Genomic DNA, 64,173 nt, shown 5'->3' on the forward strand with positions numbered 1-64,173 from the left:
TGCTGGGAACTGCCCCTTGATCATACACATAGCTTGTTCATCTTAAAGAAGGATGCTCAGTGTTTTATACCCCTGGGGGTTGCATCAGCCAGCCCTGGCCCCTCCCAAAGTTTGTCAGTCAGCTCTTCTTTGCCATTTACCCGTGGAAACTGCTTTCTAGTAACTTGATTGGAGGTCAGGTGTTGCCATGCTGCACCCCCTAAGCAACAAGCCTTTCTGTGAAAAATGTGTATTTTGTGATTGGCTTTTTGCAAATATTAGAATGAATATTATATGTGTTGTGTTAGAAAGAAATGCTGTATTAATTCTCTTAAGTAGTGTGTTAAATATAGATTTAGGTTATAACAAAATGTTAAAATAGAAACTACGCTAAGTAGGATGCTTTTTTCCTAAAGAAAGGGCTCGCACTGAGATAGCAGCCACAGGACACCAAAAATCTTTCACAGAAAGAGAATTTATTGCTCTATTATGAGGAGAAACTAACTTCTTCCTGCTTTGCTCAGGTAGGACGACGCCGTCAGGATTAAGAGGAAGAAGCTGACACTGACCAGACAGAATCCTGTGTTTGAATGGAATTTATGCATCATGTATGAGCTGTATGAATATGCAAGAGGCTGTTGCTTTTAAGGGTTAATCCTCTGTTAACTGTGTGTCCTTTTTCAGGCTTATTTTGCCCAGAAAAAGGTACCCGGACTGTCCCTAACTCTTTGTTTCCATTGTCTCATATTGTCCTAATCCTCATTGTCCAAATTATTATTATTTTAATTATATTGCTATTTTTATAACCATTTTATTGTCATACATGATGCATAAATTCCTTCAAACACAGGATTCTGTCTGGTCAGTGTCAGCTTCTTACTTTGAATCCTGACAGCATCTTCATGACTGAGCGAGGCAGGAAGAAGTTCGTTTCTCCTCATAATGGAGCAATAAATTCTCTTTCTCTGAAAGATTTAGGTGTCCTGTGTCTGCTATCTCAGTGAGAGTACCTCATTCCTTTCTTAAAAAAATATCCCACATACATAGGTCCTGTTTTAACTACAAAAGTTACCTTTTAACTACAAAACCACATCTATCGTACTATTGAAATGTTAATACAGCACTACTAATCAACACAACAAAACTTATAGAGTAAATATCTGCGTAGTGACATATAATATTCACTTTTCACAATTCTGTAATTCCGAGATGAAGGAGCGCGGAGCCCCGGCCACGCGGCCCCGGCGTTGCCATGGCAGCGGCGGCGCGCCGGGCTGGCCGCGCCTGCGCGCTCCCGCCACGCGGGCGGCTCCTCAGCGGGGCGGGCGTGACGCGCGGAGCGGGCCCCGCAGCGATTGGGCGGGGCGGGCGTGACGCCAGGCGCGGACCGCGCGGCGATTGGGCGCCGCTGCTGGCGCGCCGGCGCGCGCGCGGCGTGCTTGGCGGGAGGCCGCGGCGGCAGCAGCAGCAGCAGCAGCACCACCACCGGCACAAGATGGCGGTGGAGCCGCCGCGGGAGGCCGTGTGGCCCGAGGGCGCGGGGGCCGAGGCGGGCTTCGTGCGCGCCGTGCTCTCGCTGCCCGAGAAGCCCGACACCACCGTGCGCTTCTTCGAGCGCGGCGACTACTACACGGTGCACGGCGCGGACGCGCGGCTGGCCGCCCGCGACCTCTTCCGCACCCGCGCCGTCATCCGGCAGCTGGCGGGGGCACCGGGTGGGTGCGGGCGTGCGGGGAGCCCCGGGAGCGCGCCCTGAGGGACGGACGGACAGCGGCGGGGGGTGGGCCGCCTGCACCAGGCCTGGCTGCGGCCGGCCTCGGGGGCCGGGGGAGCGGAGGGAGGTGGCGGTGGCGGTGGCGGCCCCTGGGTGCTCCGGTAGTCCCTGGAACCCCCTGGCAGCCCCGGGAGCCCTGGCAGGCGGTGCCCCTTGCCGAGGCCGAGGCCTGCGGGTGTCACAAGCTCGGGCTCACGGTGGCATTGCGGGGGTGGCGTGGGCCCAGGCCGGGGCGGTGTTGCCGGTCCCTTCCCGCCCTCCCGGCCCGCATGGATGCGGGAGGGGAGATGCTGAGAGGTGGCCGTGTCCCGTGTCCGCTCTGCTTCATGGAGGCCGGGAATCACTGAGAACAGTTCTTTACTTTCACGTGTTTCTGTGCGCTTCATGAGATTTCCTGTTCCATCCGCCCCGTGCTGCTTTTTGTTTATCGCTTGGTGTAAGGCAGTGCAGCTTGCAGGTGTGGGTGTAAGAGCATCATGATAAATTATCTTGTCGGAAGGTACAAACCTTAGTATTAGCCTTAATCTCGAGGAACACAGTGTTGTGTAATTGATTTATTGTGTTATCTGAGTTATTGGCTCAGATTTTGCAAAATAAACCTCTTTTAATGAATCGATTTTTTGCATGTGCAACAGCATTAAAACATGACATTCTCCTATGCTTTTTCCTTTTTATTGTGACTGATGAGGTCACAGGTAAGAAAAACCGACATTTAAATACCCCAGCTCTCCTCAAAGCTTGATGTGTCTTCCAGACTGGAAGCATGCATCAGTATTATTGTTGTAATCAGTTTAGAAGTTATTTTGCAGTTATTTTACATGATTTTGTAATCATGTGATTATCAGCTCCAGTATTAAACCCTCTAAAGCCTTATCTACCATATGCAACTAAAAGCATAAAACTGCACTTGTTGCTTTCAGGATGATTTCAAAGTACACGTGAACTTCAGCTGCTCCCCACCCCCTGCTAGTGTATTGCATTGTTTCAACTGAAAAAATAAGAAAAACTGTGCTTTGTTGGGACAGTTCTACACTGGGAAAGAGAATATATGTTAAATGAGGGGTTTTTTACCTGTTTCAAAAAATCTTACTAGATGTTTGAGGAAAGAAAATGAAAAAAATCCTATTTAAAATAAATCCATAAGTTCCTGTGCGTGTGGAAGTTTGCTGTTTAACATTTTTGATGGAAAGGGAGGAAGAGCCTCAAATGTGATTAAGGCATGCTGCTAAAAGAGAGATGTGATACTCCCTGTTGCTTGTGCTTACTTGGTGTCTCACCTAACTCCGGTGTGTCTGATGCCATTCTGAGTTATTTCCACTTCCCAGCCTGGCAGAAAGCTTAATCTATTTGCCTGCAATCCCCATTTGCTCAGCAGTGGAATTACCTTGTTCTGTGAGTAGGCTGCTGCTGGACTTGGGGAGGTGGAAGTGGTGTTGCTCCTCTGGGCAGCTCCATGGAATTAAATTTGTTCAGCTGCATCGTCTGCTTGCACATACAGGAGCAGAAGCAAGAAATTTGTCAATTGGGCACTTTTCAAGTTAGGTTTTAATGAAAACTGTTTTGTTTTTTTTTTTTTATGATATGTTGTTTTTACTGGATAAATTATGATGAGAGAGAAGTGTCTTGGCACAAGTGTTGTGTGAGTGTGAATAGGGTGGCAGTCTCTTCTGTCATCAGAAGCTGCTTATTCAGGAAAGACAAGATGTACAGCAGGAGAACCTGTAGCAGACTTCTAATCCTCACTAAATCAAAATGTGTGAAATATTGATTAGTAAACCAAGTCAGGAATATTGTGAGAGGAACATATCCTTTTGTATATATTAATGTGAATATTATACATTATATCTTATACTATATTATTTATATATTATACTTATTAAGTGAAATTAGGAATTGAATGTTGTTTTCATTTGGAGAGAGAGAGTATGCTTTCTTCATTAGTATTAACCAGTTTAATGTTGTGGATTTTTGTTGTTTCATGGATTCCATAGGTTTGCTTCTTTGATGTTAAGACAGTATCTACTGAAGGCTTTTCTTGGGGATTTTGATTATAGAAAATAAGCTTTATTACAAATTCAGGTATCTCATAATTTTCTTTTTGTTTTTGGGCAGGAACTGAGAAGCTTGAGAGTGTTGTGCTTAGTAAAATGAACTTTGAATCCTTTGTGAGGGACCTGCTTCTGGTTCGTCATTACAGAGTTGAAGTTTACAAGAACAAAGCAGGGAGCAAATCTGTCAAAGAAAATGACTGGTATTTGGCTTACAAGGTACAATTTTCAACCTTTATAGTTGTGGGATGAAAGAAAAAAGCCCCATAGCTTTTTCCTGCTTGGAGTTTTGGGATTTTGAGGGACTGATGATGACAAGTCATACCTGATTGTTATATATTGGTAATATAGCTGTTATGCCTGTCACTGTATTTCCTACTGCTCTAAGGCTGAAAGAGCCTGCCTTAGGTTGGGAAATAAAGGAAACCTAAAGTGCTTTCCTCTATGTTAAATTCAAATGGTTAAAAACCAGAATAGCTGTGTATTTTGTATGAATGGACTGTGCAACTTTGATCAGTTGTTATTTTGAAAGAAAGAAAGCAAGTCTGTGTGTGTACAATCCTTTTAATAAACATTTCCCTTTTTCTCACTAGGGTTCTCCAGGAAATCTTGCCCAGTTTGAGGAAGTTCTCTTTGCCAACAATGACATGTCCACAGCCATTGGGGTTGTGGGGGTGAAGCTGTCTGCTGCTGATGGACAGAGGGTGGTAGGAGTGGGCTATGTCGACACTACACTGAGAAAATTGAGTGTTTGTGAGTTCCCAGATAATGATCAGTTCTCCAACCTTGAAGCTCTGCTGGTTCAGCTGGGCCCCAAGGAGTGTGTGCTGCCAGGAGGAGACACTGCAGGGGAGATGGGGAAACTGAGACAGGTAAGGGAACCACTGTGGCTGACAGACAAAACCTCTAAAAAGCTTAGCTCTGCTTTTTTAGCCAGGCTCTGATTTGTGGAAAAACCAAAGACCAATATCTTAATTCAATGAAGTTTTGATTTATGCATACAAAATTTGATTTATTTGCCCTTTAATCAACAAAAGTTCTAAAATCTTGTCTGTCATTCCTCTCCCTGCAGCCTAGCAGTAAATAAGTATCACTTCAGGGTTTGCTTCTATGTGGTCAACATCTGTCCCTTAAATATTGAAATTAATGGGTGACTGTGTGTGTTTGTGAACAACAGGTCATTCAGAGGGGAGGAATCCTGATTACAGACAGGAAGAAGGCAGATTTCACAACAAAAGATATTGTTCAGGATCTCAACCGCTTGTTGAAATCAAAGAAGGAGGAGCAGCTGAACAGTGCAGCACTGCCAGAGATGGAAAAGCAGGTGAGCAGTGTTCAGTGTGCCTCTCTTTAAAAAGTGGAGTGATGTGTGCACCTGGTGTGAGCTGATCTCCTCTGCATTCTTGCTGAAGTGTTCAGCAGAACTTGGGTCTGTGTCAGAGCTGGATACCAGGGCTCCTGGAGGAAATGGAAATGGAAAAAAACATTCACTTATGGCTTTAAAGGAGAAACTAATAGGTAAGCAAATAGGCTGCAGAAGAGGTGCCTCCTGTTCATAGTCTGTCTAGCCTAAGGACTGAAATACAATACTCTGGTTATTTTGCATGACAGGAAAATTGGTATTTGAAAACAGAGTAATGTTTATGATAATATTTTTGAGTTGTCTTACGGCTTAAGTATATGATTTAGTGCCTGCATGTTTGTTCTCAGCTGCAAACAAGAGGCAATTTGTTGAGATAAACAAGTTTGAAAATGGCCCTCACTGCTGATGCTCACTGCAGGTGTAAGGTTCACAATTATCCTCCCTTAATGTGTCATTTCATAACAGATTAGAGTTGTTTGAAGTGTGTTGCAGCTGAACAAGCCAGTCGTGCTGCTGCCTCTCCTTTGTGCTGGCACTCAGCAGTGCTGTGCAGTGAGTCAGAGCAGATGCTTGTTCTGGCTGAAAACTAACCCTGAAACCATGTCCTGAGATGATCCAGCATATCTCGCTGATCTGTGCAGTATAACTTGTTTGTGTTCCTGAGCTGGAAGCATCCTGATAACAGCTTTGGGAAGCTGGCAAAGGTGTGCAACTCCACATTTTGTTGATCAGATTATGCAGATGGCTCGTGTGTTGTTCTTGCACCTGCCTAGAAAGACGTAGAGCGCCCCTGTGGAAATGAAGTCTTGTCAAACAGGATGAGTCTGTCATAGCCCTGCCAGAGCTGGCATGGCTCAGAGTCCTCCCCAGCTGTAATTTTCTAGGAGCATTTATCAAATCCTCTTGGATTCATGGGTGTTTCTAACTAGAATGTGTTTTTTTTAAAACAACTTCAGGTTGCTGTTTCGTCTTTGTCAGCTGTTATCAAGTTTTTGGAGTTGCTGTCAGACGAGTCTAATTTTGGACAGTTTCAGCTGACTACCTTTGATCTAAGTCAATATATGGTTCTAGACAATGCAGCTGTTCAAGCCCTCAACCTTTTTCAGGTAAGAAATACCTACTTGAGTTAGTAACTGGTTTACAAAATACTTAATTACTTTGCTGCTTGATAATGAGCCTGACTGCCCAATTGCAATTCCCCAGATCCTGTTGAATGGCAACTTCTACATTTTTGCTTTGTTCTCAGTTACTCTCCTGCAGTGTGTGTTTTAAACATTTGGATACTCTTACCACCTTTTTAATTTTTGTTTCTTGTTGGTTTATTTTACATGTAGAAGGGGAGAGAGGATCATCAAGGAGGTAGGAAGTGGCTACAGTAGTGCTGTTCTTGGGAAAAGAATGCAAACCTCAGTTAGATAGTGTTACTGGAACGTGTAACACATGACAGGAGCAGTGCCAGTGGTGTCAGGAAGGGAGGGCTGGCAGTGAACAGGACAGCACTTGAGAACAGTCTGAAAGCACCATGTCATGTTAACTGTCATGTTTTGATGTCAGTTTTACCTGTTTTACACACATTTTCTACAAATCCAGACAGATTGACAGACTTCTTCATACCTCCTGCCAAGTCTGCTTTTCTGCTTTGCCCATTCCTGCAGTTAGAGGAAAGCATGGACTCAAGGTGGTATGTTGTATCAGCTTTTGTCCTGTTTCCACATTAGTAAGCCCTGCTTAATAATCTTTGCTTGGACCTAATCTGCTTGCATTTCAGATTTATAGGAAGATATCACAGATTATGGCCCCTGTTTACTTTGGAGGAATTTCTGCAGGAAAACAGCATATATTCAGCATCTGAGCTGGGTTAGCCCCTGAAGAGAGGTGTTCTGAATTTTGTCAATTTTTTTTTTTAATTTCCTGCTGCTGTGTGCCTCTCTAGGGAATGAAAAATTATATTTCTTCCCAAGCTTTATGGAGGGTGTTCTAGGAAGTTCTGTTTTAGCTACATTCCTTTACAAGTCCTTGCAGGTGTTGCATGTTTTGTGATAGGAGATACGCTGCTGTGTTTTCAGGGGCTTTTGTGAGCCTTGGAACAAAGGTTTTTCCATGCAGCAGGAAGCTGCCTGCATGGTAGGATGTGTATGTGGAGGTTTTTGGACAGAAGTAAAGTAAAGTCAAATTATTTTGTAATTTGAGTTGCTCTGTGAGGTGTGTAGGTAAAAATCTTATGGAGCTGCAGATGCAGTTGGCGGGATGGAATGTAACCCTAAACATTGGATGTGCTGAAGTAGGTAATTTGTGTATGATATATGTATGTGTTCTGTGACACTTTCTTGCACTCAGAAGTTTTTAGTATGTCATACTGCCCAGAACACTGAGAATATACACATACACTTTAGATATCAGATATTCTAGGGGCTGAATGTGTCAGTATTGCTTCTCATGGCATTCATTTCCTCTTCTTGTGACTCCAGATCTACATACAGGAGCATCCAGACCTGCTCCTGGTTGGATGTTTGCCTGCTGTTTTAATTGCAGCTTTTCTCTTGTAGAGGGGGTTGAGATTTTAATTTCAAAGTCAAGAGTTGAAATGAACTTGTTTGTTCAATATTAACCGAAATTTTTGCTTCGTAGCTGTTTGTGCGAAAACCAAATCAAACCACAACAAAAATTCCCAAAAGGCTGTCTGAAGTCCAGCTAATATTAAACCTGAATTATGGGTAATGAACTGTAATTTGAACAGAGCCAAGTTTAGAGGTGTTTATAGCACTGCAGAGATGATGTGGAGAAGCTTGAGAGAATTCAAGTATCTGTTCTTGAGAATTCAACTTCTTCCCCACTGCCTGATTCTGTTGTGTTGTTCCCCCCTCAGCAACCCCAAAGTTCTAAAACCAAACCCCTTGAACTCAAGTCCTGTTTCTTGCTGTTTTTGTGATGGACAGGACCCCTAATTTTTGACTTTAAGAAGAGCAAACTAGCAAATATTGTAGATATGTTTCCACTTTTGCTACTCAAAGTGCAAACTGCCTCATGACTAGGTACACTTTTAACTTCGCTGTTCAGTCAGGATTGGCTCCAAAACAGACAAATCTTCTCTTTCCTTCCCATGTTCCAGGGACCAGAGTGTAAGTACTTTAATGCTGTTTCGTTTACCATTTTTGTGGGCATGCTGAGTTTAATGGAAAAAAAAACATGTTCTGTTCCTAAATAGCTGTGTGTCATTCAGTGGGTGTCAGTAAACTTCAGTAACTATTTTTTTTTCTTTTGTTCCTTTATTTTTTTTTCTTTCATTTCTTCCAGAGTTCTGTGGAAAATGCAAATTCTGCCCAGTCTCTAGCTGGATTACTGAATAAATGCAGAACCCCTCAAGGACAAAGACTGGTTAATCAGTGGATCAAACAACCACTTATGGACAAGACCAGAATTGAAGAAAGGTAACAATATTATGTGTTTAATAGACTTTAGTAACTATTTTATATAAGGCCCTTTCTTTTAAAACACAGAGTGCCACAACCTAGAAACAGTAGTGTTTGGAGTCTTTTGTGTGCTACCCTGTAATGCATTGCACTTAGAGCTGAATATATTTTTCTTTGAGATGCAAATTGACAGGTTACTGTTAAATTAAATGCTTTCTACAATTATACATTTTAAAGAGGAGGTGCAATATGTTTAGATGATCTGAATGATGCTGTGCTACAGGCTAAGGCAGTGCAGCAGCAACTTACTGACTTTGTTCATATGCAAATGCTCAGTCTGTATAATAATATTTTGATGTCACTTCAAGTTTACCAGTTAAAAAAAAAAAATCAACAAAACACCCAAAGAATTAAGCAGTTGTGACATGCTCCTGTTCCCAGAAGAAAGCTATTTTTGGTTACAGTAGGTCACTCTAATCATGCCTAGATACTGTGGGGGCTTTTTCTTTCCTGCCCTTTGATCTTGACCTCTGTCACAGTGTGGCTGCCCTGCCAGTAGATAACAGTATCAGTTGATAAGAAGCCTTAGAGAATCTGGTAAATCTCTGCTGAGAATGCACAGATGATTCTCCACCCTTCTCAGAGAGGAAAACTGCAAAGGCTGTGTTCCTGCTGTGTGTGTGTGTCTTGAGTATGTTCACCACACAAATACAAGTTACACATTTTTTAAACTACTCCTATATATACTGTCTTTTAATGATCTAAACCCAAATTTCATGCAGCTCTAGCAATCAGCACTACAAAATGTGTATTAAAGTGTATCTTGACAAAGTAGAAGAGGCTGAAAAGTTGAGTTTAACTTTGATAGATTCTCTAAGGCTCATATTTCAGATAAGGCATTGCAGATATATCTGTATATGCTCTTGGGCACAGATCCCTGCTACCAAAAAAAGAAATCTTGGCTTGGATGCGCTGATATTTAAATAAGTTATGCAAAGAGTAGTTGTTTAAGTCCAGCTGGCACTAAGCACAGAGCTGCCTGCTCACCTCCCTGGTGGAATGGGGAGGAGAGGCAAAACCCAAAACACAGCACTGCACTGGCTACTGAGAAGAAATAAACTCTGTGCCAGGCAAAATCAGGATGATAGTTTTCTCTCTAGATTTCTGGAGACTGAATTATTCTGCTTCTTTTCAACAAGTTTTTCTACTCTACCTTTCCTCATCATTTACAGAATGGTGTGTAGTAAGTAACTTGATCAGAGCCCACTTAGAAATGTTGTTAATGTGACACTGAAATATTTGTTTCCGGGTTTGTTGAATGCTGTATATTACTTCTTCATGTGTTACAAAAGCTTTCATTGTTGGTTCTTGACTAAGTACCCAAGATCGTCTTTGGCTGTCAGATGATCTGACAGCTTCATATCTGAACCAAATTTAATTTTATGATTTTGTTGGTTTTAAAATTTTGAAGGTTAGAACTCCCGTCTTGTAACTTTCTTATGTCAAAGTAAACATTAGAAATTTAACTTTTGTGTGACATGTTTGCTTATTACTGTACATCAGAAATCTTCCAGGTTTGGAAGAGACAGTGTTTTCTTTATAAAACTGGGGTTGAGTTGTAGGTAGAAAATGTAACTTGACCTGTTTGTAGAGTTACTGTCACCTCTGTGCTTTGTGTTGCTATTCTCTGTGGCTGATGTTGGCTGCATGTAGGAAGAGGTGTATTTAAAGGAGGAGGGGAGTAATTAAATAAAGTTAAGCTCTTAGTGAAGCTGTAAAGGTCATTATATACAAGTGCTATGAATTTGAGAGAAGTCCACTGATAACCTCCTGTATCTTGCCCAGCTGCAGAGACCTTGGAGCTGCAATTTGTTAAAAGTGCTTTGCTTTAACCTCTGCTAATGGGCACTGAAATGCCATAGAGACCCTTTTCACTTTATTCTGCTGCATTCTGTCTTGAATGCATTTTGCTTTCAAGTACTACCTGGATGAGCTCAATTCTCTGAGATAAAAGCAATGTAATTTACTTGTAAGCTTCATCCTCCCAAACTTTATGCTTTTCAGAGGATGTAGAACTGTTCTTTTTTTAATCCCAAGGAACAAGTATGATGACAGAAGCTGTTAGTGAGATGTACTGACAGATTTAAATATCTTTTAAAAGATAAGATGCGGTTGCCAAGTTGTTTTCTGAAGACTTCACAGTATATTGTGGTTGTTTTAAGGATTTAAAACCACAGTTTAGAGCATAAGGTGCCTTGAGAAGGAAATACCTGGACTGTTGTTCCTTTACATCTCCTTTATCATCAAGGGGAGCTCCTGATTGTTTCTCAGCTTGGAGTGTGCCATGTTGAAGGACCCCATTTAACACTAACCAGAGCAAAAGTCCTCAAACCATGCAGAACTTTCCAAGCTGGACTGATGTTCAGTGGCTGTTTTGAAGGACGCCTCCTGTTTTGCTTATACAGGAGGTGTTTGACTTAACAGTTGTCCCAGTAGCGTAAAATTGGTGTCTGAAAGTTTTACTTTTTCTTTTTTTCCCCCCCAAAGTTAGATTGTTGTAACCCTCTGCTAAGGCCTGCAGGTGGTGCAAGTCATCTTTTGGAGATAAAGGAATGCACTTGTTTCAGTAGTCTGTAATCTGCAGTGTGCTGTTAACCTGCATGAAAAAATGGAACACAGACTTGAATCAGCAGTCCATGTTGACTATTGATACAGTAACAGCACAAATTAAAGTACGTGGTGCACATGCTTCAGATGAAATTATATTTACTGACAGGAGCAGCTCCTGATGAGAACTGAGGAAACAGAGGCTCCTGGTAGTTGCCTGTCTTGTAAGACTTGGGGTTCTGCCAGTATCCAGCTGGTTTTCCTTGATTAAAAAAATAATTATCAGTCATAAGTATACACAATACAGCCCTGCTTCTCCTGTGTGGTGTGTTCAGAAGGCAAGTACATGAGGTTCTTGCTCCTCATCTCACAGTCAGCATATTTGAAATTAAAATGTAGTTGCAGAGGCAGCATGTGCAAATACAAGTATTAATTGCATAACCAAATTGACTGCAATACAGCTTCAGTATGTCATGTTTATTCTCCAGGTACTGGAAAGTCTGAGGAATGTGGCACAGTGTAAAATAGAGCTTGTTCTGTTATGTCCTGAGAAGAGAGTTCATGCTGAATATATTTAATTTTTTTCTGTATTTGGGATAAACTCTATCTGACATTTATACACCCCATAAATAAAAGATTCCAGCTCACCTTTTTAATGCTTTATGTATACTGTGGTTGAACCTCTTATGTGCCTGTGTCCCGTGGAGATGGTGCAGGGGTCTCAGAGGAGCTGAAGGCTGTACTCAAACATCACTTGCTCTGAGCCAAGCCTATTTTGAGCTTTCTGCCTGTGTTTCTAAATATCACGCTGCATGGAGGCCACAGTGTAGAAACAAACCCTGTCTCTGGCAGAGTCAGCAAGTAATGCATTTGGGAAGCTCGAGGTGAATAAATGGCTGGAAAGGTAAAACTTCCAAATTTGTAGAACATTTTCATGCATCGTGATTATTTAAGTAGCAATTTGTTTAAAAAATAAAGAAAACCCAACCATAGCTTGTTGCTTGAGACAAGAAGAAACATAATCCAAGGCCCTGGCTCTCTTGGAGCACATTGGGTGAGGTATGGGGCTGGTCAGACTCTGGAACGTGTGCTCAGAGAGGTGAGGGCATCTCTGTTGTTGCTCAGTGTTTGGCTGAAATGAGCCTTGTTTTGAGCAAGGGCTGTAACCAGCGGCCTGCAGTTCCAGTGGGGGCTGTTCTGCTGTTAAGGTTTCACTGCTGGTGTGTTCTTTTCTAACCTGCAGCTGTCCCTGCGAAGCTTTGTTGCTTTTGTTGTTCTGGTTAGGAGCTCTGCAGAGACCACCAGTGCTTGTCAGGACCTCTCCAGAGGCACAGAGTGAGCCCAGCTGCATTAGCAGTGTGTGCTGGCTGTGTCCTCACTGAGGGAGGGGAAGATGTGACCGGCTTGGAGGTTTGTGACCGTGTTCACAGGGCTCTCAGGTTGAGGGAAGGGATGAGAATGTTGACTCCATGTTCAGAAGGCTTGATTTATTATTTTGTGATATATATTACATTAAAACTATACTAAAAGAATAGAAGAAAAGTTTCATCTCAGAAGGCTGGCTAAGCTAAGAATAGAAAGGAATGAATAACAAAGGTTTGTGTCTTGTACAGAGAGTCTGAGCCAGCTGGGCTGTGATTGGCCATTAATTACAAACATCCAAGATGGGCCAATCACAGATGCACCTGTTGCATTCCACAGCAGCAGATAATCAATGTTTACATTTTGTTCCTGAGGCCTCTCAGCTTCTCAGGAGAAAAAATCCTAAAGAAAGAATTTTCATAAAAGATGTCTGTGACATCTTTGTCTACATTACCTCTTCAAAATGCATTTTAGGCTCTGGTAGTGCTCCCAGTGCCTCTAGGGGAGCTTCTGAAATACAGATTGGATCTGAGCAGATTTGAAGACAGAAATGTGATTTCTTATTGTCATGGAGATCATGGTGCAATAAATATTTCCCATGAAAGAAGTTGTCACTCCAGTGACATGAAAATGGTGTTGGCTTCCAGTAAGCCTCGAAAAATGTCACCTTTGTCATTCCAAAAGTTACCATCACCAAGTTCCCTAGAGAAATGTTTGGAGCTTGAAGCTCTCAGTGCTTCTTCTTTAACCCTCTTCACCTATGTTTACTATTTTCAAAACTACTAATTTACCTCTGTTTTCATTTGGGTTTGCCTGTAAAACTGAGTTTCCCCTTCAGTGCTGCCTAGAGGCATTAAACTGGAGCTCTTCTAGTCAAGCACACATCACACAGGCCATGACTCCAGGAAGGAATTGCAATCAAAATCCCAGGCTCTCAAAACCTACCCAAAGGCTTAGATTGTTGTGTTGCAAAAAGACTTATATTTAGTTTTTTTGTCTGAGGAGCTGAAAAAAAGACTCCTTTCATGGCACCTTCAGGTGTGGGAAAGACATTGTTGGTGTTTGTATCCTGCTTGTTTGTATTCTGTTATCCAGATCGTTTGTCTGCTGGATCAGGGATCAGCAATCAGTGTTACAAATCTATAAATTATAGGTGGCATTGAGTGGTGCAGCACTGGAGCAGGTACTCATAGTATCTCCTCATTGATACTTCCAGCTCACCCACTTCCTCCTGACAAGTCCTCACTTGGTGCAAAATAAATAGAAGGATTAAGCTTTTAGTCATTTCTTTTGTGTCTGAGTTTTGAGGCTGAACAGAAATGAAAATTAAGCTAAAATTTGATTGAAATGTCAGATTGGTTTTCAGACTTGTAAGACACGATGAAACTGCTATTTATTTAGGGAAATGTGAATCTGTAGCTGCCATACTGTTCTTTGGCTCTCATCCTGCTAAAATGAGGTGAAAGGCACTTACTGCCATAGTTAAATTGTGCTTAGAATCTGTTTGAGTATTCATTCCATTAAGTTTCCATTATGCATAGAAACTTAATATGCACAGGTGCAAAGCTCTCAGGTTTGTAACAGTGTCCTTGGTAGTCACTGTTTTGAACACTGGATACAGGAATATGGTTTGTTTCCTGTGGCAGAACAGTGACCACATTATTGTTTCTGCTTTGCTTAATTTATGTCCAAGAACATTAGAAAGGTGGCATGTTAGGACACTGCAATGGAAGCTCTTGGCAAGAAAATTTTGTCTTGGCTTGTAATTTAATTTTCATTTATCATGTATGAGGATTATAAGAGTCTTTAATGGTTTTGTTGACACACAGCTTTGAGTTTCTTCAGTACAGAATGAATGCAAATGAAGAAATATTTGTTTTTCGACAGCTAAGAAATAGAACTTGTTCAGTTTGCTCTGAGTTTGCGCAAGCTTAAAGAAATGCACAAGTTAGCAGTTTAAAAGGGTATTAAGGTTGATGGAGTAGTGTAATAAATGTAACCTCTTAATTTTAATAATGTATGGAAACTTGTAAGGAATAAAGCACAAAAAAATAATAATGAAAATACCTTTTCCTCAGCTGACTCTATTCTTTGAAGACCATGCAGTAATACACTTTTATAACTGGATCCCAAAATGCCATATTTAATTAAAAAGCAAGACTGGCAGAAAACTTCCATGGTTTAAGGCATTAAGCTGGGACACAGCCTCTGCTGCTTTCCATCTTGGGTGGCTCTGGCAGGTTTTGGGCGGAGCAGTTTCACTCTGTGGGGTTAATGAAGGTGCTCATGACTGGGTTTGGTGAGTCCTTGCTCCATCCTCTTCATTGTCCTTTGTTACCATATAAGAAATGGAGGTTCATTAGGAGTTCTTAAAAGATGGGCAGTTGTTGTTCTGTCTGGAAGCCTAAATACTGTGTTGCTCTTGTCTTTATTCAAATTAGCATCTTTTTGCCTTCATGGCCTTGGCACTTGCTCACACTCTCTGCTGTATGTGGAGTTTCTTGGGTCTTCAGGATTTAGTGTGAAAGTTCTTCATTTGTTTTTGACTCTTGTGCACCATGCAGCAGCCTGTGGCCCTGAGTTGTTTCATGGGTGGCTCACACTTGAAATCACTTTAAATCAAAAGGTTCAGTCATCCTTCACTAACTGTGGACTGCCACCTGCTCCCTTGTAATTGGCAGTGGTGTTCCTGTAGCTGACTCCTTCATCTTGTGATGGGGAGTTTATCATGCTTAAACAACCAAAGGTGTCATGTTGGATAGCAGATAATCCAGAAAAACTCAGCAGTTGCCAAAAGGGGCACTCCATGCCTCCTACTTCTTTTTTTTTTTTTTTTTTTTTTTTTTCTCTCAGCTAAAAATCAGTTTGATTTGGCTTGTTCACCTGATGAAAACTAGTCCATGAGAAAGTGAGGAAAGTTGTCATCCAGAATTAATCCTTTTGCTGCTCTGCAGCTGGTCCATGAGCTGCTCATGAAAATCCTAAGTGCAGGTCAGCAAGTACCAAAAGCCAGGATTTGTTCAGATTTAATGATCTGACTTGAGTTTGCTTTGTGCTGGCACTTTGACTGTTCCAGAGATTATGCCAGTTGATTTATGTTGTGAGTTATATTGCCAAACTTGCTGCAGGAGGATAGAATGGATATCTGCTTATCCTTGGATTGGAATAGTGAGTCTGAAATGGAGCTGTGCGCTACCATTGCTCAATAAACCTGCTGCTTTCCTGACTAATTAGCTGTGAAGATGCTGTTAGAATATTTTTAGCTCCTACAGAAAACAGACAATGAAAATTTTATGAAAAAGACTATATGCGTGAAAATAAGCATTGGGAAGACAAAATATACATCTCTGAGAAAGATTTCAGGAGATATTTCTTGCTTTATGAGCTATCCTCATATCACTTTTGTCTTGAGGGTAAGAGACTGTTTAGTCCAGCAAGGTTGCAATGGGGTTTGAGGTAGGAGAGGATTTGCTGTATTGAATATTCAAAATTCAACTTTGCTGATAGATCCCCTTTGTTTTCTTCTATAAACATGCATGTTTAAACGTTGGGAAGACTTGTTTATCATTCTGTGAAGTAGTAATTTACTATAATGTGAGAATTTCCCCTTTTTATGCCAGTTCCTCTTCTGATGAGCTGTTTAATTCATTTGGGTAATAATTTTGTTATTCCTTAGCTGTGAAAGAGGAGAGGAGGGGAGGAGAATCAAATCTTTTTAGATTTGTGCTGTTACATAAAACTAGTTTGAGTGGCAGTTCTTGGTAATAATTAAAAAGTGCTTTGTTCTTATTTGGCAAATCCAGCTTTTGGGAAGAGAAAGTAATGGTTTATTTTCCTTGTCTATCAGTTTGATAGGGACTGGTACTGTGTGTAACACACCCAGGCTGAGGAGTGGGAAATAAGAGACACCTGGTTCTGGTTTGAGGTGTGACTGGGGTTATTTGGATGAACAAGTGTATGAAAGTTTCTTCAGACTCTAGACAGGAGCAACACTCCTTGTTTTAAATGCTCTGATGCTTTCAGGACTCAAGTTTTGTAGAGCCAGGGCTGATCTGCCATGGGAATGTGGACTAGTCCCAGCCATGAGATGGTGACAGGGAGATGTCCCTGTGTCCCTGCTGCAGGGCATGGGGGACCTTCAGTCTCACCTGGAGGGAAGCAGTGACAGCCATGGCAAGCTCTGGTCACCTGCTGCCTGCAGAAATGCTCCTGCAGGTCCCCTCTGCACTCTGAAACACAGCTCACAGCTCTGCAGCTCCTGGCCATGGGCAGGGGGCTGGTTAATGGGCACTGCTGCCAGCCTTGCCTTGGGAATGAAGGAAAGATTCCTCTTCTTCCTCTAATTCCTCTACTTCTTCTTCATCATCTTCATCTTCTTCATCTTCATCATCTTCTCCTCTTTCTTTCTTCTCCTCTTTCTTTCTTCTCCTCTTTCTTTCTTCTCCTCTCTCTCCTCCTTCTCTCCTCCTTCTCTCCTCCTTCTCTCCTCCTTCTCTCCTCCTTCTCTTCTTCTTCCTCTCACCTTCTTCTTCTTTCTCCTTTCTTCTTCTTCTGTCTTCTCCTTGTAGGGAATTTCTGTGCCTGCCTCCCAGTCCTGCACTTGCTCCTCAGTTCTGGCTGGAGCTCTGCTGCTGTGGTGCTGCTTTATTTCATGTTCCTCAGCATGATGCCAGGCACTCACTTCCCTGAGGCTCTAAAAATATTGCTGCAGTCTGCTTCAGGAGCAAAGTCTTAATTGCATCAAGTGGTACTTTGCTGATGAGAATTAAGACCAAGTATTTTATTTTTCTGCTGAAGAATTGTTTTCTTCTTTACTTTGCTTGATCTGCTGAGGTGGGAAAGTTCATAAGGACTTGTGCAAAGATAGTGAATTATTGGCAACATCAGACTTGAATAAGTATCTTGTGGGGAAAAAACTACAGTGCTATTTTAACTGCTTTTCCTGATAATCCTCTCTTATTTTTTATTCTGATCTTATTATCTTGCCTCATAGTCAAAACATGCAGTTTTCAATGCTTGATTTCTGTAAAAAATTTTCATGCTTGATTTTTATAAAAAATTTGTGCCTGGTACCCCTGATAGAATCCCAGGGCTTTAATTTGCTCTCTAGCCTTTGGCATAATACTCAAATAGTGTATTCAGAAATTCATGTAGGGTGGTATAGAGTCTGTTGCTTCCCTGATCCATATTAATTTTATGTTATATAAATATAACTGATATAGAGGAGTGTGAACTCTGTTTGTTTGGAACACTGCATTTATTTGAATTATAAAATTTTTCTGTAAATGGACTGTCCTGAAGTTAGAAATATCCATTATTGTTATCATGGTAGGATGGCTTAGGGACTAATTAGGGATACTAGAAAAGGCATGAGACTGATGTTTGACTGTGGCTTTCTCTTACATTGTTGAATATTACAGGTTTAACAGCAGGGAGCCTGGTCTGTGTAGCTGCTTAGTAGCACTCTGTGTACCCAGAGCTCTGGAAAGTGTGTGCAGTTTGATTTCTGTGGCTCTCCTAGGCTCTAAAGCTGCTCTTCAAACCTTGCAGTCCGTATTACAAGGGATTAGACTTCAGCAGGGCTGTGAAAAACAGGATATTCATGGACTTTCCAAGTTACATTTAAGATTAAAGGACAATAGGAGTGGGTTCTGAGGAGCTGCACTGTCACAATGGAGTGAAAGGCAGTTGTTAGTGCTAAATGCTTTCTGAGGGCTTCAGATCCATGCCTGCAGGTAGATCCTTGGTTTAGTTCATTTAAAACCTCATGGGGAGAGTATGGAGGTAGGAGAGCAGTGGGTAGCAGCCCTACCTCACCCTTCTCCTGGTGGCAGTGCTGCTTTCTGCCACCTTGGAAGTGCTGCTGGGACTGGGGCTTGGGGGCATCATTTCCCAGCCACTCCAGGCCAACATCAGGGCACAGCTGGGCATGTCCACAGCTGGCAGGACCACCCCAGGGTGGGGTGCTTCAGGGCCGCCAGAGGTGAAGAGCAAACCCAGCCACAGCAAATGAAGATGTCTGTTTGTGTCTTGGTTCGGAAAGCCAGGAGTCTGCTAAGGAAGGCAGGAGCCTCCCCTGAAATGGAGAATGTAAAACCCTCCCCACCACTCTGAATTGCTATAAATTTTAAATTAAGGGGCTCTCAGGCAAAAAATATGGGAGCAGGAAATAACAGCTCTTTATAGGGAAGAAAAATAAAAGGGTAAAATAAGCAATGCAGTACACTAGAACAGCACTGACAGAGTGAGAACCCAACCTGACACCCTGTGGGTCAGGGTGTTGGTGGCAGTCCAGTTGGGATTGTGGCTGCAGTCCTCCTGGAGTGTCAGGTGTGGTTCTGCTGGAGCAAGGGGGATCTGTAGAGAAGGATGCATTCTTCCTCTGAAGATCCAGTGGAAGAAGAGGCAGCTGCTGTTCCTCTGGGGAATCCAGTGGAGAAGCTGTGTGGTATTTCCAGAATCTCCAGATTATATCTAGGTAGCAATGCTTGGCTCCTCCCTCTGGGTGCAGCATCTCCCAATGGGATGCTGTAGTTCTTATCAGCCATGAAGTGACATTCAATAGCCTGTTATCAGCAGATGTCCCCTCGGGAGGGAGGAGTGATTATGGTCACTCAGAGAGAGAGAGATAAAGCAAACTGCCCACTTGACAAAATATAATCTGCCATACAGATGGTAATAGAGTAAGTCTTGCCTTGCAGTCTGGAACAGTTTGAGGAGGGGCTGCAGCTGGGAGCATCCCCCTCAGTGGCAAGCTGAGGTGGCCAAGTCTCTCCTCTCCCAGGTTTTGTTCCTCCGCACTTTGTGGCTGGGCTGTGGACATATCAGGACAGCTCCAGCTGCAGCCCTGAGCCAGCTCCTCTTTGGTCTCTCTGCCTTCTTTGTTTCAGCAGAGGGCAAGTTTTGGTACTCTGTTTGGGTCCAGAACTGTGAATGGTTGCAAAAGCTTTTAAGGAGCTACAGAGGTGATCAGAGTCCAAGGAATCCTGTCACCTTCCTGGGGTGACAGCATTGTCTCTCTAAGAACACAGGCATCACAGGTCAGCTCTGAAAAAATGCATCCCCTTGGGGCTCTTTGTTCCTGGTTTGCTGTGTCTGTTCATCTACTGTATTATACAATATCTTCCTATTTGTTAAAAGCCTGCAATTTCACATCCCTCACATTAAACTGTAATGCACTTCAAATTCTGGATTGAGGAGGAATATACACTGTTCTACTTCTTCACTGTCATCTTCAAAGTTGTCTTTTGTAAGCAGTTATCTTTTAGTGTAGCTTTTTGGGGGTGCTTAGGTCGTGACAGTGGTTTTCAGGGAGGGAAGCTGTGAAGTAATTTAATAATACAGTAACATTCAGAAACAAAACCAACTTTATGCTCATGTGGCAGGAGCAAACAGTGACAAGGTTTGGGCAGGGGTGGGTGGGAAAGGTTTTGAGCCATTTAACATGGAGGGGAGTCCCTGTGAAGGTGCGGGCTGCTCTTTTTTTGGCAGACAGCAGGAAGAAGTCTTCAATACCTGAGCACAAGCCTCCCACCTGGGTATCTTGGCATTGCCTGGGTTGTTTCTGAATTTATAGACCCTTGTGTGTCCATGCAAATTTGGGAGGGCTGGAGGAGAGCTTGCTCTGCTGAACAGCTTGTGATACTCAGACACAAGATTTTGGATCCTGAATGATATTGGATGGCCAAATTGCTACAAATTCATTAAAACAGCAGTAAGATTCTGACCCCTTGCTTGGGATATTCTGTCTCATATGTAAGAAGTGCTGGAGAGGTGTGTGCAACATTCTGAGTTCCTAGGGAATCAAAAAGCTGGGTTCAGATCTAGTGTCTTCAAAGGAACTGGAGCCTGTTGTGAGCCCCTTCCAAGGCTATTCCTGTGGCTTGGGTGAATGTTGCCATCAGCTGGAGCTGCCAGAAACCAGAGCAACTTCGGCTGTGCAAAGGCTCCAGTATGAGCTGAGTGGGGACTGAGATCAGTGATCCTAAGCCTATGATGTATAACTAAAATAAAATGCTTTTGATGCTATTAGTCTTTCTAAAGCTGCTGGTTCTTTATTCCTCAGGGTTTGTGTTACATTTATTTCTAATTGTTTGCAAAGACTGCTCTAGTTTCATATAAAAAAGTCTTTTATGCATAACCAAGCACTTCCAAAAGCATGCGTGGGTTGCTTAGCTATTTTGCATTGTTATTTCTTTGTGCTTGTCTGAGAAATTTTGGATGTTATTTTTATAAATGCATGCAACAGCTCTGATTGTCTGAGGCAAAATGACCTGGGATGGTCAGTGTGATTTTTATGCTACTGTGTGCTGAATTACTAAAGTAATTTTTAGTTATCAGGGTTCGGATTTCTCATTTAGGCTCTCATGTGCGAATCTTAGGTGTCTGCTTTAATGCTTCAAGGGCTGTAAAGCATACTGAAGTTCTTTGGCATGGAAAGAGATTTGTAAATTTAAGGCCTCCACTGCTTACCTGAGGCAGCAAATTGGATTATGGCTGATTTTTGGGAGAGAAATGATTGTTTAGGGAATGACTTGGTCACCAGGAAAAGTTTATAAAGGGAGCTTAGGGGACAGTGCCTTGCTTATTTCTGGTTGGAAAAAAAAATCCTGGTTTGAAAAAAAGAATTTGAAGTATTTATCTACTACAGCAACTTTCTGTAGACTGGGCTTCCTGCAGGGTGTTAAAATACTGTGTGCCTTGTGTGAAAAAGAAAACCCAATAGAGCAGGTAAGGTGGTGGGTAGCATTTCACATGTCTAGGTTAAGCATGTCCAAGGAGGATTTGCTTCGGCTGCATTGGTTTAAGAAGAGATCTGAGTTTGAGAGAAACCTGAGGGAAACAAAATAATGGTATGTGAGGTGTTTTTCCACTTTCCTTTGCATGAGGAGAATATGAAATTAAAATATAAAATTAAACTGATACAGCTGTGCATATTCTGAAACTCGTGGTGAGATGAAAGTCTCAGTATATTTTGAAGCAGTCCTTAATATGCTGCTTTTGTAAGTGGTATTTCTTGATTAAAATTCTGCATAGTCAATTAGAACAGTTGGACAGGAAGGTTGGTCTTAATCTACATTCAAAAAAATTCATTTGCAGGCAGAGAATTTATGCTCTTCAGAGGACTCAGCTGTTAGATAGTCAGGGGAGTTACAAACTTGAAAGTCTTCTTAAAAGAAAGTCAGCTTCTCCTGTAAGAGAGGGCATTCCTAGTTTATTTCAGTATTAACACTTTAACCCCATTTGTTATGTGGAATTCTTAGTGCAGTTTTTTTTTTCTGAAAACATCTATGAGTAGTTGGGATTTAGAGTCACTACCCTGAAGTAATAACTAAATATTTATTACTCATTATTAAATATGTATTAGTGGTTACATATGGATCCCAGTTTCATGAAATGATAGAAAAAAACCTCAGAGTACTTTTTTTAAGCAGAAGTGCTTGAGGGAAATGTTTTCTTTCCTGCATGGACAGAGAGGTGCAGAGCTGTCCAGCGTTTTGCAGGATGTTGGTGGAGGAGAGAATAAAATTCTAGGCGCTTTATAACTAATCTTATTGCACACTGGTTTGTTGGGGTTTTGTTTGTTTTTGTTTTTTTGTTTTGGTTTGGTTTTTTGTTTTTCTTTTGGAGTTTCTTCTTCTTTTTCTTCTTTTTCTCCTTTTTCTTCTTCTTGTTCTTTTTCTTCTTGTTCTTCTTGTTGTTTTTCTTGTTGTTGTTCTTGTTGTTTTTTGGGGTTTTTTTGCTGCTGGCCAATCCTGCTCAGGCATTATAAATACTCTGTTCCTTCTATCTGTGATCTTTAATTTTAGTCTGTTTAGTTATTATTTCTACACAGAGAATTCTTTTCTTTCTTCATAAAAATCTGTATACAAATCTGGCATGGTTAATGCCTTTTTTTTTCCTATTTTCCTATTTTCTTAAACTATTTTTTCTACTAACTGAAACTTTGATATTCTGTGTAGAAATCTAGAAATAGAATTAAACCCTCCTGACATCATCTGTGTTGAGGCACCTTAAAATGGTGGTGGAAAGTGCTGCACAGGTGTATCCAGGGAGGCAGAAATCTCTTTACTGATGTCAGATGTGATGCAGACATCAGTGGAATGGAAGCAGCCTGTCGAGGCTCAGGCAAGTGTGTGACATATATTAGATTGAAAAAACCCCAGATTTTTGTTGTCTTTTCCTGTGTGTGTTTGTTGTACATTGGCCTTCTGTCAGAAGCTGGTTCAAGAGATGCTTATTAAGAGTAAAACTGGGGGAAAGGTGGAATGTTTTGAGTTGGAATATCTGGCAGAAACGTGGACATGAGTGAGGTTTTTTCCTCTCTCTGTCTCCCAGGGCCCACTAACCCTAATGACACTTGTGAGGGCACAGAATTCAAAGCTGGTAAACAGCCGTGGTTGTGCTTAGCAGGAATAAAAGGTGGTTACTGTTTCCAAATTAAAGAAAAGCACTTGTGCTGATTTTCTGGTACATTTGCTGCAGTCTTGTTCTCTAGTTTTGCAGATTTAAATAACTGTCTTGAAACAGATTTCCTTGATGTTCTAGTGTGGTTTCACTACTTATAATTGTTTCTGTTATCTTGACTGTGCTGCCTTAGATTTAGGGTGGAAAGATTTGCCCTATTGTCCTTTCCTTTTGGCTGTGTGGTAGAAATGAATTATCTAGTGTTGTCAGCTGTTCTTTGGTTACACTTTCTTGGATTTTAAAAATTTGTTTCTTTTTGTATTTCCTTTTTTTTTTTTCTCCCCTTAGTTGAACTTTATATTAAAAACAATCTGTCATTTGATTTCGTTATTACTTGTGATCATTATTCATGACTTATAGTTGCATTACCTTTCCATTCAGCAGCCTTGTATGCATTCCTACCAACAGAAAATTGTTATGCAAAATGTGGCATGAGCACAAACCTGTCAGATGTATCTTTGTGGTTGGCAAATGTAGGGGGGGGAGATAGAACAGTACCAGGAAGGTCATGAAATGTTAGTCTAATTATCATGGTTTTGGCAGAGGAAAATTGTTCATGCTGATCTGAGAACTCTGAACTTGTCATTGTGGACAAAAGAGGAGGGGAAAGAAATAAATTAGAGCTTTCAAAATGCCTTTGACAGGTCTTATCCAAGAGGCTGTTGAAAAGGTGAGGGAGTCGTGGGATGAAAGTGAAGGGTTTGTTTGTGCAAAAGGCATGAATGGGGAAAACCCCCTAGATCCTGGTAAAGATGAGCTCAAGACTACAGAAGCTGTGCTTGAGATGTTCTAGAATGACTTACAGCAGCTCTGCAGAATTTAGTAAGTCTTCAGAAGTGATTCTGTGCATGTATCTGTATGCTAGCATTACTGATTTTTTAAGGACCTCTTGGAAGAAATTGAAGTTCTCTGACTTTAAACATGAGCCATGATAGATGCAAGATAGCATCTCATGTTGATGGTGAACTTTAATTTTGCACATTCTTGCATATGTGAAATTGGTCATCAAAATAAGAAAAAGTAGTTTTTATACTTGAAATTTCAAAGTTGAAACCATGGGGTAGTCAGTAATTTAGGCAGGTTGGATAAACCCAGAAAACTCTTGTTTCCTGCTGCAGGCAGGAACGATATTTCTCTGGATTAAAATTCACTTTGATAATGGATAAAATTCCAAGTGTGTCTTCCTGGTGCTTTTTTAAAATGAAGACATATTGGGATTTTTTTAAAGTGAAGTAAGGTGGTTTTAAACCAGAAATTCATGCCATTTTCCTCATAATAAAACTTGAAGAGATTTGCAACTAGTTCCTCTTTATGGGTTGATGGTGTGGTGATATTTTGATAATGGAGAAATAATAAATAAGTTTACAGATATTGCATAGTAGCTGGGAAGTGAGAGGACATAACATCAGGGCAGTACAAGCTCTTGTGTGTTTGCCATGACTGTAACTGCTGAAGACCAGGGAAGGTAACAGCAGGAATACATGGCTGTGCTAAATGGAGAAGTTTATAATAAATCCTGCTTTGTTTTTGCCAAATTTCCAGATTAGAGGACTAAAAATGGCCAAACTGCTTGGTTCCTGTGGGGGGGTTCATGTTGGCAAGTTGGTTCCTTCTCTAATCCCTTGGGGGGAAGGAGCACATCTGGTTAGTGGGCTCATTTTTAGGCTGTTGTGTCAGGTGTCTTTAGTTTGGTTCAGTTCTTACTGCTTTTCCCCCTCAATATCTAAACAATATCTGGTGTTTAAAAGCTGTGTTTGGTCGCTGGTGGCTGCTGGCACTTCTGAGAGAAGAGTTTGTGATGTGAGCACTAAGTGAGGTGTGCTGGGTAAATGGAAGGGATTTGTGATAAGCATGGCAGTGTATCTGCTGTGGGGAGATTGTGTAGCTCTTGTTATTTCACCAAACCATTGTCAGAAGTCTGAAAGCTAAAAATCATGTTCGGAAACACCAGCAGGGATCAGAATGGAAAATTGCTTGGCTTTTATGATGTTTCTCATACAATTCCTCTTCTGTGTTCTTGCAGTAGGTATCTTCAGTGTTTTCCTGTCTGTTTCTGACAAGCTCTGTGTACATGCTGAAACTTTAATGTTTCTTTTGGAGGTAAAGCACCCTTATGTGTCAGTAATGTCAGTCTCTCAATTTATGTATTAAGGATGTAGTCGAATGGATAAACATAAAGGTAGAATCCTTCTTTCATCTTTTTCATTAATTTTTTTTTTTTGAGTATAATACAGAAGATTCACTGGAGTGTGGGAGTAGAATACTTTTTGAAACAGAAGGAAATTTTTTTATACAGAAATGTACCACTACCTGTCCAGGGCTCTCTGCCTCGTCTTGCTTTAGCCAAAGCCTTTGTCTCCTGTCTTTGCTAATTACCTGGAGCAGTGGACTGTGTTAACCCCTGTGTGGTGTTGCCAGTGTCTGGCACTCTGCACAGCACTGCAGTGTGTAATGTAGAGATTACTGCTGTCAGAATGACAAAAAATTGTAATTTCCAATGCAGTTTGCAAGTGCAGATGTTACGGTAATTGAAACAAATGCATTTTTCTGTCAGTAAGCAAAGCAGCAGGAATAATGTGGTGGATGCTGTCCTTTCCTTGCTTGCAAGTCTTTAGATAAAATTAACTTCTCTGCTGAAGCAAAGATATTGATAGATATTATTAACCAGAAATCAGCACAGTATGTAATGTGGGGAGGTCTCTGAAGGAGGCAGAGCTCTTCCTTGGTGTTCTGAAAGTGTGATCAAAGAACACTGACCTTCCCAGCGTTCCAAAATTAACAATATCCGAGTTCTTTTTTTAACAGCAAATGCAAAATGTGTAGAGATGACAATATTAACTGATGCAAAAACCCCCAAAAATGCATGAAAATTTGTTCTCATTCTAGTGGAGAAATACAATTTAATGCTCTGTCACTTCTTGTTGAGATTTTTGCTTGCTTTGAGCACTTAAAGAATATTTATTTCACTATGTTAAAACCCCCATACCTTAAAAAAAAAATCCAAACAGAAAAAAACTCCCAACAAAATACCAAACAAAAATGTCAGGGAGTAACAGCAAGGGCAGGCAAGCTGGGAGTCAGAGGTGACAAGGCTGGCAGGCAGTACCCCCTCATTGGTGAGAATGCAGTCCCCCAGTGCCTGCCATGAGGCAAACAGTGGTTTGGAAGTAGTTGGCATGGATTTACAGAGGGAAAATCGTGGCTGGCTAACCCAGTAAGCTTCTACAATAGATAAACTAGGTGGTTGGATAAGGGAAGAGCAGGAAATGTTGCTGCTTGTGGCTGGGGCTGTCGCTGTCCCCTGTTACATCTCAGAAAGCAGGGCTAGGTCAGTACAGTGTGGTGCACTGAGAACTCACCCAGCTGCCAGGCTCAGGGCATGCAGTCACTCTCAAGGGCTCTCTCTGTTCCAGAGCTTGACACTGGGACCATCCCTGGGGATATCCAGGATGTGCAGCTGGCTGTAGCTGGGACCCTGCTTTGAGCAGGGCTTGGAGTGGTAAGGACCCAGAGGTGCCTTCCCATTGTCACAGACATCTTTTGTGAAAAATCCTTTCCTTAGGATTTTTCCTCCTGAGAAGCTGAGAGGCCTCAGGAGCAAAATGTAAACAATGGTTATCTGCTGCTGTGGAATGCAACAGGTGCATCTGTGATTGGTCTCATGTGGATGTTTCTAATTAATGGCCAATCACAGTCAGCTGGCTCGGACTCTCTGTCCAGGACACAAGCCTTTGTTATCATTCCTTCTTTTTTTCTATTCCTTGCTAGCCTTCTGATGAAAGCCTCTCTTCTATTCTTTTAGTATAGTTTTAATATAATTTATATCATAAAATAATAAATCAAGCCTTCTGAAACATGGAGTCAGATCCTCATCTCTTTCCTCATCCTCAGACCCCTGCGAACACGGTCACATCCCATCCTGTGTTCCAGGCTTGCACAGCTTCAATGTCCATGTTGGCCTTGACTACAGGGAGATAAACTTTGCCCAGCAGAGGGGTTATTTTTCCTGCTTAATTCCTCTTCTTCCACAGACTGCTGGAAGACTTTTCTGCTTGTGAAGGGAAAGGATTAATCTCCAAGTCAGTTCTGAGTCAGCTTTACCTACAGGATGGATGTTGGTATTTGCATCTGGAACAATTGCAAATACCAACAATTGCTGTTCATTAGAAACTCTGACTGTTCAAAATTACAGAAGCTTGACATGGGTAAAATCTCCTTGCTTTCTCAGCTCATGTGTTGTCTGTCCTGTTTTCGTTGGATTTTTTTTTTTTTAACTGAGAAAGTACAGATAGAAACTGTCAGATAACTGGTGACATAAAAGAATTACAGATCATGGCATGCTAATCATGGTTATGAATTTCTTGTGTAGGTTGAATTTGGTTGAAGCTTTTGTGATGGATCCGGAGCTACGTCAGTGCCTCCAGGAAGATCTGTTACGTCGCTTTCCAGACCTCAACCGGCTGGCAAAGAAATTTCAGAGACAAGCAGCAAACTTACAAGACTGTTACAGGATGTTCCAGGCTATCAATCAGCTGCCCAATGTTGTACAAGCACTAGAGAAACATGAAGGTATTGCTACCCCCATCTATTCCCAATGTTTTGTGGTGTACTGATGATGCAAAGAAATAGAGCGTAGATTTCCAAAGATGACTTTTTCCCCTGTGTGCTTTTGTTGCAGGAATAAAGCTTTAAACACATTTGAATTTTAAATGAGCTGAAATTCCAAAATGCCAATCAGATACATAAGAATATTCATAGCCAAATCTTTGCAGGGAAATGTGTTCCAATTAGTGTGTAGCTGGGATGCTTGAGCTGTTGGGTGGTGGTGTGGGAATCTTTGACATGGATTTGTCTCTAGGAATTCCTGACCAACTGTGTGTCTGCTGTGATCTTACAAACAAGGTGCCATTCATACAATAGTGTTGTCATCCACTTTGGGTTGTAATGACACACAAAATCCCCCCAGTTTAAGGATTAGTGGTATAACTCAAACGGCTTTTTTTTAATCATAATGTTCCTGTGTTTGATACAAGTAACATGGCAGGATTTCCTCCAGTCCTCATTAGTAAGAAGTACAATGCTGTGACAAGCAAGCCTAGAAAGTACAAAAGCTGCTATTTTTTTTCTTTTTCTGTGTATTACCAAGAAAATACAGAATAAGATCAGCATTCAGTTTAGGAATAGCAGTTCTAACCTACCAGAAAGCTCATTTCTATTGAAGCCCATTAATTTGTTAGAAATTCCCTTTGTGTAAAGCAAGCACCAAAGCCTGAAAAACAAATATTGTTTGAAATGGTATGGTTACAAAAATTTCTTTCCTCTATTTGAGTAGAAAATAAAGCTACCCAGTGTCTCATACTTTTCTGTACTACAGTTTTACAAATTCAAGTAATGAAACTTCTCCAATATTAATCTTAAAATAAATCAGTTTTTGGTTATTGGCTGTGTTATTTCCAAGAGCAATTTAGATCTGAAACTCTGAAGGAACTGGCAGGTGTAACTGTTTTTGCTTGTTTTTGCTTTTAAAGAGCTGTGTCACTCTTCAGCTACCTCAGTTGTGTCCATTTGGCTTTTCCAAACAAACTCTGCTTGTTTTAGCCTTGACATGGAGCCCTTGGATTCCCATGCTATACTGAGGTGTTAGTTCAGAATGCTGGCTTCCTGTCTTTACTTCTTTTTATATTAGTTGCCATTTGGATCAACAGAGTTCCTGTGTCATAACACTGGGGTAGGAAAACAATTCCATTTTTAGAGTTTTGAGGAGCAAGCTGTGTAAGGCAAACTGCTCACCATATGGAAAAGTTAATAGACTGCAAAAGGTTCTTCCTGTTCTACACATGAATCAGTTGGTCTTAGGGCAATCACCAGCAGTATATTAAAGATAGTTTAAAATAGGTGGTGTGTTATTTTTATTTTTCTTTGTACTTGTGCCACCTGTTCAAAGTACATGAATGGTCTGGTAATTTTCAATGTACATGAATGATTCAGACTGGATCTGGTAATTTCTCTGTTTCTGACTGTACAGAATGTTGTAACTCATCAAGGGATGGAAAGTCAGAAAGATTTTTGACGATTCTGAGTATGTGCCAGTTTCAGAATTCCCTTGCCTATGAATGGCTGTGGGGATATAGAGCAGCTATGGGGATACAGAACAACCACAAAGCCATCTGCTGTGACTGCCTTTCCCTCAAAATGAGGCATTGTTTTGTTGAAATCCTTGTTTTTATGGGTGGTGAAAGCTGAGGAGAGGGGTGATGAGTGAAGATGGCTTTTTTCTGGTTTGGCCATAAGAAGTCTGCATAGGATGGGAAAGAACTCTGAGTCATCAAATCATTTTGCTCTAGCTGGCAAAAGGGAGCAGTTGTTCATTACTCAGATTGCTGGGGCATGAAATTTGGGTCCTTTACAAGATTTCTGTCCTCAAGAAGCTGCTGAGGCATCTTCCTTCCCATCTCAAACTAACACTCTTAAGTGTGTAAATGTGCAGGATACAGGAATAGTGTGCTGGCTGTCAGGTGTGTTTTTACCATACTGTACACAGTGACTGAATGTCCTTACTGCTTCTTTCAGTCCTGTTCTTTCCCAGCCTCTTGTGATCAGACTTGGCTGTTTCCCATCCTTTGTCAGATCCAACTGATTATTCCTTACTCATAGTGGAAACACATTTATCTATCAATGTGTCATCTTACTCAGTGCTACATTTTACTTCATTTCTATTAGCCCAGTTTTCAAGGTGTTGATCTATTTCTGATTTATCTAATTCCAATATAAGCTACTGACAGCTTCCATATTGTTTATTTTAGTGACATTTATAAGCAGCCTTCTTTTCTGCATTAGTATGAATTCACACCTCTTAAAAAGATAAATGCTTCTGTGAGCCCTGGAGGAGCTGATGTCCTTTCAGCTTGTTCATCTTTTGCAAGTGGGTGATGTGCTCTTTATCTGCACTCTGGTCATGGCATAAATCACAGATCTTGCACCTTGGCACCTCCTGTGACACCATGCTGAATGCTTTAGAAGAGCCCAAATTAGTTCTGCAGAGTCCCCTTTGTCTCAGGCATTCAGTATTTCAGTCAGATGTTGCACCATATGGGTATTATCTGCCTGTAGAAAACCTATACTGTATTTTATCCCAATTTCCATTGTTCTTTTCCTTTTATCCCACTTTCCATTGCACTATCAAAATGTCTGGTGCGGTTAATTGTTGGGATAGGTCTGTTTTGCCTGGATAGTGCAGTGTCATTTTCCTGCCAAACTAACTGTGTGTTTCAAGTCTGAAGATTAGTGTTTTAATTGCCAGACAACATTTTTAAACCATATTAATAGTCAAGTCTTTAACATGTGTAATAAACACTTGTCTGTGCTTCAGTAAGTAAATTATGGTTTAAATTAAAACCTGCACCTGGGCACAGATAGGCTCTGGGATCAATATGCATCTCTGCTTTTGATGGTGCAAAGCTCTATTAGTCTTTCTCTGTGGTTACTTTCCATCCTAATAATGTTGAGTAGGTGCAAAAGAGCATTATTTTTTTACTATGCATCTTTTCTATGAGTTAATGAATACAGGTGCAAGACATGTTGGAGTTTAATTTAGAATTTTTCAGTGGTATTTCTTGCTCATATTCTTGTAATGCCAGGTGTTTTAAGAAAAGCATGTACAAATAACTTTTGTAAACCCTCATTATTTGCTGACTCCACTGTTTTACTTCCTTCAAGTGCTGGATACCAAGTTTGAAGTTGGATTAAAAGTGAAAATAAATTTTGCAGTGTATCAGTTGGACCCATATAAATTAATGTATGTAAATACATCGGTATTTTATTTATTTAGTAAATAATAAATTCTAGTTCTAATATATTCCAACTTTTGAATGTGACATCTTCCTGTGGTGTCCAAGGTGTATCCTTCTAGTTTAAATAATGAAATGGCATCATAAAGCTTCCCTGCGCAAGAAAACAAATTATAATAGCTACTTTAAGTTCAAGCACAATTGTTTTTCATTGAGTCAAGAATATTGGAACTCATTTCATTGTGTGTGCCATGTATTCTGTCTGCTGGGAACTGCTAAGCCCACTCTGAAGAATGGACATGAAACTTTTTCTGCCCTTCAGTTTCTTTCTTCTTTGTTGGCTGCTTTTATTTTATAGCTTGGTTTAGATGTGTCTTCTTACAGGAGGAGAAAAAACCAAGATATTAAGAGAGCAAGCAAGAAATTTGGAATTGAAAACAATATTTCATATCTGTTGGTTTTGAAGATTTTTAATCAGCAGAAAACTCCATTTTTGCAAGTTCAGTAATCTCCCAACAAGATGTAATTTTTTTTTTCTCTATTAATAGATATTATTCAGTTTAGAGTTTTCACTTTAAAAGTTTGAGGGACTGGGGAAGCAAAAGGCATGGTAGAAAAAGAAATCAAACCAAACTTTTTCTTTCTACTTCAACTGAGAGGAGAGATTCACTTGGGTAATGGTGTCCTCACTGTGTAACTTCTATAAATTTCTGTGGTACTTTTTCTTGGGAGAGGCTAGGACTTTTTTCTTAGTCTGGCAAGAAATTGAGAGGCTCTGGAATATCCAGAGCTTAATTCTATATTTCTCTGTTAATGTACAAAGCCTTGCCTGTAAGCATTAGAGGCAGCAACATGATTCTGTAATTCAGTGAGTCTAAGCTCATAGTATTGGATTCATTTTGAGGCATTTTTTGTATATAATGTAGTCAATAATGCTAATCTTTCTGTGATTAAATCATAATTTGAAGCGGCTGCAAAGATGTAAACATGCATTTACTGACAGAACCTTTCCACAGCTGGCTGCTGGATATAGGTGCTTATGTGTAGCTTATGTGTACCTGAAGAAAATACTTCCTTCACAAATTTGGCAATATCTGTGCATGTTAATTTAATTATGAACTGCTGTTGGTGTTCAGTGGTTTTGGTGTTCCATGGACTTCCTGCCAATATGTGTTCTGTGCAGTTTGACTTGATGCTATAGAGTATCTCTGTTAATTTTGATGCCTTCCTGTCTAGTGGAAGGAAGTTACTGCGAATACCTGGTTTTAATATGTGGTCTTTTTTTGTGAAAAACAAAAGCTGGTAACATACACTTCAGTTGCTATGTCCATATTGTAATTACCAAATATTCCCAGTATTATGTAATAATTTATTAAGAAGAATTGAAAGCTGTGAGTGTGGAAGATAAGACCAACATTTTTTGCAGAAGGCATGTCAACATTTTATGTGCAAAAATTGGTAATACTCAGACAATGGGTTTGCTTTTATACTATTGTTTGTTGTTTTACTCATAGTAGAAGGGAATTAATACCCCCAGTTATGAAAAAAAGGTGACAGAATAGGTACAGGCTTAATCACAACGTAGATGGGATATTTAGAAAAATATCCCACCAATTTTAGAAAAAGGTACATGTGTTTCAGTGAAATAGTCATAGCCCATCTTTGTAAAATTAACCAGCTAAGCAGTTGTGTTGTTTATCTTGAGTGAGTGAATTCTGGTAAATCTATGGGGGTTTATGAATGATAATTTTCTTGTTTGTTCCTAACAGGAGCTCACCAGATGTTGTTGTTGGCTGTATTTATAACACCTCTTAATGATATCTGCTCTGACTTCTCAAAGTTTCTGGAGATGATAGAAACAACATTGGACATGGAAAAGGTATGAAATGTTGTGTGGGCAGAGTTTACTCAGCAATTAAAGTTGCTTATTGAGCTTTGCAATCTGCTCTATATGAACTAAATTTAATTGATCATCTGTATTAAGTAGCTAGTGATAATTTAGCTGTATATAGAAATATATGCTGCATTTAGAAATATATGAAGGCTGTTATTAATATATAGGGTACTCAACAGAATATTCACCCACTATGTGAAATTATCCGGCCAGTGAAAAAATGCTTTGGGTGCATTGATGTTGTGGACCTGAAACTATTTTTTAAAGATCTCATCAGTATTAAAAGTGGAGAAGTAATTTTGTCATTTCTCTACTCTATTTTTAAAGTTACAGTGATATGTCTCAAATCCAGAATGTAGCCCAGGATTTGTTTATTACTTGAGGAGTCTTTTAGGATTTTCTTTTTTTTTTATTAACCAGGGGTTAGGATTATCCTAAGTGAAGGTCTCAGCTGACTGCAGAAGTAAGAGAATTACCTAAACATGTGCCAGACCTGGTAGGAAGGGCCATTTGTTGAACTTGTGAGAACTGCAGTGGGTTAAAAATTTAGAACATGAATACTTTTCTCCAAAGGCAGGAGCACTGTGTTTTCTTCCTTTGTATTGTGTTGTGCATCCATCAACTGCATTTTGCTGTTTATGGAAGGACTTGTTTGATTGGTTTGATTGACATGTTGCTGTAATTTGTGATGTATGGTAATGAAGAAATTTATAGCTTTATACCAGTTACAGACCATCTGTTGATGCAGTTTGTGTGCCCTGGGACTCTGTTTTCTTTAAAAGTAACAGCTGTTTAAGCCTTCACCCTTCATAGTCCAGCTCTTCAAGTTTCTTTTCAGGTTCTACTTTAAAAATGTTTTGTTGTCCTTCTAAACAGAATAACAAGTCAGTTATTTTTAGTCAAATCCCATAGAATCTGGCATGTTAAATTTGATTTTTCCCCTCCTTCAAGGTACTGGAAAATGTCTATAGCTAAGCCAACACTGGTTTTACCAGAAGAATAAACCTTGTCCCTATGAACACCAGAATCTGAACTTTGACTTGAAATTCCCCTTGGATTTTGAGGGAGTTCAAATAAAATAGGCAGTTCTATTCTGAGTGCAATTGAAGGATAGGTTGTCATAGCAACTAAATTATGTCAATAATCCATTCTAATATAAAAAGAAACATCTAAGTTCAAAAAGCGTGGGATATGGTTATTCATTTACCTAGCTGTAATAAAAGTTGAGAAACTGTCACTTCCATTCCTATTTATCTCAGAATCATAAGGGCCCTTTGAGAAACCATCTACTCCAACCTCCTCCTCAAGTCAGGGCAACTTCAAAGTTTGGTGGTGCTTTTGGTGCACAGCCACCTGGCAGTGGAAGCACAGGGAAGGGAGAGAAAAGAGATGAAATACAACAAAAAGATGAAATGCTTCATCCTTGCCTCTGAAAATTTAAGCTTGGAAGGAACCATGTCTGCTTTTCAACTCAAGAGCTGGGTTGAAATTTGTGGGATTTTTAGTGACACTATGTAGATTCCTTCCTAAGCCTCTAGAGTCCCTTTTGGGGCAGAAATTACTGATTCAGAAACTTCACTTTACAAAGGCTTCTTGTTTGAAACACCCCATGCTCTGTCTTGATTAGCTGCCTAAGTCCAGGGTAGCAGAAATGATCATGTACATGACCATTTCATTCCCTCTGGCTTCCCTTTTTGCCCTGCCTATTGCTCTGTCATTTGTTTGCAAATAAATGTGCAGACAACTCCATTTCAGCAGAAAGGAATCTGTTAAATTGGTATATTTTGTGTGTATGGAGTACATTATGTGAGAAAACAAGTATTTGAGATGTGTTTGTTTTGCAGTTGAACCAGACACCAACTATCACAAACAACATTGCATGACAACATTATGTATTTATAAAAAATTTTGTGTGAATTGTGAAGTAAATTCATTTCACTGTGTATGATCAGAAAGATTTTTTTTTATTATTACTTATGTTCATATAAATCTTTTCTTGTTCTTTTTCTCTAGGTGGAGAATCATGAATTTCTCGTCAAGGCTTCTTTTGATCCTAATTTAACAGAATTAAGAGAGAAGATGAATGAACTGGAAGAAAAAATGCAGTCCTTACTAAAGACTGCAGCCAAAGAACTAGGTAGGGTTTGAACTGCCTTTCATTCATGTCTCCTTTGTGAAATGTTTTGCAATCAGGTGATGAAAACTGGTATAAAGAGGTTAAAGGGTTAAAAGATTTTTGCATTATTATATTTTTGAGTTGGGCTGACTTGAGTTGTTGCAGTACAAGCTGTTGAAAAGAGGGATTTTTGGCTTATAATTTTGCCTTAATTTTTTTTTTAAACAACATTCCAAATTATTTCAGAAATTATCATATATGTTACAGAATCCATTTTGTAGAACTGTAACTCCTCAAACTCTTGGCTAGCTCTAGTTCTGTTTTACATTCTTTGAGGACCTGCACTTTTTCCCCCCTTCTGTGCATTATCCTGAGTGTCCATTCAGCTTTCTTTTGATGTTCCTAGCAAAATGTAATTCATAAGCAAATGAGACATTTAAAGTATTGATTATCCTATGCAGAAAATTCCATGTGCAGCTGATGAATAGGGTATTGAAATATCAACTTTAAGAAAAAGAAAAAGCCACCAACTTTTAATGCAAATATGGCAAGGAAAAATTACAACACTAAACTTACTTACTTACAACACTATACTAAGAGCTTGCAATTTTTTTTTTTTTGTTTTGATTTTTTTTTTTAGTGTAAAGATGGTACCTGGATGAGAAGAAGGAAAGCCAAGATTGTGTAGGGATGGAATGAGAAATCTTGTAACAGAGCTATGTGTTAGTAGAAGGATCATGATAGTAAAGGTGCTGTGCTAACACCAACAGTGCAGAGTGTCCTTGCATTTTGAGAACCTGATTTGAATATGCAGTTTGAGAGCATTTTAAAGTAAGAGCAGAGAATGAATCCATATATATTTGTGTTTGGTCTGGGTATTTCTCACAGCTGTACAGAACCAAAGCAGGTCCACTCAATTAGGTCATGTAAGAGGCTAATCATGGGAACTGAGGGCTAGTGAGCAGGAATAGCACAGGATGCAGGATTTGTGATAATACAGCTGGTTTCTTTTTCTTTGTTTTCATCTGAAAGGTTTGGAAGCTGGCAAAAGTATCAAGCTGGAGACAAATTCACAGTTTGGGCATCACTTTAGGGTAACTTGTAAGGAGGAAAAAGCTCTCCGTAACAATTCAAAATATGGAATCATTGATACACAGAAGAATGGTGTGAAATTTACTAACAGGTATGAGATGATATTGGTGGTTTTTTAAGCCTGTTCTGAAAGTAATAGAATTGTTCCTTTATAATTATGCTGATAAACTGCATTCCCTACAAACTGTCACCTTTTTAATTGACTCACAGATTGATATATTGAGCAGGACTGGCATAGAGTTTATGTTAAAAGCTGCATTCCCCATTTATGTTGCCAACTGTTATCTATTTTTGGTCCTTTGACTTGGGCTAATTTCTCTGTTTTAGCTGCAGCAAGCATCATAATTGCTTTTACTGTGAGTGTTTATACAGACACAAACTGCACTAGGGAATTTATGTTTATCAGCGAATGTGACATGCAGAATTTTGTTGCTGATTACTTGTTTTTCCCCTTTGTTCCAAATCCTCTCTAATTTCTGTTAGTCCTGTGTATTGAACTTCAATTCTGTGCCACTTTTAATTGAGCTGTTAAAAAAATTTAAATCTTCAGGCTAATTGCATTGGGGCTGTTTCAGTGTGTCCTTGTCTGGACAGCAGTTCTGACAGAGATCAGCTGAAAAGTCTCTATTTTTTTGTTGAATTTTTGCTCTTTCAGAGTGTTTTAGCAGGAGCAGGGGCTGCATCAGTCAGATGTTTCTCTGTTCTTCAGTGTTTTGATACAGAGGAAACAAAGTAGAAAGTTGCCTGTGCAGAACTGGGTAATAATTTAGGTTGAAGGCTGCTTCTTATCCCTCACTCAAAGCTGATGCACTTGGAAATTAGATCCCATCTCAAGCTTAGATAGGGTAGCCCAAGGCTTTGCCTAAGTGCCCATCCTCTAAGTATCCCTCACAGCCTTGTGGCACAAGTTCCAGTGCTGAATTACTGTTTATGAAAGCTCTCCTGATCAGATCTAAGGAGAATTTTCCTCACAGAAACTTGGATCTAAGGATCTCATTGTTTTGCTCTGCACGTCCAAGGAGAGTCTGTTGCCTCTTCCCTCCAGGCTGACCCCAGATCCTCAGCCTGGTCAGGAATCTCTCTCAGCCTGGTCCTTGTGTGCCCCGTGCTCCAGCTCTGTGCCTTTGTGGTGAGCATCTGCTCCAGGTTCAGTGTTGGGAAGACAAAACGCAAAAAAACAGATGCAATCTCAGGAGTGCTGGTTAGAGGGGAAGAATGACTTCCTTCAACCTGCTGGGTCCACTCTGGCTAGAGCAGCCAGCATGGCCTTGGCCTTCTCTGCCTCAGGGCCACGCTGCTGGCTTGTGTTCAGCTGCTTCCATAGTTATAAATCCTTATCTTTGAAAAGGAGGGCAAACATATTGGTTCACACCACCCAATGTGCTGGTGTCAGGACCCAGGATATCCTTCTGGCTGTCCTGAGCAGCCAAGACCCCTGCCAGGGGGCTCAGAGACCCTGGCACAGAGCTCAGAAATGCCTGTGATTTTGATTATGACCTGTGGAGCAAGTTGCCAACCTTAGATAAAGATCTGCAAGCCATGAGAAATTAAGTAGAATGATAGTGAATTTATCACAAGGTGAAAAAGTAGATTTTGGGTTTTTCAGAATGGGGATTCAGTGGAGCAAGATGGAGGGAACTGGGCATGTCCAGCCTTTCTCCTTCTTCTTCTTCACCTCCACCTTCTGCTGTGATGTTGGCACTTACAGATTGGTTTAGAGTAGAGGCTCACTGTCTAACATAGGTGATAGATATTGGAAAGTAAACATTGTATATGTAGTTTTCAGTATAAAGACATAACACCGCCCTGGGGCAGGCAGAGTGCCTCAGACTGTCTTGCTGAGCAGACCTCAGCAGGTCAGGAGAAAGAATAAACAACTTTGAGACTGAGAAATGAAGAGCCCTGACTCCTTCGAGTGCTGGGCTGGGAAAAGAGACTTTGGAACTCTTCTTGGGGTCACTCTGACCAGCAAGAGACCCCAACATGCTGTTGTATTTCACACCAATTTACTTACATGAACAAAGTGTAAACCTTAATTGCATTTTGTTTTAACATTTACTCTTAGGATATTTTTTAAAAACATCCATGAGATGTAAAACAGCTTTTTTTCTGGTTCCAAATGTGTTGCGAATCTAAATGTAGATGAAGTTAGGCTTTTCTGTAACTGAGAAGATGTACTTAGAACCTGTACTTTGTCATCTGCTACTTTCCCTTAGTGAGGCAGCCCGTGCATCACTAATAAAAAAGAATTCTCTGTACTTAGTTAAGTTATAGTTGCTTCTGTAGGTGGTACTTGAAGCACAAGACTGACTTCTGCTTGTAGTGTGGGCACACTACTTGGGTGTGTTTCTTATTCAGTCTTGCAGACTCTTGTTCTTTGTTTAGGAGACAAGCTTGAGAAGAATAAAAACTTGTTTAAACTCTTGTCTTTATTTCAGCTTACCTAAGTTGGAAGATCAGAACCTGTTCATAGTGACAGTAATTAATTTAGGTTTTTACCAAATGAAAGAAGTCAATGCCTTCAGATCTGATAAGCCTGTTGTAGGACTCTGGGCTAATTACACAGTTGCTTAGCAGCAAAATAGCCAGAAATTCACTTTGAAGAGCTAGTTCTTATCACACAGCAGCTCTATAACAAACATAGATGATGTCGTGTGTTGATGCTAGAATTTCTGGTTTGGCCTTTATGGGTGATCTTAAACTTGGAATTAATCTTGAGGCTGCCTTGATGTGGATGAATTGTAGGTCAGTTGCTTTGTGGTCTTTGTGCTGAACCTTGCTGTTAAAACAGCTGGGGACACTTGGTATAGACTCAGATGAGGAGGCCAAAAGTTTGGCACTGTAGGTGAAGGCACAACATCACAGCTTCTAAATACTCTTGTTTTGTTCACAGCAAACTGAGTGCCATCAATGATGAATATATAAAGAACAGGGAAGAGTATGAAGAGGCTCAGGATGCAATTGTTAAGGAAATCATTAACATTGCTTCAGGTGAATATGCCACTGTTGATGTGTGTCAGTCTGGAGTGCTGGGAGGGAGGACTTGCTGTTTCTTTGAGGTTTCTCTTTTACAGAGACAAACTGTAATATTGCCCAAAGAATTGGTGTCAAAAGTGAGATGTGAGCTCACTTTTGACACCAATTGAAGAGACGTGCATTTGAGATTTTTCTTTTCTGGGGAATCTTAGTGGAGAATTGTCACACTGACATTTTCTGAAAAATTCCTTCTCCCAGGATTTTTTTAAATATTAATTGCTTTCTGTCGCCAGACCCTTTCCTGGCATTGCTGCAGATGTGCAGTGATGAGGTGTGTGCAAATGCTAATCCCATAATAGGAACAAAAATAAGGCCATAAGGGTCACATCTATCCTCCCTCCACCTACCTGCCTGACTCTGGGCATCTTCACCCAGACAGCAGAAGAGGTAAAGGAGAACAGAGAACTGAAGGAGCGGGACCTGAGGTCTAAGAACATTGATAAGGAGTAGAAGATCAAGTTAGTCACTGCTTATATGACAATAAAAATTACTGGTTTCCTAAGTTATTTCCATATATTTTGCTCTAAGATTGCCTACTTACAGGACATTCTTTATTATCCTTCACCAAAAGCAGAAGAGACACTGGGGAATTTGGGCTTTAGGCTCCAGTCCCTCATCCCTTTCACAGAAGAAAACACCAAAACTTCAAAAGCCAAACACCAGAACTTCAAAAGCTGGTACTGGTGATGCTGGGCCATCTATCCTGGTGTCACAGGCTCTGTATCTGACAGACCTCTCCCTCCCATCATTCACACAAGCACAGATGGCTGCTGTGTCTGAAGTGTCTGTGCTGTGTCTGAAGTGTCTTTGCTTGCGTGAGCATCAGAGTGCCGTGTATTGTTCACGAAGGAAACATACTGGATTTCCAGATGAGGAAAATAATCAACATGGCGTGGTTACCGGGCTCACAAGGGTTCCTCAGGGGTGAAGAAAGAGACAAGAATCTTGACTCCATGATCAGAAGGCTGGATTTATTATTTTATGATATATAATACCTTAATACTATATTAATAGGAATAGAGAGAAAAGTTCAGAAGCTGCTAAGCTAAGAATAGCATAGGAAGGAATAAACAAGGGAGCTCTCTGTGAATCTGTCCCAGAGAGCATGGTCCCTGATTGGCCCTTAATTGTAAACATGGAACATGGGCAAATCACAGCTGCACCTGTTGCATTCCACAGCAGCAGATAACCATTGTTTACATTCTCTTTCTGGGGCCTCAGCCTTCCAGAAGAGGGAAAAATCCTAAAGAAAGGATTTTTATGAAAGATGTCTGTGACATGGCCTCACCTCCTCCTTTCCTTAGTCTGAAGAAGTGTCCTTGGTATTCAAGGCATGGGAGCTTCAGGATTGCATCCTAGGTTCTCCCAGGAGGTGACTTTCCTCTTGAAGACCATTGTTACTGCAGATGAATTACCTTGCTGGACTCGGCGTAGGCTTCAAGGTACCTTCTCAGCAGAGCAAAAGAACAGCTGATGGCCCTGACCCTCCATCCCCTGTGTGCACACAGGCTATGCAGAGCCCATGCAGACCATGAACGATGTGATAGCCCAGCTGGACGCCATTGTCAGCTTTGCCCACGTGTCCAACGGGGCCCCGGTGCCGTACGTGCGGCCTGTGGTGCTGGAGAAGGGCCGGGGCAGGATGGTGCTGAGGGGGGCCCGGCACCCCTGCATCGAGGCGCAGGACGACGTGGCCTTCATCCCCAACGACATCACCTTCGAGAAGGGCAAGCAGATGTTCCACATCATTACTGGTAAATACTGCCCTTCTCTTCTTTGTTTGTTTGTTGTTTACTTTGTGAATGTCTCGGGTGTTTCCAATAATGATGTCTTTTTAAAGAGGAAAAAACCAAACCAGCAACAGGCAAAACAAATCAGCGGGCTAATAAATTTCTGTCAGAACGATTTCTCTCATCAAGGGTGAGCAGCTACTGAGTTATCATCTTTCTGCATGGGGAGTAAGATTTAGCTCTGGAAAAGAAGGGAGGGTATTTGTAAGCTATTATTTATTGCTAGTTTTGATTATATATTTTGAAAAAGTGTCCACAATGTTCATGTTACCCTTTGACTGTGGATATTCTATATATTTCTGTACATACAAGCACAGTTTTCATAATCCAGACTAACTGTACTGGAATTAGTTATTATAATTTTAGTTGTAGTGTACTGTTTGGAGAAGGTGATCACTAATTTACAAAGAGTCATTTGTGGAGAAAAGAGAGGCTGCTGGACAGTAGAAAATAAGAAATTAGTCGTTCCCTAAAGTAAGACCTTAGTGAATGTAACTCCACAAGCCAGGCAGCTTCAGGAGCTGGAAAGCCTGACCCTGCTAAAGTGATTTGGAAAATTCCAGTAGGCATCAGTTGTGCTTTGTTAGTGTTTTCTTTGTGAAGCATTAAAGATGATTTTCAATGCAATACATGTTTCAGTGACTGTACCATTTTTTTACCCTTTTCTCTGGTGTAATTAAGATAATTTTACTACACACTAAAACATTTTAAGTGTTTATAGATTTAATTGAATCTTAATTTCCATCCAGATGTCCTTAACATACATTCTGAGTGGCAAAGATCTGCAATTAGAGAATAATTAATGAGCACTTCTAACATAATGAAAATGAAAAATCAAAAATCTGAATTAATGCATGGTAACACGCTTCTTTTGCTGGTTAGCAAAAGTGTAAAATTGGTTTTAATTACTGGTTTTCTGAATAATACTTTTTATTTCATTTGTATTTCAGTTACAATTAACTGCTTAATATCTGGGTTTGCTGATTCTGAGTGACCCATTAGCTTGTACCCAGTCTGTAACTAAGCTTTTCATTTTTACAGAGAAATGTTAATAGTTGTTTGAGGTAAAAACAAATTATTACAATTCTTAAGCAGAAATAAATACTGATTTTTTTTAATTTAAAGCTTATTAGTTTTAGGTATGAATACAAGTTTTAGATGACTGCTTATACTTTTGAAAAGTCCCAAAACTAATGAAGGCCCCTGATTTTCTGTGTTCACCTTTCTTTTGAAAAAGGAGCATTCAGTAAGACAAACAATCAAGCCTTGTTAGCTCTGGAGCCACTTGTTGCACCTGTTAGACAAGTTTGCTGCTCTTTTCTGGCAAGAGAGTAATAAATTTAAACACTCCTTGTTCTAATTTAGAGCCTTTTCTCCTTTTAAAAAACTGTTGAATTGTAAAATGATGATGCTTTTTCAATTAATTTTTGGAAAATTTCTCCTTTAGGCCCTAACATGGGGGGAAAATCAACATACATCCGGCAGACAGGGGTGATTGTTCTCATGGCCCAGATTGGGTGTTTTGTGCCCTGTGAGTCTGCAGAAATAACCATTGTGGATTGTATCCTGGCTCGGGTGGGAGCCGGGGACAGCCAGCTCAAAGGAGTGTCCACCTTCATGGCTGAGATGCTGGAAACTGCCTCAATCCTCAGGCAAGTCCTGGGCTTTTGTTTGATTGTCTTGTTGGGGCTTGGTGGGAAAAGAAGTGCTCTGAGAGAAGTGCATTTGAGATTTTTCTTTTCTGCGGAGTCTTAGTGGAGAGTTGTCACATTCACATTTTCTGAAAAACCCCTTCACCCAGGATTTTTCTCCTGGGAAGCTGAGATGCCTCAAAAAAATGAAAACAATAAATATCTCATTTGCTTCTCCTCTGTTTTGCTCATGTGGAATGTGTTTGGAGATTGTTTACCAACAGGTGATTGTTTCATTGATTTTCTGTGAATTATTTTGACTCATTGGCCAATCATGGTTAAGCTGTGTTGAGACTCTGGAGAGAGTCATGAATTTTCATTATTATCTTTTTAGCATTCTGTAAGTATCCTTTCTGTATTCTTTCGTATAGTTTACTATAGTATTTTTTAATATAATACAGTATCATAAAATTATAAATTAGCCTTCTGAGTACATGGAGTCAGATTCATCATTCCTTCCTTTGTCTGGAGGCATCCCAAATACAGCAGAGAATCTCAAGTTCTTTTTAGCTGGTGCATAAGTTCTGGAAGTAGTCTTCTGTTTATTCCAGTGGTCAATACAGAGTTTCTACCAAGAGGCCAAAGTCTAAATGAGACCAAGAGCCTAGTGTGGAATGATCTGTGTGATGCTGTGTCTGCACTATATTTGTAAATAAGCAGGGTCTTTTGCCTCTTCCATGCTCTGCATCCACAGCAGAACTTGTCATACTCCAATATCCAGAGTTCATGCTGCTCTCAAGCATTAACAAATGCTCTTGTGCTTTTAGGACAGCAACTGAAAACTCCCTGATAATCATTGATGAGCTGGGAAGAGGAACTTCCACCTACGATGGCTTTGGCTTGGCCTGGGCTATCTCGGAATACATTGCCAGCAAAATCTGTGGGTTTGCCATGTTTGCCACACACTTCCATGAGCTCACAGCTCTTGCTGACCAAGTGCCAACAGTAAACAACCTCCATGTCACTGCTCTGACCAGCGATGACACACTCACCATGCTCTATCGGGTCAAGGAAGGTAAGGCCAGGTCTCAGCTTTGAGAAGAGTCTGAGAGTCCTGAGAGAGAAAAGTCTTATTGTGTGGATTTTCTGTTTTGGGTTGGTTTTTTTTTTTGTTTTTTTTTTTTTTCTTTTTTTTTTTTTTTTTTTTGATTTTTTTTTTTTAATTTGATTTTTTTTTCTTTTTTTTCTCTTTTTTTTTTTTTTTTTTTTTTTTTGTTTAGTTGGTTGGGGTTTTTTTGTTTTATTTTTTGGGGGTTTTTATGGGGTTTTTTGTTACTGTTTTTTGGTTTTGTTGAGTTTTGTTTGGTTGGTTTTTTTGGCCTTATTTTGCTTTTGGTTTTTTTGAGATTTTTTTGGAGATTGTTTTGGTTTTTTGGGTTTGTTTTTTGTTCTTTTTGGGTTTTTTGTTAAGGTTGGGATTAAACATGTGAGATAGTGTTTTGTTGTTCAGATTTAGATGTTTATTAGTGTTTATTTATACAACAGTCCTATAAGTTGGGAGTTTTGCAGTGCTTTACTAATAAATTAAAAAATTGAACTGTATCTCTCTTTCTAGAGGATCTTTTAAGGATAAACTGTTTAATTAAGAAACGGCACTTAAATTATTTTTGACTTAATAACTACACAAACCCTCAATGTGGACTTTATCTAATTACACATTACTTAAACTCATGAAGAAGAAGGACTAGCTTCTGCTCTAAAACTTTTTTTTTGCTTTATATATAAAAAATCTTTAAACTCCAAGTTTTTTGCTTTGTGATATTACACATTTCTGTTCAAACTACACACTTATAATCCTAGTTCTATTATTCAGTTTTGGAAGCTTTCTCTATGGCTTCAGGTTAATTGCAGTGTTCTCTTGGGGGTCAGTGCTTGTCAGCACAGAAAGTTAAAAATTCTCAGTAATCAGGGTTCCAGCATTAATGGAAAAAAAAATCCCCCCCAAAATTCGTGTCACACTCCAGGCTTGGGGTTTATAATATATATATTTTATATATATATATATTTATATTTTTATATATATATATATATATATATATATATATATATATATATATATATATATATATATTCATTCTTCTCTGTCCATGGACAGTGTGTGTGACAGGAGTTCTGTGTGAGCACAGTAGGTGATGATGTTAATGATTATTTCTTAGGGTGTCTAGCCTATTTCTGCCACTCAGGTTGATGCTTTTGAGTTGTTCCCTTTTCTTTTTTAAAGAAGAAGGGTTCCAGAAGGTTATTTTCAGTTTTCCTAAAACAGCTATTTTGACCTGCTGATGGAAGAGACTTACATTTCTTAAACTGTTCTTTTAAAAGGAATGAGTGCACCTTTTATGTGCTGACAGTTTTTAATAATGGCTATTTCATTGTAATAAGACTTAGTCTTACATTGCCCAATTTATATAGGAGTTTGATGTAGGAAAAGTCATGTGGGTAATTTTTAGCAAATGGCATCACAATAAAACAACAAGAAGCCTGTTTTGTTAGTACAATTTCAGTTAGATGTATTTAATTAAAGTCTTTTAGTGGATCCAGTTATTCCTTTCAGTATTAAATTAAACAATTTTTAATTAGGCATAATTTCATCTATTCCTCCTGTTTCCCTATATCCCCATCATTTGGTTTTGTTCCCTTCAGCAGTAGCCTGTATTTATTGCTAAATAAAGCAGAGCTGTAACTGTGGCTTGCAAGGTGTGCCCATTTATGGCATTCTAATTTAGTTGTGAACTCTACAGTGATTTTGGATTGTTTTCACTAGAGTATTTCAGTCCAGCTGGCAACCTCTGGGCTGAAGTTTTGATTTAAAATGTGGGCAGAGTGCTCCTTCTCACTCTGTGTACCTCTTAATTTTCCTCTTCTGAGTTGCACAGCAGAGGAATGGCTTAGGTAACACTAAATGGGTAGAGCAGGATTACTGTAGAACACTGGCTATCCTGGGTCTGATACCTTGCTGGTTTTACTCCTATGACATCACTAACTGCCTACTTCTTACTCGTTTCTTCTGGTTTTAAATCCATTAAATTACATCATTTCTTGCATGTAGATTACATGTATGACCACTTGTAATTTTGTGTTCCCCTCTGGCTATAATCTTGGAGTTAGGTTTTGGGTACTTTTCTGTAAAGCTGTGGGAGGCTGCTCTGAGCAAGGGGAATCACAGCAGGAGCAGAAGTAAGGAATGCTCCTAGGGAATGCCCAGTTTTTGCTTGACTATTGCTCCAAATTGCTGTGGCTCTGGTTCCCACTGGAGAGGAGGTGTCTGTGGTTCTTTCCTAGTTTGCTGTTCCCCATCTTCTCCAGCACATGCTGAGCTCCTTCCACAAAGTCAACGTTCAGGCTCAAATTGGTGCTTAAAAGGTGACTTAGTGTGGCATTGGAACTGAATAAAAATAGTCATAAAAATAGTCATGAACTGCTGCAAGTGCACATGGGTACCAAGGGGATTTTGAGCAGCAGGAGATGATGTACAGAATCTGCCAACAAGCCATCTTTAGGTGCCTGACTTTGAGCGTGTTGGTTGAGGAGGGAGTCAATATACACTATATCAAAACCTTCTACATCTTCTGGAGCAGCAGCTCCTACAATAAAGCCCCTGATATTCCCAACTCCTTTTGTTTTTAAAACCTGTCTGTATTAATTCAGCCATTCTGGTTTGATAAGAACTGTAGAAGCCCAGTTTCATATTTTTCTTCAATCAGTTTTGCCATTTTTAGTCATACACCTCTTTGTATTTGCGATATCTTTTCGTTCCACCCATTTTCTTGGAAGTGCTGTTGAGCATGGAGACACAAAATTTTTATCTTTCTACTTAAACCTCTGTCACAGGAGATGCAACAGTATGAAATCTTCATCTTTAAATACCTGGTCTCCAATCAGATAAACATCTCTCACCTAAGTTTCTGCATTAATGTTGTGCTCTTTCCTTTTTGGGGTTGTCACATTGCTCCATCAGGGATGTGCATACAGGCAGCTCAGATACAGCTGTGTTGTGAAACAAATAGCAGGTTTGATGTCGTTGGAAATGTATAACCAGACCTGGAAAACATGATAAGGAACTTCTATACACTGTTCCAACCATGTCTTTGTGCTTCAAGAGTGACAAAATCACCAGAAGAGGAGACTCATGAGGTGCTGTTCTCCAGGCCCCTGCTCAGGATTCTCTGAGCTGAGAACTGAGTTAGCTCTGGGTCTGGGCAGGTGTGTCTTTTTAAAACAAAATCAAGAACATGAATTCCTGCTTAAATGGATTCCTTTCCTTTAAGAAACCTGAGAGATCACAGGGTTAATAAAACAGAAAAAGTCTAAATGCTAAGTTTTCCTTCACCTATTCTTTGGTTACTTGGTATTTAATAGAAGATTAGTTAACAAAAAAAGCCAAAAACAATTGACATTTTGTAAGTGTAATTAATTTATTCTTAACTCCTTGCTGGAGACCAGAATTAAAAGGATGTAGCAATATCTGTGGGAGGACAAATGGAATTATGATAATATAAACAAATAAGAATGGATAGATTTTTATCAGAGGGCTTTTGATACTGAAGTGAAAATTGTTTTATGTAAGTGTGTATAATTTACATATTCTGAGTAATTAAGAGGACTTTTCTCGAACATGTTATGAACAGTGTATTAATTGAAGTAAGTGTGAAGTTACAGTTGAGAGATTTTGATATAATTAAAGATGACTGGAGACTGAGGAATTATGTGGTACAGATGCAGAGGAGGAGAGAGATGATCTAGAATACAATACTTTTAATATTTGTCTATACACACACATATATATTTATATAGGTATAGAGTAAATGTCAGAGGTACCTATTAAAAACGTGCAAATTATTATATTCTACAGACTGTGCCAAAATACTTTAATAAAAACCATTGTTCAATTTGATTCAAATACTAGAGGGAAATTCTCTCTGCCTGAAGAGTTTTCTGTTTCTTCTTGAAGCACTTTGGAGCTCTACAATTACTGCTCTAATAGAGCTTAATTAAATAAGAGCATATTCTTCATTTTATCATTTTTAGTGGAAAAAGGAAATCAGAAAATGTTGAGGACAAACAAATAATGTCCTGCACTTAATTTTTCAGAACAAAGAACTATTACAAGCATGTCCATATAATCTCTGTGTAGCCATATTGTCTTCTAAGAATTCTTAACTGGGTTTTTTTCCTCTGCATCCAGGTGTTTGTGACCAGAGTTTTGGAATACATGTAGCAGAGTTGGCGGCTTTCCCAAAACATGTGATAGAAAGTGCAAGAGAGAAAGCACTGGAGCTGGAGGAGTTTCAAAACATTGGCAGGTCCAAGGAATCCGAAGGAGAACCACCAGCCAAGAAATTATACAGAGAAAGAGAGGTTTGCTGTCAGAAGTATTTTTTTAAAATTTGAATTGCTGAAGCAAAATCATTTAAGGATTCAGATTCCCCCAAAGCCTGAGGATAATTACCCTGTAATGTATTTTTCCATTACAAAATGGCTTGGCTACTGTGTTTGTTAGGAGTTGAAGAGATGGTCAGGGGTAGTGAGTTTGATTTAGATTAATTTAATGTAGGCAAGAATTTTATCTAAAAATATAGATTTAAAATACAGCTTTTGTTGCCATTGTGTAGAATATTCTTGGCCCTGCAGTTGGGTCACACCTGGTTTTGCCCCCCCTTGTTTGAGTGTTCATTGGTGCCGTGGTGTTCTTGGAGCCCAGTGTGAGCAGATCTGTTCACACCAGAGGAAAGGTGAACACCCAGCCTTCTCCTTGGTGCCCTTGCATGTCCCATCAGACCTGTCACATCTCAGCAGCTGATCATACCAAATTACACACCAATCAGTACCTGAATGGCTGATTTACACTTGATTTATGGATGTCACAAAGCAAAGTTGCTTTAGAGAACCTTCCTTTGCAAGTAGTGTAGAGGAAAGCAAAGGCTCCAGGAAGCTTTCACAGAACATCCTGTGTTGTCTTGTTGCTGGATTAAGAGTCCTGACAGTGGCATCTGTGGCATTCTCCTGGGAAATCCAGTGCTGCTGCTTTGTGGCTTGCATTGGTTTTTGTCCAGTGCAGCTGGGTGCTCCTGGCTGCATGCACGCAAACCTGCAAAGTCACAGAGCTTTGTTTTGTGTCCCAGCAGCCAGCATGAGGCTCCACAGCCTTGTACCACCCTGATCTCCTTCTGGCAGAGACTAGGGACTACTCCAGTGTGTGGAAACCTTGAAGTGTTAGTCCACATCCAGAACAATTCCTACACGTAAAAAGCCTTTGCTCTAGACAGAGGCTGTTAGCTGTTACTTTATTTTCAGTTTCAGAGTTCAGCTGCATTTGTTGTTCATCTAAAGCATCAGATCCACTTACTGAACGAGGAACAATCTCTGGTTTGTTTTGTTTTTTACCAGAAGGCTTCCCCTCCAGCTACCTCAGTTGCTCCACTATTACCTTTCCTGTGTCAGGCATCGTGGTGAGGGAATTTTGAGATCAGTTGGACCTGGCTGCATGGTCCTAAATTGGTGTAAATTGAATTGACATAGCAAAAGCTTGTGACAGATACATCATCATGTTTTATTCTTGGCTGTTTCAGTAATAGAATATATACCATAAACCTTCTAGGCAATAGGATGGCAGAGCTTTAGATGTCTCACCCAGGAAATTTGATTTACATTGTGTGTAGAGGGAAAAGGGTGCTATTACTTTTTGGAAACTTCTGCACTGAAAACTACTGCATCAATCTTAAATGATCAGAGGAAAACTCAGTGAACTTTACAGTAGAATTCTACAGTGCAGAGGAGTGGACAAACTTCTGCATTCTGGACCAGTTGTTTCCAGTACAGGGATTCTGAATGCTGTTCATTGCAATGTTTGTTCTTGCTATTTAAGTCAGATTGTTTAGAAGTCCCACTTTGCCTGTTTGTGTAAAAGCATATGCATAAAGCTTAATTATCATCTGTTCTCCTTGGTGACGGCCACTCTGCAGTTGCTTGGTTACAATTTGTCCTTTCCTCTTGCATGTTGAAGCATTGCTTTTGACTGACAGTCCCTTCTAAAAGTAACTGGTTTGGGTAATATGACCATTCTGGTGCTGTAACTGCTGGCAGTGCTCACCTCATGTTGCTGCACACTGGAATTAAGCGTGGAACACTTACAGGAGATTGCAATGTTAAATACTGTGTTTATGCTGATCAACTGGTGCTTTTTGCTCATGCGTGGAAAAAGAACTTCTGGTACCAGTGTAAGTGGTTTGTTCTGGTCTTCAGAACTTGATAGCAAGGACAAAAATAGCCATGATTTTTGCCTGCATTGAGTTTCTGCTGATGAAAAATACTTTGTGTCTATAGGGAATTTGGAAAATTCCTGCTTGCAATCTGAACACCTTTTCTGTTTTCTTTTCCTTCTCTTCTCTCCATTTCAGGAAGGTGAAAAGATAATTCAGGATTTTCTCTGTCAAGTGAAAGCATTGCCCTTGACAGATATGTCAGAAGAAGACATCAAAGTCAAGTTGAAGCAGCTGAGAAATGATGTGCTGGCAAAGAACAACAGTTTTGTGAATGAAATAATTTCTCGAACGAAAGTTACATCATGAAATGTGCAAGAACAGGATACAGCTCCTGAAGCATATTTTGTATTGAAAGAACTATAATTTTCTTGTCTTGTAGCTTTTATACTTTATGATACTTGTGCTCATTTATGTAGGCATTTTTTCTTGGACTGTAATTATTTTGTAAAAAATTCTGAGCACATTACATGCCAGATTCCTGCTTTAGTTGGGATCATTTTGTCCTGTTAGAAGTTTGCAATAAAATGGTTTTTCATATTGAGTGCTATTGACTGCACAGACAGAATGGGTAATGCTTTTCCAGAAGTGTGCTAGAAAGTCTAACAGCTGAGGTGTCAAACAGTTGCCAGAGCCTTGGAAAGCAGCAGTAGGTACACAAAAAATCTTTGTCCTAGACTATGATTCTTTTTTGTGTGATGCAATTATATCAGTTAATTCACTGAAGATTTAGTAATGCTATGTTAGTGCTCCACTAGGAAAAAAAACAACATCTGAAGTATGTCCAGGTGGCCAGGAAGGCCAGTGGCATCCTGGCCTGTATCAGCACTAGTGTGGCCAGCAGGACCAGGGCAGGGATTGTCCCCCTGCACTTGGCACTGGTGAAGCCACAGCTCCAGTGCTGTGTCCAGTTCTGGGCCCCTCACTATGGGAAACACACTGAGGTGCTGGAGAGGCTCCAGAGGAGGACAGTGGAGCTGAACAAGGTCTGGAGCACAAGGCTGATGAGAAGCAGCTGGGGAGGCTCAGTCTGGACCAAAGGAGGCTCGAGGGACACCTTGTCCCTCTCTGCAAGTCCCTGGAAGGAGGGTGTAGCCAGGTAGGGATTGGTCTCTTCTCCCATATAACAATGATAGGATAAGAAAAAACAGCCTCAAATTGCACCAGAGGTGCTTTAGGTTGGGTATTAGGAAAGACTTCTTCCCCAAAAGGGCTGTCAAACCATGGAACAGGCCACCTGGAGAAGTATTGGAATCACCACCCTGGAGGTACTGGCAATGCACATGGATGTGGCACTCGGGGACGTGGCTCAGTGGTGGCCCTGGCTGTGCTGGGTTAATGGTTGGATTCCACAGTCTTTGGTCTTTTCCAACCAGATGTCCCTGCAGTTTGTCAGAGATTTTTTTCTGTGTACCTGCCACAGGTCTTGGAAGGGATGAGTTGGGTGACTGGGTGGGAGGGATTTTTTTTGTTTGCTATGTGAATGGTAATGCTTGAGTCAGATACACTGCAGGCTGCTCTTCCTGCCTGAGTTGTGGTTTTGTAATGGAAGCAGAGGTTGGGGTGAAGTTACATTTCAACTGGAATGTCTGAGCTGATCATGATTAGTGAGGGCTGTCTACAAAGTAAGAATACATTGATTTTTATCTGATGTGCTTCTCTCATTGAGGCAGTTTGAAAGCATGCTGGTACAAGTTAATTTTCTCCTTGAAATTTAGCATTTTAAATTGTAACTGAAGAATGCTACCTATATTTAAAACTGTCAGCGTTGAAAGACTAATGGGAAAAGTTGTTTGTCACAGGAGAGGATAGAAATAAAATCATGCTGGAGATGTTAGGCAAACTCTTGCTGTGTTCAGAGATTGCATCAGTGGGTGTGTGCTGGGGACAGCAGTGCTGCTGTTAAAGCTGTGCTATAATGCTGTGTCAGGGATTAATATGTTGCAGTGCTGTCCATTGAAACATTTAAATAGTCATAAAAGAGGTGGGATGTTCAGTTTGCTCTTGGAAAATGCCTGTACTTAGACCAGGACTGGGACATATTAGATCTGCTTTACAGAAGCACTAAAGGCTGGTTTGAGAGGTTGGGGTGCTGCATAACACCTTTCTGACCATTAAATTAAAGTGCATTTTGCTCACAAAGACAAAAACAGATTTGCATTTACAAACAGCACAGTTAATGCATGGTCTGGAAAAGCATCAGAATGAAAAATCTGTTGCATAAAGTAACAATGCGTGTTTTTGCAATTTTGATTGTTTCAACCACCAAAGTATCCAAAAATGCTGGCTCAAACTGCTTTAGGTTATTGATAGAAACATTCCTGTGAGACTGGAATGGCTGGTACTGACAGCCTCTGCCTGTGCATGCTGAGATCCCTGTGGTCTGAGCAAAAATACCCATTGCTCAGTGTCGTGTCCATGTAACCAAGAGAAAAGGCATAAAACCAGCAGAGGTCATCTCTCCTAGGAATTCCTCTGTTGTCCCTCTGACCCCGTGTGCGCTTGAAGTGTCTGCTTAGCCAAGGAGTTCCTCACTGAGGAGTTCCTCTCTGCTTTCCTCATTCCTTTTATGTTCTTTGTGTCCACTCTTCCTTTCTGGGTGCAGTGCCTCAGTTAGTTCTGTGTGTCTGCAGCATGCTGAGGACAGGCTCCTTCTATGTTTGTGTTGCAGTTGGAGGCTGATAGAGTGTTCCTGTGTGGCCAGGTTTGCCTGTCTGAGGGTGAAAGGTGCTCATGGGCCAGCTCAGGGCAGCACCTTCTGTGTGCTTCAGAGAGGGGCTCGTGTGTCTGCAGCAAAGAAGATTCAGGTTTTCTCTTTCAGGTTTCCCTTCAACACTCTCAAGGGAGAAAGTGCAAGTTAACAAGATTTTAAAGCTAATCTTTTGCACTGTTTTTCTCTTCTACACTACACTTCCCCGTCCCTCTGCTGCTGGATATAGGCAGGAGGAGATCAGGCAGGGTTAAGTCTCCATATGCCAGAGCTGCTGGCAAACTGGGTTACAGGTACTGTGATTTCATCTGAGCAGGCTGGGTGGCTATTTTTGCTGGTCCCAATTTAGCTTTTTGTTCAGAAATGTACCTATGGGGCAGGAGCAGTTCCACAACCTGTCTGCATATTGCAGAGCTGTGCCAGGGATGCAAATATTATCAAAATTCCAAAGGAAACTAAGGAGGCTGTTGAGGAGCAGTGAGACCATGCAGTTAGCCTTCAATAAAGATGCAAGGTTCTCTTTGCTCATTCACCTGAGAAAGCTGGGCACTGAGTGCTGCAGGCAAGTGGTCCTTTGGTCTCTGCTCTTACTGTTCATCTAGAAGGCTCTTCATGAAGAAAACTGCATTAGATGAGGTAAAACAAAAGAGGGGACGTGAGCAAACACTGAAGGAATTAATTTTCCTTTGGTGATGTCACCACCCTTGTAGGGATCAGGAGCACCTGGTAGCCAGCCTGATGAGGAAGTGTTGGGTTTGCCTCTTGGGTCGTGGTCAAAGGCTCCAGTTAGGGTTGGATGACTCCAGGGAATGCTGCCTGCCAGATTTGGGCTTGTCTGCATATTCCAGCTTGCAGCTGTGCCTGTTCATCTCAAATAACAATGCAGTCACCAAGGGACTCGGTCTCCTTCCTCTGCTGGAGCTGAGGTGGTTCTGGAATCAGCAATGGCAGAATAGGGCTGAGGTGAGTCCTTGCCCACTGGCAGCTGCACTGACACTGCCCTGAGGAGATATCCAGAGCTTTGGATCCCTGCTGGTGACACCAGCCCTGCTGGTGGCCTGGCTGTGCAGAGCAGTGCAACTTTGCATCAGCTCTTAGAGCTTGTAGCTGTTCTGGGCTGACAGCCACCCTGTCAGTACTGGGAGTGCTCCTGGTCTGAGTTTTCCAGGTCCAGGGAAGCCTGGGGGAGAGCTCATTGCTGAGCTCTGGGATTGTGTGAGCAGTTTCACCTGGTTTGGTGCGAGATTACCATGCTGGTTTAAACTGGTTTTCATGGCATTAATTTAATGGAGTTTTTCAACACCCAGCCACTACACAGGCTGAGCAATTTCTCTGGCTGTGAAGCAGTGAGACAGCTGGTCTTGCTACTCTGCACTGGGACAGATTTATTTGAAAAACCAAGGGAGAGCATTTGCTGCTCTGTATCTGAAGAAGTGTGAGGTCAAGCATTGAATTCTTTGCCTCTTGCTGACCTGGGAAGAAGGAAAAGAAGTAGCCTCAGGAACCTGAAGCCTTAAAATACAAAGGGAGAGGTGCTGTCATCTTCTGAGATGGCTGCAACCCTTGCAGGTATAACTTGGCTCTTGGTGCTGTTTGCTGAAAGAGCCTTGTTAGCAGTTGTCTTTCAGATATTCCTGTTCCTTTCCCAGCCTTGCAGCCTTTCCCAGCATTTCCCCTGTTCCTGCCAAACTCCTGCTCTGTTCCTGTGCACAGGGAGCACCATCCAGTGCTTCTTTTATGCGTGTCTCTCTCACTGCCAGCAGAGATTTTTATTTGCATGGGGTGGGACAGGGGTGGGTGCATCCCTGCACCTTCTGCTTTGCCAGTCAAATTGAGAGGGACCAGCCTGTGCTGTTAAAGAGGGAAGTGACAATTTCTGATCCCTTTCAGTGGCAGCTGGGACTTGCCCTCCTGACTCAGTGTCCCCTGTCCCAACCTGTAGCTGAGGGAAGCAATTGTAAAGCAGATGACAGGTTGTGTTTGCTCCTCCAGCTGCCGCAAGCAGGGCTTTCCTAGAGGTGAGAAAATGTGTTTGCTCTTTTGCCTTCGTGGGGAAAAGGTGCCTTGGCACCTGCATTGAGCTGCTTGGTTTCTGTGGCAGTTTCCTTAAGGATGTGATGGTCCTGCCTTTGTGGGGATGGTTGGAAGACTGAAAACAGGAGTGCTGAACAATGAGAGCTGAGGGAAAAGCTGTGAATAAATAAATAAATAGCCTGTGCTTATGAGAATATTTTCCCTGCTGCTCCACCCCTGTCCTGCTTCATGCTGCAAAGGCATGGCTTGTCAGGGCAGGGCACAGGGGGTGGCTTCAATATGCTCCCTCTTTCTCCAAGAATTGGGCAGCTGCTCCCCTGTGAGCTGCTGTGGACTCTGGCAATGGGCCCATGGCCCTGGCACAGAGCAGACCTGCACAGGGAGGGCTGCTGCACATCACTCTGGCAGTCTGGTCCCATCTCCAGCCCGCTGCTGGGCCGTGCTGGGGGGAGGCAGAAGCTGGGCAGCACTCCTAAAGTGTGTCTGTGCCTGCCTGAAGATGCTGCTTCACACCCTGAGGAACATGAATTGTTTTCATATTGAGCTTTTGAAATATCTTCTGTCCTACCCTGTCACAGACATCTTTTCATTAAAATGCTTTTATTAGGATTTTTCCTGCTGAAGCGGAGAAGTTTCAGCAACAAATATAAACAATGATTATCCGCTGCTGTGGAATGCAACAGGGGCATCTGTGATTGGTCTCCTGTGGATGTTTGGATTTACTGACCACTCACGGCAGAGCTGCTCTCGCTTTGTGCCGGGACACAGATCTTTGTTATTCATTCTTTTCTATTCTTAGCTTAGCTAGCCTTCTGAGAACTTTCCTTCCTTTTCTTTTTAGTATAGTCATAATGTAATATATAGCATAAACTAATAAATCAAGCCTTCTGAACATGAGGTCAACATTCTCGTCTCTCTCTCATCCTGAAACCCCTTGTGACCACTGTCACACTGCCCCTTTCTTTTTGTGCACAAAACTTCAGGAAATCATCCACTGCTGTGCTCTTCAGAGCAGAGGTTATCAGTCTGTGACAGTGTTCACAGGGGTCTTGGGATTGGGGAAGAGACAAAGATCTGACTCCATGTTTCAGAAGGCTTGATTTATTATTTTGTAATATATATTACATTAAAACTATACTAAAAGAATAGAAGAAAAGGTTTCATCAGAAGGCTGGCCAAGAATAGAATAGCAAAGAATGATAACAAAGGTTTGTGGCTCAGCTCTGTGTCTGAGCCAGCTGGGCTGTGATTGGCCATTAATTACAAACATCCAACATGGGCCAATCACAGATGCACCTGTTGCATTCCACAGCAGCAGATAATCAATGTTTACATTTTGTTCCTGAGGCCTCTCAGCTTCTCAGGAGGAAAAATCCTAAGGAAAGGATTTTTCATAAAAGTTGTCTGTGACATCAGTCTTTTCAGCACGCCTGCTGGTTCCCTTGTGTGGCTGTTCCCAGATGCCTCTGACAGCAAACAGCCCAAGCTTTTAAACCTCTCTGCACCCACCTGAGCCCATCCAGAGCTGCCTGGGCTCTCCCTGTGCAGGTGCAGCCAGAGTGGTGCTGCAGGGACACAGAGAGAGCAAACATTGCCACATTTACTGCACGTGCTGCACCTCCTCCCCAGAGCCTCTGGTTCAACAAAAAACACTCTACAAAGGATCAGAAATGTGGCTGATTGATCAGAATGTGGTCCCAAGCCTTGCAAGGAATGACAGCATGTGTTACCATGGTGCAAGCCTGGGTTTTGGGTGACTGGGGAAATGCTGTTTCAGAAGCAGTTCCCTCCTGCTGGATATTTGCAGTAATTATTCCTCCTCCTTTCTGCTGGAGGTTGTTGCTGACCTGAGTGTCCCTTTCTTGGTTTTCAGGGTCTCAGCATAATGGCAGGTAGTTTCCTTATGCTTTCATGTGCTAATGAAGAAGGTAAAAATTAAAAACCAAGCTTTATATTGTTCACCATCCAAATGACCAGCAAGATGATTCTGATGCTCATTTTAGTGCAGATGCTCTGGCTGCAGTCTTTTTTTGCCATGACCTGGGAGGGCAGTGTGGGAGTTTTGGTTTCTGTAGCTACTGACTCTTTTCACCTTGGGCAGTAATGGATGATTCAAGCTCACACTCCCTTTCTGCTTGCAGGAAGTCATCTTTCATATCTTCATTCTGCTGTGGCGTTTATCATTCCATTCAGGGACACTGGGATGCACTGGAGCAACTCACTCCCACCTTGGTGGCAGTCAATGACATTAAAAGATTAAAAAAAAAGGGAGCCTGCTTACTTTGTGCCTGCTGTATGAAAGGATGTGTGTGACGATGCCCATGGCTGGTGGTGCAGGGGCAGGAAATCAGGGGGTGCACAGAGCTCTGTGAGATGTTCCCTCTCTCTGTGGATGTACATCCCCAGTGAAACTCAAGGGTTTAAAAGCTGCATTTCTCCATGCTGGCACAGAAGCCTGAGAGGAGAGCCCTGGCCCCCAGCACAGGCTGGGCCTTTCTCCAGAAGTGTTCTGGAAGGTGCTGTTTCAGTATTCATTTGGCCACTGCTGTTCTGCTCTGGTTATTGCCTTTAACTTAAAGAAAGCCATCTGAGACCAAAACCAGAGGTTTTAGTTTGAGGTTGCCCCAGAAGATGAGCAGCACTTGCTGAGCAGGCAGTGGGCCACCAGCACTGTGAGACACTTGCAGGGCTGGGTGGCTTGCCAAATTAAAATATTTGATGTTCTGAGGGGGAAAATCCTGTGAGACTTCAGCTTGGACCTGCCTTGCAGGGCAGTGACACAGCCCTGGAGCAGAGCTGACCTGGCTCTGGCAGACCTGAGTCATATTCCAATTTCCCCTACAGCAGTGTTTTAACAGCTCCTTCTCTATTTTGTTTTGTTTTCTTTCTTTTTTTTTTTTTTTTTTTTTTTTTTTTTTTTTTTTTTTTTTTGGACTCTGGGAAGGAAAGAGATCAGTTTCTGAGAGGGAGAGAAGGAAAGAGATCAGTTTCTGTGCTGCTGTGGCTGGATATCAAGCATCATGCAGCATGGTACAGCAGTGGTTATAAGAAAGCTGCAGTACTGTTTATCTTTCTGCTACAGGATGAGCTCTGTAATCTCTCCTGTAAGAGATGTGCTCATTCAGTGGGAATCAGAGGAGCTGCATGAAGTAAATGCTTTTTTTACCCTGAGATTAGGCTGGCTGTTGATTTGGCCCATGAATCCATGCTAATGCTGTTGTGCTCTCAGTAGTTCTCAATGGTTTAATTTCTCTCTGGAGTGTAGTTTGTAGATAAAAGTGTAATTTTCTTACTGGAAAACTTGGAAAGCTGATTAGTATCTTGCCCATTAGTATTACAAAGTTCAGTTTTATTGTGGTTTTTTTTTCAAGAATGAGAACTGATCTCCATCAGTGACTAGATGCTTATTTATCCTGTGCACATGAGAGGAAATCAAACCATCCAAGGCTCTGCTGCACCTCCCACACATCCTGAGGCATGCACTTGGGATTTTTTTCCCCTGTTACCCTTATCAAAGGATATCATGCAAGGCACCAGGCTGCTTGGAGGTGTTCAATGTGAACAAGGAGTTTTTTGGGGGAGTGTGGTAACCAGTGCAGTGTGACGGTGTTCACAGGGGTCTTAGGATGAGGGAAGAGATGAGGATCTGGCTACATGTTTCAGAAGGCTTGACTTATTATTTTATTATATATATTATATTAAAATTATACTAAAAGAATAGAAGAAAGGATTAAATCAGAAGGCTAGCTAAGAATAGAAAAAGAAAATGATTACAAAGGCTTGTGACTGACTGAGACAGTCTGGACAGCTGACTGTGACTGGCTATTAATTAGAAACAACCACATGACACCAATCACAGATGCACCTGTTGCATTCCACAGCAGCAGATAATCAATGTTTACATTTTGTTCCAGAGGCCTCTCAGCTTCTCAGGAGGAAAAATCCTAAGGAAAGGATTTTTCAGAAAATATCATGGCTACTGTGCAGTAATCTGACATTTGCAGATAGTGCCTGAAACTTTGCTCTTTGGTCCTTTCAGGAGGACACAGGATCATGGGAGGGATGCCTGGTGTGAAGTCCTGAGCTGCTGTGCCTGCTTTGGGCCAGTCCCTTTGTGAGGCCTGCCCAAACAGGATCTTGATCCAAATGGGGAAATTTAGTCTAGAAAATAGATTGCAATGGATCTGGTCTATAGAGAGCAGGCAGCCAATAATGCATTTCACAGGGAACTCAAAGAAACCTCCATAACCATCAGTCAGGAGGGTTTTGGAAAACCCTCCCCTGGCTGTAGTGGCCAAGAGCTTTGTGCACCTTTAGGATGGTGTTGGACACCTTTGGCTGCTGAGGGAGGGAAGCTCTGCCCTGCCTCTCCTGCAGTTTAATCTGTCCCTAGACACAGCCCTGCTTTGCACTGCAGCCAGCACAGAGCAAATGCTCCATGAAATTCCTCTGCTTTTGGTGCTGTGGGATTGGACAGGCAAACAGGGAACAGAGGAGAAGCATAGCCATGAGAAGCATCTGCTTAAACTGAAGTGGTACAAAGGGAGAACCAAAGGCTGCTTCATTTTGCTGTTATGTGAGTCAGTGACAAAATTTGCACCAATTTGAATAGAGCAGGACGAGGTCACTGAGTCTGTGTGTGATGTTTCACTTCTCCCTTCGTTGGGTAGTGAAACCAAGCCCTGAGCCCTTGGAAACTGAGTGGGGCTGCTGAACCTGAAGGCTGAAGTGTGGGAGAGGCTGTAATTTTTGGGTGCCCTTCACATGCTGCTCTAAAAAAGCCACACAAAAAACCAAACCAACAAAAGCTGTTTGTGCACAGAAAGTAGGCCTAGTTCTTCTTTTAAACAAATGTATACACTAGCAAAATCTTTCAGTTCCAGCTGAGGAGGAAAGTGGCTGCTGAGATTGATGCTCCTGAATGTGTACAGAACAGCTCCAGGAACTGGATGGCAGAAAGCTTGGTGCCATCAAGTTGTCTTGTGCCGGCTGAAAATTCACCTTTCTAGAAATGCTTTTTTCCCACTGCTCTGCACCCCTTGTCAGGCCGTGTAAAGAACACCCATGAGAGCTGTGGTCAGTAGGATGTGACTCTGTGTCAGAGTGTGAGCTGTGGAGAAACCCTGGCTGGGCTCTGCTTGTAGCAGTTTCAGAGACCAGCTAGAAACCAGCCCAGCAGAAATAGGTTGTCAGCTTCAATGTACCCTGAAAGTCAGAAGACTCTGTCTTAAAATGGACTGAGTGGCCAAAAATGGTTGCTGGAAAAACAATATAGAAAGATGTTGGTCTTTATCCAGCTCAGAGTGGAGAAGCACATGGACAGGCATCCTCATGGATGTCCTGAAAGGAGACAAACTCTTTGCTTCCCCCCTGAAGCTTGGACTCTAAATAAAGCACCACTTTTGTGTCACCCTCCCCTCCCCACTCAGCCCCTTTCTGGGGAGAACAACATTTATTCTAACCCTTATTTTTAGTGGCTTGCAACTCCGCAGCCTGTCCAGATGGAGATATGAGCCTGTCTATTGATAATCTATTGGGATTTGAATGGCTGAATTTGTTCAGGGGAAGAAAATCCAGGACCTGTCACTTCTCCCTCCCTAAAAAAATACTGCAGGGTATAGGACTGATGCTAATAACACCCAGCTACAGTTTCTGGAGTTTTAAAAGATTTTAGATGACTTAAAAAGATTTTAAAAGAGGACTGACAGTGCTGAATGATGCAGTGAATGCATCCTCTCCTGACTATATGGGGTGCTACTGGTACTGACTTGAGCCTATAAAAATCAACTCTTGCCCTGAGAAACCCCCTCAGCCCTGGGCATCTGTGGGTACCAGCAGTGCCTTGGAATGATTTTCTTTATGGGGGCTGTTTTTCTTCTGGCAGGTTGTGCAGAGCCTCCATGTCAGCACCACATTATCATCAGAAGTGGGGGATGTGGGAATGAAATCATCAGAAATCCCACATGATTTTCTTCAGAAATGGGGGATTGGTGCCACTGCTGAGCCAAGGGGCTGACGGGCAGAGGGGAAATGTGCCAGGTAAACAGCATGAGAGGAAATAAACAGGATGAGAGGAAATAGATGGGATATTAGGAAATGATTTGTCCTGTAAAATGTTGTCAGCTATTGGAACAGGCTGCCCAGAGAAGTGGTGGAGTCCCAATCCCTGGAGGTATTTAAAAGTGATGTAGATGTGGCACTCAGGGCCATGGTTTAGTGGTGGCCTGGGCAGTGCTGGGTTAATGGTTGGACTCAGTGATCTTACAGGTCTTTCCCAACCTTAATGATTCTGGAAATCTCTGATTCTGGAATTCTCTGATTCTCTGAAAGACTCCCTGTGAGCAGCAGTGTCACCCTGATCACCAGGCTCCTGCCAACACACCAGCCCTTCTCTCCTTTTGTTGGGCAAAGACAGTGTCTTTAAAACCCTTTAATAAAATTATATTCTCAATTTTTAAAAATGGCTTTTGAATCTCCTCTTCTGGAGTTACATATTTATTTGCTTGAAGGGCATCCAGGAGCATTTTGGGCACCAGTGCCAAACCATCTGCTTGCAGATGGGATGGATGCTGGCTGTGCCCTGTGGCACTGCAGCTGTTGCAGGTGCCCAAGAGCACCTTGCCAGGGACACCTGGGCACTGTGGTGGCACCCATTGCCCTGCTCAGAGCTTGGATCCTGAGATGTCAGAACTCAGTACATCCCTTTGAATGTCCAGAGTTGCTGGGGCCCCTTTCGGAGGGCTCAGAGACTCTGGCACACAGCCCAGAGCACCTTTGGGTTTGATTTTGACCCCTGGAGCAAGTTACCAGCTTTGTATGAGGATCTGAAAGTCACAGAAATTTAAATAATATAATAATAAAATTATCAGCGGATGAAAAGGTAGATTTTAGGATTTTTGGAATGGGGGTTCTGGGGACAAGATGGGAGGATCTGGGCATGTCCAGCCTTTCTTCTTCTTCTTCTTTGTCTCCATCTTTTGCTGTGATGTTGACACTTTGGGATTGGTTTAGAATATAAGTGCAATGTCTAACATAGGTGATAGGTATTGGAAAGTTATTGTAAATATGTTATTCTTAGTTTTTAGTATAAAAAGACAACACCACCTCAGGGGCAGTCAGAGTGCCTGTGGCTATCTTGCTGAGCAGATCTCGGCTGGGCAGAAAGAAAATTTTATAGATAAGAATTAATAAACAACTTCAAGACCGAAAACTGAAGAGCTCTGGCTCATTTTTCAAGCACCAGGCTGGGAAAAGAGAGTTTCTAACCTTTCTCGGGGTCACTCTGACAAGCCAGAGATCCCGACACTGAGGTGTCCTGCAGGCCTGACCAAAGTGAGAGGCAGGAAGGTGAGGAATGGCTAAAACACCCCAGCTGATGTGCTGAGACCCCCATGGCATCCCCATCCCTCTCAGTTGTGCAGGAATAGCCCTGGGAGAAGGATCTTCTGAGAGATGGATGCTGGACAGCCCCCAAATGCAGCCCAAATTCCCCCAGAGCCACCCAGTTCTCCCCACATTTGGTCTCAGGGCTTTGGGCATCTGCCCCTGCTCACGGCAGTGCACAGGGAGTTTCTCCCCCACATTAGCTGCTGCCTCGGCATGGCTTAAATTGTATTTTCTGCTGTGGAGGTGCTCAGAGGGTGCATGAGCCCTCTCTGACGGTATTGCTGGCTGTGCCCACCTCACCACCTCTGTGGGAAGGCAAGCAAGAGCACCTGTGGCTTGAGGCAGGATTCTGCATTGGATATGTTTCCATTTGCTCTGGAAAATAAAATGACGTGCTCTGGCAAGAAAGGGCTGTGATATTTCTGGGGACTTTCCAGCAGAGCCTGTCTGTGGCTCCAGGTTTCTCTGTAGCCTCTGCTCTTTGTAGGTGAAACCAGTCAAAAAGAGTGAACAATCCCTCATGATTGTTTTCACTTGCACTTTTGATGTAACATTTTTACAGCATTGCAGTGTAGATCAAAATGCACTTAGGCTGGGACATGATACCATAAAAAAGCTCGTTGGCTTTTCAGGGCCTAGGTACAAAGCAAAAACTAAGTGACTTTTAGGATAGCTTTAAAAAGTGCTGAGAGATGCAGCTGTCTTTTCACTAGCAGTTTCAAAACCTAGACTATGCTTTTTTTAGACTGCTTTGATAAATGGTGTTTTGTTACAATCCCACTGAGCTGAGCTTATTTCTGATTCCTGCTCCCTAATTCTGATACCTGCACAATGGGAGGAATTGTCCCCATCAGCTTTTTATGTGGCAACATCTGCTCCCAGCTTTTTAAATTCCTAATAATAATAATAATAATAATAATAATAATAATAATAATAATAATCTCAGTCGCCTGGTGTCCACTTTCACCAACTTGATGTGCACAAGGGATTTGGTCTAATGAAAAATTCAGAAATTGATGAATACTCTGTGTTTCTGTTGGAGCCAAGGTGCTCAAGATTTGTAGGGTCAGGACTCTTATCATCTTCAGGAGATAAATGTGCTGCCTACAACATTGTCTGGGGCTCAAGGATTTGCTGTTAATTCCTGCACAGGTTTCCCATGTTGTGGTGGACAAGTCCTTGACTCTCTGGTATCTTTCTGTGCGTAGACTCACAGAATCATTCAGGTTGGAAAAGACTCACGAGACCATCAAATAATGTATATGAAATGAGGGTGCCAAAAATGTCTCATTCAGAGGCTTGTGGAGGAGCCTACAGCTGGTCACGAGATGCTTGGAAATCACCAGCAACAGAAGGGAGCCAAGATGGAGTGTCTGATTCATCCACAGGCTTCTCATTATTGACAATGCTCTGAGGGGCTAGAAAAGAGGTAATGCACTTCAGATGGAAACAATTACTAAAAAATTATCCTTGGTGGTTCATTTTTTTTCCCCTAAAGGGCTGTGGATGCAGCCTGTAACTGCCTATAACCATTTTTAATATGAGATAATTTCTGCTTTAATGGTCTTGCAAATCTCAAGGATATGCTAACATTTACCATCAACTATTAGATCTATGTAGGAATATTTCACTTCTTCAGTACTAGCACAGATGATGCTCATGAGAGGTTGTTTAATTATACCTACATTTTCAAAGATGAGCGATAAAAATAAATATTGGTACAAGTCAACATTATTATATGGGTATGAATAATCTTGTCCATATTGGCTTTTTCCTTTCCCATTGCTGATGGTTTTTTACCTGATTTGCAGAGATTTCAGGGATGAGTGTTTCTCTCCCTGCACAATTCAGATGAATTGGTTTGATTTTGCATTGCAAATGCAGTTGATGTAATGAGACATGGGCTGCTGCAGCCCCTGGCATGCACAGGGCTCTGGCCAGGAGTGCAGGAGAGGAACTCTGACCCTGTCTGACGAGGCATGAGCTGAGGAGAGCCTGAAGCACATGGATAAAGCAAAGGTACCCCTTTCTCTTGCCCCAGAGGAGTCCTTCTGGTTTGGTCTCTATTGATTTCATCACTTCTCTTTCTACGTCATTAAGCTGCAGCAGTGTGCCAGGCTGAAGAGCTTTTCTTCCCTGGACATCACAGGTGAGCAGAAATCCTTTATTTGAAAGACACTCTCAAATTCCCACATTTCCTACTAAAAGAGCAGAGGCTTGGAGCCACTTGCCCCATATAATGTCCCCAGGAAGGGGTAGGGGTGGCCACTGGTGCACAGCTCAGCGAGGATGGAGGATTGATCTCTTTTGGGAGACAGAGGAACAGCACAGAACTCCTCTGCCAGAATCCATGTGCCTCTAGTGCACAGGT

General features: G+C 41.4%; 1 protein-coding gene across 2 annotated transcripts; it reads left to right on the forward strand.

Annotated features, from left to right (window-relative positions):
* Nucleotides 1–1,455: 1,455 nt before the first annotated feature.
* On the forward strand, nucleotides 1,456–50,216 carry MSH2 (mutS homolog 2). 2 transcript variants are annotated; one of them, XM_063152457.1, is made up of 16 exons: nucleotides 1,456–1,694; nucleotides 3,866–4,020; nucleotides 4,395–4,673; nucleotides 4,979–5,125; nucleotides 6,121–6,270; nucleotides 8,459–8,592; nucleotides 27,380–27,579; nucleotides 32,567–32,676; nucleotides 34,705–34,828; nucleotides 35,840–35,990; nucleotides 38,793–38,890; nucleotides 40,444–40,689; nucleotides 42,173–42,377; nucleotides 43,184–43,431; nucleotides 47,599–47,771; nucleotides 49,811–50,216. In XM_063152457.1, exons 1-16 carry the CDS (start codon nucleotides 1,475–1,477, stop codon nucleotides 49,979–49,981), a joined length of 2,811 nt encoding a protein of 936 aa, XP_063008527.1. In that variant the 5' UTR covers nucleotides 1,456–1,474; the 3' UTR covers nucleotides 49,982–50,216. The 2 variants fall into 2 exon arrangements, with proteins under 2 accessions (XP_063008527.1, XP_063008528.1); XM_063152458.1 differs by lacking the exons at nucleotides 40,444–40,689; nucleotides 42,173–42,377; nucleotides 43,184–43,431; nucleotides 47,599–47,771; nucleotides 49,811–50,216 and adding an exon at nucleotides 40,240–40,405.
* The last annotated feature ends 13,957 nt before the right edge of the window (nucleotides 50,217–64,173 follow it).

Source organism: Melospiza melodia, chromosome 3 (assembly GCF_035770615.1).
Source record: "Melospiza melodia melodia isolate bMelMel2 chromosome 3, bMelMel2.pri, whole genome shotgun sequence".
Lineage (NCBI taxonomy): Eukaryota > Metazoa > Chordata > Aves > Passeriformes > Passerellidae > Melospiza > Melospiza melodia.

Excerpts from the sequence above, each read along its gene's own strand:
- MSH2 (XM_063152457.1), top strand. The coding sequence starts at position 1,475 with ATGGCGGTGGAGCCGCCGCGGGAGGCCGTGTGGCCCGAGGGCGCGGGG. Across the intron at positions 27,580-32,566 it reads AGCACTAGAGAAACATGAAG|GAGCTCACCAGATGTTGTTG; the intron begins GTATTGCTACCC and ends TGTTCCTAACAG. Across the intron at positions 32,677-34,704 it reads CAACATTGGACATGGAAAAG|GTGGAGAATCATGAATTTCT; the intron begins GTATGAAATGTT and ends CTTTTTCTCTAG.